We start from the raw sequence: 72,089 nt of genomic DNA, 5'->3' as shown, positions 1-72,089 counted from the left end.
TGACACTTGGATATCAGACCATGGGGGTAGCCCATGGCATTTCAGGTCAAGACCATGGGGGAGCCCATGGCACTTGGATATCAGACCTTTATGGAGCCCATGGCATTCCAGGTAAAGACCATGGGGGGAGCCCATGGCATTCCAGGTAGAGACCATAGGGGTAGCCCATGGCAACTATATGTATGTTGTATGATAATTTGTGGTTATATGTTATGTGGTATTTCGGGGAACTCACTAAGATTTGTGCTTATGGTTTTCATTTTATGTTTCAGGTACTCCGGTTTTCAAATGGAAGAGCTCGGGATGATTGTAGAGCACACACCACATGTTACCGCATTCTATGAATTACTCTGATTTGATGATGTTTTGCTAAATCTTGGTTACCTTGGTTTTATGGGAAAGATATATATTAACGATTTATTAATCTACACACAAAAAAAAATTATGTCATGATTTTTGGGACGTTACAACAAAACATGTTATCTTTCTTTTCAAACAGGGTCACCAATAGTTCAACTTCAAATCCATGTACCTCTTTGTGGCCCCTGGGTGGATTGAAAAATTCGACTTATAAGCCTCTTCTAAGACCCTTTGCCTCACCCATCTAGTAGCTGAAACCCAAGCCCTGCCACACTGAGTCAACAAGCCACGACCATCTCTAACAAATAAAGGAATATGCCCTCTGATACGCTCTACTTTCCAATTTTCCTTTTTCAATCCTTCCACCTGAGCCTTCTTGATCATATCGAACAGAGGAGAAATAATAACCATCCTCAGACATATATCGCTGATAGGAGCACTCACTGCCTTGCGGCCCAGGGCATCGGCCACAACATTGGCCTTACCAGGGTAGTACAGGATCTCACAATCATAATCCTTTACCACATCCAACCATCTTTTTTTCCCCATATTCAAATTCGGCTGATCCATCAGATACCTCAAGCTCTTGTGGTCAGTGTAAATAGTATATCTAACCCCATACAAATAGTGCCTCCAAATCTTGAGGGCAGAAACCATAGCTCCCAACTCCAAGTCATCCGTAGGGTAATTCGCCTCATGAGGCTTTAGTTCCCTTGAATCGTAAGCAATCATATGTCCCATTTTGGCATGAGGAAAGCTCCCAAACCTGGTATAGATGCATCACAAAAGACTACAAAATCATACATGCCCTCGGGAAGCATGAGAATCGGGGAGTCGCAAAATCTCTGCCTCAGTGTCTCAAAAGCCAACTATTGATCAGGCCCCCATCAAAAAGTAGAATTCTTCTTCGTCAAGCGTATCAATGGAACAACAATCTTGGAGAAATCTTGGATAATAACCTGCGAGACCTAGAAAACTCGGAATCTCATATGGGGTTCTCAGAAACTCTCATCGCATTACAGCCTCGATCTTAGTCGGATCAACCAATATACCATTCTCGTTGACAATGTGCCCCAAGAACTGCACCTTGCTCAACCACAACTCGCATTTTGAGAACTTGGCATACAGTCTCTCCCTCAGTCTCTCCCTCTTAAGGGTCTCCCATACTTGTCGTAAATGATCCTCATTTTGCTCCTTGGTCATGGAGTAGACCAGGATATGATCAATAAACACGATCACCGGCCGATCCAACATCAGTATGTATACCCGGTTCATAAGATCCATCAACGTCGTCAGTGAACAGGTAAGCATGAATGGCATCACCACGAACTTGTAATGACCATATCGATTCCTGAAAGACATTTTCTGCACATCATCGTCCCTGACCCTCATCTGATGATAACCTAATTGCATATCAATCTTATAAAACCAATATGCACCCTCAAGCTGATCAAATAAGTCGTCAATCCTCGGAAGTGGGTAACGGTTCTTCACTGTTAGCTTATTCAACTCCCGGTAGTCAATGCACATCTTGTGTGAGTCATCCTCATTCTTCACGAACACGATTAGTGATCCTCATGACGAACTACTCGTTCGGATAAACCCCTTGTCTTGAAACTCCTGAAGTTGTGTAGACAACTCCTGCATCTCCGTAGGCGCCAAACGATATGGTGCCTTGGCTATCAGATCCGCATTAGGGACTAAATCAATATGGAACTCGACCTGCCTCTCGGATGGCACTCTAGGAAAATTCTCAAGAAACACATCAGGGTGATCCTGAAGAATGGGCACATCACTCAATATCGAAGCACCCCTAATCCGAGTATCTGACACATAAGCCAAAAACCCAGAACAGTCATGCTGAAGATATCTCCTGGCCCTAGAATCTGAACAGATAGTCGGCCCATGTGAAACTACCTCACCAACAATAACCAGTTCTCCCTTACTTGGGGTGCGAACTCTTATCAGCTGGTGCTCACAGTCAATCATGGCCCCATTGGGACCCAACCAATCTATCCCGATGATAACCTTCGAACCTCACAGAGGAATCGATACCAAATCAATAAAATATCTATCGTTGAATAATTTCATGACACACCCACGATGTACCCTCGAAGCACTTACAGAACGATCATCGGCAATCTCAACCTTTAACGGATAATCCAGAGTCCTAGGAACATCACTAAACTTCTTGCAGCGCAAGAGATACAAAGGATCGGGTAGCACCCGAATCAAACAGAACATGAGCAGTCAAACCATTGACTAAGAAGGTCCCATTAACCACATATGGTGCTGCTCGAGCCTCATAGATAGTCGGTTGAAATTCCCTGCTCTCCACCACAGGTGTCTCTGCCTTCTCCTGGCGGCCATTAGTAATCCTTAAGGTGACTGGTGTAGGCGTCGCCACTGTCCCTCCTGACAACATCGGATAATCGGCCTTTTGTGGCTTGTCTAGTTGTAGTGAAAACATATCAATGCACTCCAAGGGCAATCCCTACTCATATGACCATCCTGACCACATCTGTAACAACCCGAACCCGTTGATCGACATGCCCCATTGTGCGGCTTGTCGTAATAAAATGAACAAAAAAGATATTAAACTTTCCTCTCTTCGTCCTTCAAAGCTTTGTTGAATACTAACATAGTGTAAATTATAAATGAAAAAAAATGAAAGTCGGAACCTACTACTTCCATTTGATCATATACACAATTAAAAGATAACTTGACAATGAAAGAGATATAAGTAAAGATCTAATTGTGTTAAGTTTACCATAAAATCTTTTTTTCTTCCTTTACCAACTTGCACTCTAAATAGGTAGATAAATAACAACCCATGTCTAACATCCCAAAAATACAACCCAAAAATTTTTTATTTAACATAAATAAAAGCCATAACATCAAATGTTATATAACAAAACCATGCATCGCATGTCTCAAAATTCCATAATAAATGAATCAAATCAAACTGAAATCAATATCATATCAAAATGTCCAAATAAAACTCCCAGAATAAAACTATAACTGTGGTGTGTGCCATGCCATCATCCCGAGCTCTTCCCCTTGCTAGCGGAAGTACTTGAAACCAAAACTAAAAACTGTAAGCACGAAGCTTAGTGAGTTCCACCGAACTACCACATACCATACAATAACAAATAAACACATACTGGGCCTTGCCCACTGCATCGGACCAAATCCGGAAACTGCATCGGACCGAAGTCCGGAACTAACCAGGGCCTTGCCCTCTGCATCAGACCAAAGTCTGGAAACTGCATCGGACCAAAGTCCGGAAACTAACCAGGGCCTTGCCCTCTACATCGGACCGAAGTCCGGAAACTGCATCGGACCAAAGTCCGAAAACTGACTGAACATAGCATAGCATAATCATAACTACTAGCATAAACACATATACTGCATACTCCATCGGACCAAAGTCCGGAACACATAACACAAAGACATGCTTGAATCACAAAGACATCAATCACACTGAACTACTGCATCAGACCGAAGTCCGGAACTACTGCTGACTAAACGGGCCAGCATTGTGGTCGTAGACCCGTTCCTACTAGAAGGAAACTCACCTCGTAACGCTGGCTGCTGAGATGCTAGATCTGAAACTGTCCGACTGCTACTCCGGAACTCCCCGGCTACAAATCCCATAAACACTAAATCAAATACTGATAACTAATCTCAGGGTAAAATGACTATTTACCCTTGTCAAGTCAACTTCCCGGTCAAAGTCAACTTTCAGTTGATCGGACTCGCCGAGTTGGGCCGCCAACTCGCTGAGTCCCTATCATCCATTCTAATTCTCTACCCGCTTCTACTCTTCGAGTTTGGCAAAGACTCGATAAGTTCTTCTTCGATACTAGCATCGAGTCTAACTTCATCCGACTCGTCGAGTTGTATGAACAACTCGTCGAGTTCCCCTTCAACAGAAGAACACACCTAGTCTATGATTCACCGAGTCGTATGAACAACTCGTCGAGTCCGTCAGCTTCCCGATCTAAGTCTTAACTCACTGAGTCCTTACTCTACTCACTACACAAGGTATCCAAAATTAAACCAAAACTGAACAAGGTATCCAAAATTAAACCAGTGATGCACCATCAAATGTTTTTGGACCAAAACCATATATTTTTGACAACCATAGGGACCATTTTTGCAATTTTGTCTATCCATATTCTAGAGTAGGAAAACGATGGCGTATACCAATTTTTTGACATTATAACTCAAGAATGGTGTAAAATCTTACCCAGTTTGGGTTCTGATGATCGATAGTGGTAAACAATGGTTGGATAGTTAACAGAAAATATGATATCTTCAAAATTCGTAAGAATTTGGAGAGGTTTATTTCGAGAGAAGGGTGGGTCTAGGGTTTCTAGTAGGGCTTGTAAATTGAGATACATAGATCCAGATGTCATAGAAGGGAGAATTGGTAGTGGTGGTAAAGTTTGGTCATGACTGGTGTGGTGGTAGTACGGTCGTTATGAGGCCGGGGAGAGTTTTTAGAGATAGAAAAAATAAAAGGTAGGGGGAAAGAGACATGGTTAGGTGTTTGAGGGTGGTCGTTGATTGTGTTAATTGGCAAAGTATGTGGTTGTTGTGAAGAAAAACAGACGTGACAATTTGAAGGTGATGAAAGTGGTGGATGTGTTAGCGTTTGATCTAGGTTTTCTAGATGTAGACTGTACAGAGGGAAAAAGATCAACATCGTGGGTTAATAGTGATGGTGGTGCAGTTAAGGTTAGAGAGATGGAGCATAGTGAAGCCGGTGAAGGGGATAAGTGGTTGAAAATGGCATTTTGGGTTTTTCTTAGAGGGAGGAAGGTCACGAAAGAGTGTGGAAAGAGATTGAAGGATGGAGAAGCTCAACATAAAAACGCCACATATAGGGTAAGACTAGCTAGAGTCCATAATATTTGACGATATATTAGTATTCAAGAAAGACTCGATCAAGGGGCCAGGTCAAAAGGCTATAGATAAGAATGCTTAAAAAAGTATACAAATTGCAATTTAACTTGCTCTTGTAACAAATAACAATAACTCCTCAATTTATGCTAATTTAAGGTAATTTAGTTAGGATGTTGGAACATTAATTTGATTTATGTACAAAATGTTTGTATTTTTTCCTTAACATTTATACTACATAAAATTAATACTTTCTTGTGCTAAAATAGTTAATGTTTTTTAACGTGTGTGTGTGTATATATATATATATATATATATATATATATATATATATATATATATATATATATAAAAGTTGGATCGGATGAGGACTCAAAAATAAGTGAGGACTGCGATGACAAATCTTTGCCGCAAGATTCAAAATATAAAAGGCGGAGATTTGATTTTATTTATCCTCAATATCTCACGAGATAATATAACATTTTGATAATTATTTACGAGAAATTGGTAATTTCCTGAAAAGGTTAATAGTTTGGAGTGTTAATATGGAAATCAAAAAACAAAATGAAACTTTCAGAATAATAAGGGGACACGCATCCATGATCCATCAGCTTCTCTCTCTACCACTTGTCCCCAGTCATTGGCTGGTGGGTTTTTTTTCACTCAATTTGTTTTTTTGCCAAAATTTTCTTTTCTTTAAAAAAAAATCTAAAAAAGATAAAGTTCTTAAAATTTAATTTTCCACAAAATAATCACATACATAAAAATTTTGAAAAAATATATTTTTAAAATTTTTTTTATTTATTTAAAAAAAAACAACTCAAAAAAACTCAAAAAAAATTCTCAAAAAATAATGAAAATTTAAAGGGTACTTCTACTCATTGCACTAGTGACTTTGTAAAAAATAAAATAAAATAAGTTTTTGAAGTGTTTATTTTTAATTTTTAGGAAATATTAATTTTTAACTTCAAAATATTTATGATTCAAAAAAACTTTTGATTCAATTTGTTTATGGTTGTTAATTTGTTATAATCTAAAAATATTTAGACTCAAATATTTTATTATCCTTAATTATATATTTTCTGATTCAAAATATATAATGATCCACAAAAAAATTTGAACAAAAATTTAATTAATTGAATATATTATTGATCCAAAATCATATGATTCAAAATATGATGATTCAAAACAATTTGATTCAAAATTAGTATGAATGTAAAATATTATGATCCTTAATATTTTTCTTATTTAAAATTTTATAATTGTCCAACATTAAAATTCGAACCGATATTTAGTTTATAAAATCATATATATATATATATATATATATATATATATATATATATATATATATATATATATATATATATATATATATATATATATATAAAGTAAAAAAATAAACAAAAACACTAGTATCTTCATGTATGTAAGAAAGACATTAAAAAATTAAAAATTAAACGGAAAAAATAAAAAAGTTTAAAAAAAAGTAAAAAAAAAACGTGAAAACTGAGTATATATCTATATAATTTTTTTAAAAATAAATTAAAAAAACGAAAATAAACGAAAATACATAATAAAACACACTTAAATGACGTTCCAGAGACGTGCATCACGTGTGATTAAATTCTATAGTCCGTATTAATTACCACGGGCGTTCCGTACGAACGCCTCATGCCCAAATATTGAGTTTGACGTTTGTGCCCTTGACGAAATGGATGGTGGAGAATTGTCCTCGCAGTCTTGAGATATCATCGGAGACGGATACACACACACAAACACACACACACACACACACACACACACACACACACACATATATATATATATATATATATATATATATATATATATATATATATATATATGTATGTATAGAGAGAGAGAGAGAGTTAGGTTCAAATGTTTCTAGCAACTATTGTATGCCTAAATGTACCAATGAGAATTCAAGAAATAATAAACAATTAAATAAATCATTTAAGGGTATTTTAGACATTTTGTACTTTTTAATTAAGGAATCATTTAATTGAAATCATGTAGTTAAGGAAATAACATCAATATTTTTGACATAGTCTCTCTCTTGCATCATGTCTTATATTCAAGGAATTACCAAGATGAATGACCGATTCAACAAGTTTGGAACAAAGAATCAGAGCCACAGTTATGGTGATCGACACCCCACAACACAGCCGATCAAGACCTCGATTTCTTCTTTCTTCTCCCAGTCGACGCACTATAACGCCCTGTTTATTTGACTAAATAAATAAATGTATAGAAGCCCTAAAATGAATAATAATTGAGCAAGGCGTTAATTTTGAGGAGTTAAAGGTTATAATTATGAAGAGATTCCAGAAGCCAGGGTGCGTTTGGTAATTAATGGACTTAAATTGAAGATATTTGAAGGCTTAAGGGTTTATTGGTAATTTAGGGATCTATTATGAAAGAAATTTATGAGATCAAGGCTTAAAATGTAAGTTTTGGAGTTAGTTTGTAAAGATTTCTGAAGGCAGGGTTAAAAGTGTAAATTTTGAACTTTTTTTGAAAGAAAATAAGGAAGGAGGGATCGATTATGCAATTATGGGAAAGTAATTAGTTTGGACGGGTATATAAGCCTCTTATCGGCCAAAACCCTAACCCTAAATGATAGAAGTGGCTGCCACCCTTATCCCTCCCCTCCTCCAGCCGTTGTCACCACCCGACTTCCCTCTTGCCTTCCCGATCAGTCGAAGCTCCAAGACTCTGAATGACCTCCGGTGACTCACGTTGACGACAAGCTGAAGACTGTCGGATTTCGGGGACGTCGCAACAAGTGAAGGGCGGTTGACTAGTCATCGTCATGTGCTCGTCACCGCTGACGGAACGACCATTCGAGTGACGTCGGTTGTTACCGGCGAAATCAAGGATTGTTATGCCGACGTTCGTCCGATGGGAGGTGAGAAATCGATTCAGTTGCCACTTGCGGTTGTTTCCGGTGGCGAACGAAACCCCCCAACTCCATCCGCCGCCGCTGGCCCACTCCTGTTTGCTCCGGTCATCGTCGCCACCTCGAAGGGGCTGTGGTGTTCGCTGTCTCGCTGTTGCTGCTTTTTCCTTCTTCCTCCGCCACTAGCCACCGTGAGAGGTAGCTGTGGGTGTAGTTTTGGGTGTGTATTCTTGTGTTATCACGGTTCTAGTAGTTATTAGATTGTATGTGCGTTTTGTCTAGCTGGAATTTCCAAGAACAGCCACTGCCACCACCGTGAGGTGGTGGCTGCCGCCAAGCATCGCCGCCGGCCACCATGGTGTGGTTGTATGTGTAGTTAGCTTAGTTAGTGTGTGTGTGTGTGTGTTAGTTTTGGAGTAAAACTTGTAATTGTAATTAGCTTTGATTATTAATGAAAATAATAGAAACCATCACCGTAAGGTGGTGGCCGCCGCCGTAAGCCGCCATAGACCACCACTACCCGAGGTGGTAGTGGGTGGTGTCCCGCCAGCAAACCCTAATTGACATAGCAAAAACCCTAATGGGCTTAGAGATTGGTTTTGGGCCTATTAGGCCATGTTTGGGTGGAAAACCCTAATTATGAGTATTTAGGCCTTGAACTTATTTGGACCCACTTGTGGGCCTTTGGGATTGGATTGTGAATTAAGCCCAAACTATTCAATGCCATTTATCTAGTAGAGTAAATGAATTAATGGATCAAGTCCTTAATGGACTAACTGAGAAAATCCTAATATTGAGAAGTTATCAGGACACACACGAGACTTATTTAATCAGTGAAATATTAAATAACAATCATTGGTAGAAATTAATCTAAGCAATAATGGACTTAATGGATTAAGTCCTTAATGGATTAAGTCCTTAGTGGGTTAAGCCCTAAATGGGTTAAGTGAGAAACACTTAACCCTAATTATCATATTATGTGAAACCCTAATTTCACTTGGGCTTGGTGTTGGGCCATCCAAGAATAATCAAATGGACTAGAGTAATTAGTTGGGCTTTAGAGTAAGACCCATACGAAGGATTAGGCCCAATTTGGAAAGTTGGGCCATATGTGGGCTTTGATCCCTAGTTGACTTTGGGCCTATGGATTGGGCCTTAGGCTTGGGTAAGCCAAGCTAGGGGTAATGTAGTAATTACCCAAAGTATGTATTTATAGTTATGTGTTAGAACCCAATTATTAATTGGGTGTTATTTTGGTGTTGACAGTTCAGAAATCAGTCATCTAGCAGTTGGGGTTGAGTCTGCGGGACTTCAGCAGTGTGGGATTGTGTCTACGGGACTTCAGCAGTGCGAGGTGAGTTTCCTTCCAGTAGAAACGGGTCTACGGCCACAATGTCGGCCCGTCTAGTTAGTAGTAGTTCCGGACTACAGTCCGATGCAGTAGTTCAGTATGCTTGGTGTCTTTGTGATACAGGCACGGTATGAGTTATGTGTTCCGGACTATGGTCTGATGCAGTATGCGGTATATGTGTTCATGTTATATGCTATGATTATGTCATGCTATGTTCAGTTAGTTCCGGACCTCGGTCCGATGCAGTAGTTAGGGTGCTTGATGTCTTTGTGATTCAAGCATGTTTTGTGTTATGTGTTCCGGACTCTGTTCCAATGCAGTATGCAGTATATGTGTTCATGCTAGTTGACATGTTATGTTATGTTATGATTCAGTGAGTTCCGGACTTCGGTCCGATGCAGTTAGTTCCGGACTTCGGTCCGATGCAGGGGACAAGGTCCCAGTTAATTCCGGACTTCGGTCCGATGCATTTAATTCTGGACTTCAGTCCGATGCGGTTTTTGGACTTCGGTCCGATGCAGAGGGCAAGGCCCTGGTTAGTTCCGGACTCCGGTCCGATGCAGTTTCCGGACTTCGGTCCGATGCAGAGAGCAAGGCCCTGGTTAGTTTCCGGACTTCGGTCCGATGCAGGGGGCAAGGCCCAGTAGATGCTTTATATGTTATTGTATGGTATGTGGTAGTTTGGGGGAGATCACTAAGCTTCGTGCTTACGGTTTTCATTTTTGGTTTCAGGTACTCAGTTTCTAAAAGACGAGCTCGGGAAGATTGCAGTGCACACACCAATTGTTCAGCCTGGGATGTTTATACTCTGATATATTCGACAGTTGTTAAGATATTTTGAGATACATTCGTTATGATTTTTATATGACGTTTGATGAATATGGTTTTATTACTAATTTAAATCGAAATTTTCAGACTGTATTTTTGGGATGTTACACGCACACCACAGATAGAAGGAGTCGATCATTTCTTTTTTTTCTGATGCGCACACACGAGATGGAGAAGAGAAATGCACGCACCCCTTTTCCTCCCTCCTGACGATCGATACTTAATAACCCAAGTTAGTTGAGACTTCTCCTGGTCGAATGTACAAGTCCATCAAGAAACGTATGAAGCCTAATTGATCCTCATAATCCCATCGGACGTAACCCTAGGAAGATTTAATGAGATCTATGATCGATAAAATTGATTTGGTAAGTTTCTTTCGACATCTATGATCGACAAAATCAAATTGATTTTATCAGGTCGTCCAGACTTATCTTGATTTTGATTCAAGATCGATATTGTGTTCATAATCTTATTAAATTTGATTTCTTCAATGTTCTATTTTTGTTAGATTGAAGAAATATTCTGATACAACTTGCACTTCACAGTCATAAGTTGGAGTTTGTTTCGAAAAAGTCAAAATTGGTGTTCATATTTCTAAATCGATATTGCAAATGTGTGTTTGTTTCTTGAATTCATGACTGGGAATGGATGTAAATGTGTGTTGATGATTCAATCACAGCTCTTGAATTATGTATTCAATCACAACTCTTGAATTTTGTATTCAATCACAGCTTTGAATTCTGTAATGTATTCTATTAGAATTTATTTATATAAATGTATCTGTTAGAATGTTTGAGAATAATTGTTAACAAAAAATATATTTGTTTAACTAATAATGAATTTGTGATGCTTTATGGTTGACTTTATAGTCTCTACTACATTCTATCAGAATTTATAGTTTTTATTTTCTACTATATTCTGTCAAACTTTATAGTCTTTAATACATTTTGTCATAATTTATGTTTTTTATTCTCTTAGAATGCATTGAATTATTTAATTTTTGAAACTTGGTTATGTTTTCTTTGTGGATTTAGGTTTTGAAGAGGCTAACATTGATACGAAGAAGAAAGAAAACATAGAGAACAAGAGTGTATTATACCAGAATGTGATATGCTACAATGTATAAAGTGTTGCTTAAAAATAATATTCTCTCAGAATAGATTAGTGTTTTTGTTAGATTTTGATATTTTTATTTCTTTTTTCTTTCAGAATGTTGTTATTATTCAATGAATCACAATCATAAAATGTAATTATTTTGTATATTATTAGTTCATGAATTAATTTTGTGTAGTCTTTTCAGAATGTATTTACTAGTTTATGGTTAGTATTCTATCATTCTGACAGAATAAAATCGTAAAATATATTTATTAGTTTATGGTTAACATTCTATCATTCTGACAGAATAAAATCGAATTTTTAATTTTGAATTAATTTAAAATATTCAGATTTTTAAAAATAAAGGAATTAATTATCCCTAAAAATCCGAAAAATTTCCTTTTTTTTAATTTAGGTTAATTGACTAAAATGCCCTTATGCTGAAATTTGTGTGATTATATGGTACATGCTATCGTATTCTACTATCATAGACCCTCAGATCAATGACCTTTGATTATATTCCATCCAGTGGTCCAGATCTGTGTATTCTGGCACACAATAGTTACTAGAAACAAAATAACTTAACCCTATATATATATATATATATATATATATATATATATATATATATATATATATATATATATATATATATATATTATTTTTCTTTTCTATATTTATGAAAGTTCAAAATTTTGAAAAGTCCGAAACATGGAACATAGAGAGGGACAAAAGGATCTCAAAAGAGAATGTATTGTCTTTCATTAGTTATTTTTTTTATTGTGTTTTATCAATCATCAAAAGGGAGTTTGTTAGTACCATTATCTATTTAGTAATTTGATGATGACAACTTTGTAATAACAACCTTCATGTACAACCTAGTAGGTTATAAGGCCATATGGTATACTAACCACGAGGTTGTTCATGGTTGAGCTGGCCACGAACAACGGTTGTGCACATCGCCCCGTTGGTTCGTGGTAGCTCGTGTTCGTGGTCTTTCGTGTTCCACACAACGGACGTAAACAACCAATGAAATCGAAGCCCCTATTTGACCATTTTTTCTAGCCGTTGAACGGCTACTTTGGTTTTAAAAAAAAAATTACCCACTTTATTTACCTATAAATACAACACCTTAACTTCTTAATTTTTACATCATTCTTTTCTTTCTGTATACACAAACTACACACTACATCTTCACAATCAAAAACCATGGATCCCAACCAAAACACCCCTCCAAACTACAGAAATCGCAAACCCGATAACGCTTTTGCGTTAGATACAACACCGCGCCAATTCCCGACTATGGAGTCACCTCAAGGTGGTTTTATCAATCTACTTCAAAGTGGTTCCCCTGTCCAACAAACACCACTTTTCCAACAACAATATCAACCTTTTCCGGCTTTCCAACAACAACAAATGCAACAACAATACCAACAATTTCAACAATTCCAACAACTCCAACAACAATCGTCACAACAACAACAACCACCAATTTCACAACCACCAAGCTCACAACCACCACTTTCACCGATTTTGTTGCGGAAACGCAACCTTCGCCACCACCTCAACCAAAAAAAAGAAAAAGGAAAAAAATCGGTCCGACCCACTACCACCCAAGAATGGGTCCCATGGACAAATGAAGAAGAAGAAAAGTTAGTGGAGGCATGGGTGGCGGCTTCCGAAGATCCAATTGTAGGAGATAGTCAGCCTTACGAAAATTTTTGGGAAAAAGTCCGAGCCATTTTTTACGAGTTAATGGAAAGTGAAACTCGAATTGCCGATCAAATTACGTCGAAATGGCGAGATATTCGACTAAAATGCACCGAGTTTGGAGGAATCTACAACAACCTCCTAAACATACGCAAAAGCGGCTCGAACGATTTTGATATTTTCAAGGCGGCCATGGACCAATTTGAAAAAACAACGCCAACACGTAAAGCTTTTCCGTATATGAAACCGTTGCTAAATTGAAAGACGCCCCAAAATGGAAAGAGCAAACGGAAGGAACTTCCCAATCTTTCGGTTCAAAGCGTTCGAGAAACCCCGATGGAACTTTTCAATAATCGGACGGCCGAACACACATCGACATCAACGACGATCCGATAGATCTTGAAAACGACCAACCTCTTCGTCGGCCTGTTGGAAGAAATAAAGCAAAAAAAGCGGCGTCGACATCTTTGAATTCTAGTGTTATGGATATGTTTGGCGATAAATTTGATCGATATGTGCAACTTCAAGAAACGAAGGCCGAGGTGATGACTCGGATGGAACAAAAAATGATCGAAGCACAATCATCATTTCAAGAGGCACAAAAGACACTCCAAACAAAAACCGATATGGAAATCTTGAAAATGAAAGCGGGCGACCTTGAGAGCGAAGACTTTGAACTTTTCCAAGCGATGAAAGAGTCGGTTCGAGCCCAACGTAGGCGTAGGGGGTAGTTTATTTTATTTATGGTTTTTAGTTTTTTTTTTAATTTTTTTTAATTTAACTAATGTAATTTTTATTTTTATTGTTATTTTTATTTTTTTAATTTCAATTAATGTAGTTTTTATTTAATGTAATTTGGTATTTTAATTTAATGGAAAAACTAGTATTAAAAAAATGATTTTAATGTATTTTTGAATTAAATTTAAATAAAAAAATGAGGTGGAGTGATGTGTTTAGTGGTAAGTATCCCATAGTCGATGGTAGAGAATCTGGTGCTGATGTGGCACTCACCACATATGTGGTATGTGGTGGGTATAACGCATGGTCTAAGTGTAACAAAATCTGTGCCAATACTAGATTTTAGGACAACCATGCAGTTTTAGGACTTCAATTAGAATTTTCTATGAGTATTCTAAAAACATATTAGTATAGACTTCCAATAGAAGCTATGACAGCTTATATATTTCAAGATTGTGATGTATCTAGCTTATAGTTCTTCGAAAAAGCAAAAAATTGTGTTTAGCTTTTGTATGTCAAACCTAGCACAAACCATTTGTGAAGAACCAAAAGAGTCAAACTTATTGACCAAGTGTTTCACAGGAAAAGAAGCAGCGCCAATGTATATCCAACAAAAGAAGAAGACGGTGTTTGATAAACGAGAATAATTGTTTCGGTTCTGCAAGTCAAACTAAACTGCTTGTTGAACAACACTAGCTTGTATAGTTTTCATATGCCAAAATTGTATTCAGGTCCAAAAAAACAATAATTATGGAACCCACTCAATAAGCTATTTGTAATACTCATTTAAAATAAGCATTTTAAGAATTTTTTTTAAAATAATAATCTTTTTACGAAATCATTTTTGTCGAAAATAGTCACAACCGGTCAAGTCTTTAACATTGGAGATTGTCAAGTCATGCGAAGCAGTAACAAAATAACCAGGGACAATGATAAAGTAAACAATTTACAACTATTAAAATTTAAGGTAATTATGTTTTCTAAGGGTTTATCTATGCTAACTATCCAAAGTTAAATGCGTTCTTGTTATTCACTAATGCTTATCCGGTTAAATTGGTTCTTGAGCCGAAATTGTAGCCAAGATAGAGAAGACGATACAAGAAAAAATAAGCTCATTTTAGACTTTTACAAAAAAATTATGAGGATCGGCATACAATTAAAAGAAAAATGTGAAACAGCCCCAACACCACATGGTTGAGGCATTGTAACTCGGTCAATACTTATCCACTTAACTTGATTCTGGAGCCTAACTTGTAGCCAAGACTAGAGAGTGAATAATATGAAGGGAAAAACCAGCTCATTCCGAGCTTTTTCGAAAAAGTTGGAAGGGTCGAATATAAACATATATTGTACCAATATTAGTACTGATTTTTACCCGAAACCGCAACACCAAAAACCGCAGCATCAATAACCAAATTTAAGGATTTATTGTTTCAAATACTTAACCGAATGAAGATATCTGGTATTGCTTCAATACCATTACCAAAGTATTAGTTCGGTTCAATACCCATGGTATTTGCTCTCACCTATGGTTGGGGATAAAGCCTTTCAAATCCAATAGCAACAATTATCAAAAATAATTCAATGATTTTAAATAAGTAATACATATACTTTTAATCTAAATCTCAAGTCAATCTCAAAGTACAACACCTCACTCATCCTTAAGATGAGAATTAGTCTATGTAAAAGTAGCACGAAACACATTCTACGCATATGGACTCCAAACACTATGAGCATGTACCATCATACATTATCTACATAAGAGGTAGCTAACCTCGAGTGCAAGTGACCGGTCTAGAATTCCATCATAGATTCAGAAACCCCAAATCATACAAGCATCGACTTGCCCAAACATAGGTACCATGACCCCAAACCATACAAGCATTGACTTGCCCAAACATAGGTATAATAACACTTGGTATAAAATGTTTAGACCATATAAAACTCAACTCATCCTAAGTGGATGCACAATATCATGCTCAAATCATTTTCAAAATAATCAAAGAAATCCCCATTTGAATCAAAGCTCTTTCCAAAATTACTTTTCATGAATGTTGATTAACATAACATAGCTATAGGTTAGGCTATAAGGAGTGCTTTGGAGATTCTTACGCATAATTCTTACCAAAGAGATGGTCACGTCATCCAAACAACCTCCCACATGATTCTCATCAAGATTAAGAAATGGTGTGTAGTAGTAAGGAAGTAGTGAGTTTAGAGAGGAAAAAAACAAGGGGGAAAAGAGAGAGAGAGAGAGAGAGAGAGACTGTGATTTGCAAAGTCATGCGTGACTTGGCTACCTTACGCGTGAAAAATCTATACTCCGTATAGCCTTATCAAAGAGAAATAGCAATTTAAAATCATCAGTGTTATAAGAATATGAATTAATATTTATTTTAGTTTATTTATTTATAGTAAAGTAATTAAATTATTTGTATTTTATTTAAGTTTTTAAAAATTTATTTTACTAAAATTTATAAAAGTTCTAGCCCCAAATGCGAGTGTTGCAGAATTAGTGTATGGGGACAAGCATTTAATGCATCACATCATCACATCTTCTGTGTAGACAAAGAGCATGCATGAATGGTAAAAACATGCAAAAGAGTTGATATTTTCAAGTGTAGAATACATATTTCTCGCGATAAAGACAAAAATATTTTTCACCTAAAGTATAGTTTGAACAATAATGTTCCCCGTAAGCGGGTATAATAACCCATGCATACATAAATGCTGGAGCATCGATCTTCATAGAATATTTTGCATCTTGTATGTAGCATGTATAAATTAGAGTCATTTTTCTATAAGGGGATTCTATTTGTTAGATCTGATCATCGCGTGTGTTGGGTGATTACTTAACAAAAAGAGTGTTTACTTTTCATATCGCCTGGTTATATTGAATGTGCCTTGAATAAAACTCAAATTTGGCTATTATTTAATGAGATTATTCAAACTATGTTAGCACACCATTGTCAAATCAAGCATACCAAACAAGTCAAGTTTTACTTTTTCATGAAAACTGAAAGTTTATGCACTGATAACTTTTCTTCTTATAATATGATAATAATATATAAGTACCCAAAATACATAACTTAAGACATCATCACGACATAACTATATCTTTTTGACGTAAAATTAACTCTTATATTTTTAATAAAAGACCGAAATAATACCAAGATTCAAAAATCCAAAACATCCCAAAAAAAACTCAAATCATTCAGATTTCGTCATTTTTACCGTTCTTGGACACTAAATCACGAGACACAAAATTCTCTGAAACCTGATATTCAGAGATAATGGACAAAAGGCTATTTCTGACATTTGACTTTTAAATTCAACTCTCTTTGTTTACCTTGTTGAGCCGCTGTCCACCCGCCTTGAAGCAAAAAGCACAAATATGAAAATACCAATCAAAATTATTGTATCTTGAAAAGATTTTTCAGCTTCACAACCAGCCTCCATTCTTCATTCGACAATTCATCCTGTAAAAATACACAGATTAGTAAAAAAAAAAAGTCAACAGATATTCTGTATGTGATAATGTGAAATTACTAATTATGAGAAAATTTAACATTTTAATTTTTTTTTATTTTACATACCCGATAATTGGCTTTTAGTATATCGATTGAGTTCCTTGAGATATGGCTGACAAGTTCATCCTCCATTTCAAAATGCCTCCCGAACATTTTTTGTTGCTCTTCAGCATTGCTTCCAGTTATCTGCCAATTCAAATATAAGATATTAAATTTTCATTTTTTTTTATTTTAATGAAATGTGTAAGTATATATAACTTGAAAAAAAAAAGACACATACCTTGATAGCCACCTTTGATCCTTTTTTGGCGATATCGACTGGCTTGTGATTATTCTCAATGGAAGAAATCCGTCCAATATCAATAAATTCCCTTTGAGGAATACATATTGGAGTTCCAATCTACACACACATAACATTGTACTTTCAATTGCTTTTCTACTTTGAAAAATCTACTCAATTATAATTTATAGCAGAGCAACAGAAATTACCTTAGCAATGCCCTCGAGAACATCAACACCAAGAATAATGGGATCCTTCTTGTTGAAGACACAATTGGGCATGATTTTAAGAACACATGGAAACACAGCATCTTCAGCAGCTTCTTTCTTCTTTTCTTCTTTAAGATTATCAATATACGCCTTGAATTGATCAAACAGATGATAAATGATATCAGCTAGAAATATCTTCACCCCAAGATCATCTGCAAGCTCACGTGCCTCTGGGGTCACTTTGACATCAAAAGCCAGGATTGTTGCATACTCTTTTCTCTTTTCCAGCATGACACTGGCCTTCATGACATCTTTTTTATGAACAGGGCCTATGCCTATACCACTAACAGGTATGTTTACAGCTGGAGTCTTCAAGAATTCTAGTAATGCCTCCAGTGATCCAAGAGTAGATGCTTGTACATAAACTCCTTCACCACTTTTATCAATTCTACTCATTACGTTTCTCATGTCGTCCATCACTGATTCCTTGATTTCATCCACATCATCATCGGGTCCCACCACGTATAGGGCAGTCCCAGCCACTGCATGCTCCAGATTCTGAAAAAAAAAAAAAAACAAGTTGAACAGAGTTAGGGACTGGTGTTTGGTTCAAAGAATCTATCAAAGGAATTAGGGCTTGCTGGTATGATGGAATTGAATCACAAAGGAATGGAATGAGCAAGGTAATGGAATGGAACGAGGCTTTCAAACATGTTTGTTATGTACAATTGGAAATTAACTTGATAAAAAAAGAATAAAAGGTTATTTATAATAATAAACTTTAATCAAGAAAGATATATTGCAAAGAATTGCTTAGAAACATATTTCATATGTTTGAAATATGTACTATATGTATTTCAAATAGTAAAAAAAAGTTATTTAATTTCACTAACAAAAATAATTACAAAGATAAAATATCAAATAAAGATAAATATCAAAATAGAATTATGATCAAAAAATATTTTGTTATTTTTGGAAAATAACAAAGAACAATTAAATTGAAATTTTAATATTTTTTAAAAGTATAAATGTTATAAAGAGTTTACAAGTAAAACTAAGTTATAATTACAATGTATCATTCCATTCAATCAAAAAAATTCTTTGTTATTTTTGGAAAATAACAAAGAACAATTAAATTGAAATTTTAATATTTTTTAAAAGTATAAATGTTATAAAGAGTTTACAAGTAAAACTAAGTTATAATTACAATGTATCATTCCATTCTATCAAGGAATGAATTTTTTTTAAAGAACCCCCTCCCCCATGGAATGAAAATCAGCCCATGAAAAGGAATAACATTTCATTCCAATGTGGCATTTTTTCATTCCACCCAACACTGCCTTAGAATCTGAAGGATTTGTATTCTATCATGTGCTTAGTTGGCAGAAAGTTGAATGGAAATCAATCACATTCCTTTGCTAATTTGATTTGCTTGTAAATCTATCTAATAATTGGAATGTATATTATGTTTAAGTAAGAATGTGTTTTTACTTTTTGTTTTAATCAGTTTATGAGGATAACTTTTTCTTTTGGCAACCAAGCACACCGCGGAATAGAATTCAAGATTCCAATTCCAGACTCTTATATTACCTGACCCACCAAGATCTGGTCGTCATTGATAATGACTTAGTGGAATCAAATTAAAATTTTGGTGAACCATGTTTCTCAAAAGAAGAAACATCGCATCTATTGTAGACAGTTCAAAAGACAAGTCGCCTCATTTATCTAATTGAAGAAACAATTTGCAAACTAGCATCACCTGAGCAGTAATTTTGATCCCTTGTGCAGCTTTGATTTCTTTATGATGAATGTAGGCTCCCTGAATCAAACAACAATCAAACTCATAAAGACTCAACAAAACTAATGAATTTGAAAAACTATCAATTGTCAAATTTAAAATGCCCAAAAAGGTTCAAACATATCCTCACCTTTACTCGGAGTTCCTTCATTGGATGAGGAGTCAACAATGATCGGATTGTCGTATGAATTGGTCCCTGCACAAGAACATTTGTTTGTTAAACAAGAAATAGCATATCATTCTTCCATATATTGTATTTATTATAGCATACAAACAGAAAGTAACTCGAATGTAGCAACAAAGTGTTTGCACTTGCCTGAAAGCCACAAACAACAATCTCATCTCCTTCATGAAGAACACCATTAACCAATACCACATCAATGGTTGTTCCAAGCCCTTCTATCACTTTAACCTCCAACACCGTACACTAACAAAAATTCATTCCAAGAATCAGTGATCAGAGCTCTCATAGAAAAAAAAAAGGTGAACTGGAAAAAGAAGATATAATAAATATACCTGAATATCACTGCTGTATGTAAGTTTTTCAATCATTGTCTTCTGAGCCCATTGGACAAGTAGTAACAACATCTCAGGTATGCCTTCACCACTGAATTGCCCCCAAAAGCAAAAATTTGGTTCAAAATTCAATACCCAGTATTCAAATGATGTATGAACAGTAGATCACATAAAAAAAACTACCTGATAGCACTTGTGGGTACAATACTATAAGTTTCTCCTCTGTCTTTATTCTTGCTGTACAATTCGGTATTCAATCCTTGCTCCTTGAATTCTGTAATTATCTGAAGTCACAAAGCACAAATCCATGAGAAAGCCAGCAAGAAAAGAAAACAGATGTTCTTGTGGGATTACAAATTTACAATTACCTGAGTGAGCCTATGCTCGAATTCAAGTTGAACATCTTTGGACTGAAGTTTCATTGCTTTCCCAATTGGTGCATTGCGACATGTTTTCCACCCATATAATCTGTCAACCTTATTCAAGGCCACAATGAACTCTGTATTCCTCATTCTCAATAGATTTAGTGATTCAATAGTCTGTGGTTCCAATCCATGCATAATGTCAACAACCAAAATGGCAATATCACATAACCCAGAACCCCGAGACCTTAAGTTCTTGAAGGACTCATGGCCAGGCGTATCAATTACTAATAAACCAGGGACATTGAGTATTGCATCGGCTTTCAATTCTTTTGTTCTCTCACGAATGTTCTCTGCTGGAATGTAAGTGGCACCAATTTGTTGGGTGATTCCTCCAGCTTCACCTTCTTGAACATTAGTCCTTCGAATACAGTCAAGCAACTTGGTTTTCCCAGTATCAACATGACCCATAATGCAGCATATTGGGGACCGAAGCGTCTTTTCACCATCTTCTTCTTCCTTCTTCTCTTCCTTTTTACCCTTACCTTTGTTTGCAACAACTGTTGCAGGTTGATTTTCCTTACTATCATGATTTTGATGCATTTCTTTGGGTACATTAGTTGCCCCTGAATCATTACTACTCTTAATCTCCTTTTTAACTACGGGTGCAGATTCGGGTTTAGGTTGAGGTGCAGTGGATTCCTCCTCGTCAGCAAATGCACTTATACCTGGCAATTTGAGATCAGCATCATCCCAACTCTTTGCATCCCATTCATCATCATCTTCTTCTTCTTCATCTTCTTTGTTCCCATTCTCTTCAACTGACGGGGCTTCTATCTTTTCCATTTCCATGTCATCAGACTTCTCTACTTCCACGTCATCAACCTTCTCTGCTTCCGTGACTTCATTAGCATTGGTGGAAGGACCTTTGCCATTTGCATGTGGCTTTGATTTTTTTGTTTGGTACTTGGGTCGTTTTGTTGGTGCAGATACAGGCAAACCACCAGCATTTGCAAGTATTTGATTCCTCATTGCCTCCAATCTTCGGGCTTCTTCCTTCTGTTTTGCTGTCAAAAGTTTTCCTTCTTGTTTCTTCTTCAACATTTTTTCCTTTTCTCTTTCCTTCTTCAAACGTTTTTTCTCTTCTGCGATCCTTTCAAGTTCTTCCTGCTTTAAACGCTCCTCTTCTTCTTTCCTTAGCTTCTCCTCTTCTTCTCTTTTCTTCTTTTCCTCGGCTTCTTTAAGCCTTGCAAGTCTTTCTTGCATCTCTCTAACATGTTTTGGAACCTTCTTATCAGGTACTTTACTCTTTGATTCCGCCTGTTTTTCCTCCACAACAGGGGCTGCTGCTGTCTTTAACCCTGCAGCTTTCTTTTCTTTTTCCTTTTCTTTCTTCTTTTTCTTTTTTTTAGCAGCTGCAGACTCTACAGCCTCTTCATTCGTATCCTTTTCACCACCTTCATCTGCTGGTTCTGCCTCAGGTTGAGCCTTCTCCTCCTGTGGCTGTTCTACAGTGGCAGAAGGTGGGGGAGGGGCAGAGGCAGGGGCGGAAGTTTCACCAAGTTCAGCAAGAATTCTGTCCAGGTCATCTTCTTCCTGAGCTGTTCTTCCACCTTTCTTTTTCTTCTTTTTGTTTTTGGAAGTTTCTGGTACAACATCAGCTTCTTTGTTAGTAATGCTGGTGCTAGGCTGTTCTTGTTCATCAACTGCATTCACTGTGTTACTGTTTTTCTTCTTGGATGGCTTTTTTTTACCAGAAAACTTTATTGTAGAAGAGTCTTCATCAGTCAACCCTGAAACTGAAACATCTTCATCTGTTCCTCCACCAGCTAATGCAACATCAGGTGGACTGGTTTTCTTCTTTGATGACTTGGTAGACTTCTTCTTACCAGAGAAGGTGATGGGGACATCATCATCCTCGTCACTTTCTTTCTCGTTTTCTTCATCTAGCAAATGTGCAGCTGAAAATATACTACCACTGGTTTTCTTATTAGATTTGGATGATTTCTTCTTCCCTGTAAAGGAAATGACTGGCTCATCTTCATCCTCAGATTGTTGTTTTGATCCTGATTCGTCTAGTAAATCTTCATCATCATCATCATCATCATCCCCAATTGCAGCAAATGCAGAACCAGCAAATGAATTACCTCCCTTTTTGGACTTTGATGGCTTCTTCTTTCCAGTAAAGACAAGGCTAATATCCTCTTCCTCACTGACATCGTCTTCTTCATCCTTTGTTACTTCAGAAGTTTCATCATCTTCATCACCAAGTAATGCAAATGATGTTGAAGCACCAAATGAACTCCCACCTTTTTTCGCTTTGGACTTTGATTTCTTCTTCCCGGTAAATTGACTCTCCTGAGGATTATCACCATCCTCCACATCTTCTTCTTCTTCTTTTATTCGCGAATTCTTACCTTTCTTACCTTTTTTCTTACCAGCAACCGGTGCGACATGCTCTTCTTCCTGAACTGATTTCTCCTCGGACACTTCTGTTCCAACAGAATACTCATCATCATCAATTACTACAGCTTTCTTCCTCGACTTGCTCCCAACCGCACCTCCGTCCTCCTCACGAGCTGTCGGCTTCTTTTTCCCCATCAATCTAATATGATGTCGACAAATAAACTACTCCAATCTCACCAGTGCAGACTCAAAACACCTTGGGAACCCTAAAAACACACAAATTTTCAACATCAGACTACATCACAAAAAACATACATATTCAAATCCCAATCTACAAGCAACAAATAAACTACAATCAAAAACTATTTTCAGATTAGTCCGTCCAACATCGAATCGAATCTACAACAAAAGCATGAAAATCGAGTACAGAGTTGTGGTAAAGAATAGACGGTAGCATATAGATAGATATCTTACTTGCCGATGCGAATTCGTGATAAGTGTATGTATGATGATGAATAATATGGATTGGGAAAACTGAGATTGATACACAGATCAGTTGGAAACGGTGGAAGCAAAAAAATGAATAAAGAACAGAAGAGGAGGTATGGGAGTGACGATGAAACGAAAGAAGGAATTATTTGTGAGGGTGCGTTATATGTGTATTAGGGTTGCAATGAATGGCTGGGTGCGGCTCGGCTCCTAGAGTGAATTTTACGATTCTTTTTTTTATTAGACAAATGTAAAAATAAAAGTAATTACATATTGACAAATTAAATAATATTCTTTCCGTCCCAAAATTATAGTCCACTTCTAAAAATAAATAACATTTTTACCAAAATACTCTCTCATTATTACTTAACCAAATAAGCATTTAATGAAACATTAAATGCAAAGTAAGGACAAAACTGTCGTTTTATTATATAAAGTTAGTGGTAATTAATGTTTTTCTTAATCTGTGTGTTTTTTGTCTGTAGACAATAATATTGGGACGGAGGGAGTCTATCCTATGGTTTACCTGAATTAATTACAACTTATTGAAATTTTTACGAGTTCGGTTTTTATGTTTTTTCTTTTTATTTTTGGTCGGACCATATTACAAAGTCTAGCTTTTTTATTTTTTTCATTTTATATTATTGTTATTCATTAAAAAAATGAAAAAAAAAATCATGTATTTGTCTTGGTTTGAGTTTATTCTTCATAAACACTCAAAAACATCTTCATGAACACACTTACACACAATGGTCTCTTTTTACGTCATTCCAATCCGTTGAAACAAGTAAACCTTAGTTCATCGGATGGCTCAATTTCTATTGATCAAACTTGCAGATTTCTTCCCGATTCAGCCACCGGTTAACCAAATGGCTTCCCTCTTTATTCCCTTCCACTACTCGTGTTCTTTTCAATTACGCTAAATATGTATACGTTCAGGCAGGAAACCGGTCTAGAATGTGTGACTAGTCAACTATTTGACGAAAAATGTTGGTGTACAGGTGCGTTCATGTAAAAACTTGTTATTAATGTCAGTTTTCTGACATGGATGATGTTTATGAAGAGAAAGGGAAGAGGTCACTTTTAGTTGATTGGAGATTGTGTTGTTCCATAAAGATATTACCATAAAGATGTTGAAAGAACAACATTTAAGGAAGCATCTAAGACCCTAATTTTGGGAATTGTAACATCCCGAAATCCAGGTAAAGCTATTTAACCATTCTCATTTTCCCAAGTTGTCAAGTTAAGTCCCTTAAGTAAAATGGTGGGCTAGTCGCGCGCTTAATTTGGACGCAAACTCGCCAGGGTACGTTGGGCGTACCCAGGGTTACGCTGGGCGTAGCGAGCCCAGATGAAAACCCTAATTTGGGGCTTGTGCACTATAAAAGGAATGTTATGGCCTTGACCTCAACCACCATTCCAGAGAGTGAAACCCTGATAGAGAGTCCTCCTTCGTTCCTAGCTAGTGTGTTGGTGTTCTAAGCTTCAAAGTGTCATTTCAAGGTGGTGGAAGAGAAGAAGAGGGCATTTTGGAAGCTAGAAGTTTGTGGGCAAGAGTAGATCTGAGCTTTACAGAGGTTGGAGCTTCTTCCTGAGGTAAAAAGCTCAAAACTTGCCTTGTCATTTGTGTTGTGTGCTTCTTGGACCAATTTCTAGGGTTTTTGGTCCCAAGATGGAGCCTTTATGAGCAAATGGTCTCCATTGGCCTAGATCTATCATATTTCAAGGCTATAAGAGTTGTATGTTCATAAAAATGCAATCTTGGACGTAAAAACTGAGTCATGCATGAGATCTAGACCTTTTGAGGAAAAAAGGAAATGTGTTAGAGGGTGTAGGGACCTTTACAGCCATGCAAAGGCTTAAAGGTTCCGACTTTATGGGATGAGATGCTTAGGGAGAGTCAGATCCGGAAGTTGAAGGAGTGTCTTAACCGTTTAAGACCAAAATCCAAGTAAAGGCTGAAACTGAGACTTACGCTGGGCGTAACTCCCAGTACGCGCAGCGTAAGGGGTTGAGACCCTGATTTGTGGTTCGCTGGCGTACGCCCCACATACAGAGAAGGTACGCGTCGCGTACAGAGAAGGTACACATCGCGTACTGCCTCCTGTTGACTTCCGTTGACTTTTAGGGTTTTGGTCAACCCTTGGACTTTTAGGTCGGGGAGGGGTAAAATGGTATTTTACCCCTTATGTGGAAATTGTAGAGTGGATTTAATCTAGCCTTTGAGAGCCATTATTTATTTGAGAGTGTATTGTTATGTGTTTAGGCGAGGGCTAGACCAGTGTGTTCGAGTGCGAGACTATCCGAGATACCCGAGGTAAGTCTTCTCACTATACTGTACCTGGAAGGGTACCTATGTGTGACTGGAAGGTCTTATATGCTATGATATATATGTGCTACATGCTGATATGTGATATGTATGTGTTATGTATGCTATATATGATAAGGACCGGAAGGTCAAGATGACATGGACCAGAAGGTCAGGATGTTACGGACCGGAAGGTCGATACGGGTAGGACCGGAAGGTCTATCGGGATTCGGGACGGAAGTCCCCTGAGCCACTTGGACCGAAAGGTCCCACAGAGTTATGGCTTGGAAAGGCATATGTGTTATATATGGTATTTTGGGGAACTCACTAAGAATTTATGCTTACAGTGTTGTGTTATGTGTTTCAGGTACCAGTGAGGATCGCGGGAAGGCGCCGGCTTGATCAGTACACACATAAGGATTTTACATATTATGATCTTGGGATGTGATGTTATGTGATACAATGACATTTTTATAACAATTATGAATGAAAGTGTGTTTTTAAAATGTGAAAAATTGTTTTGAAATTTACGTCGTTACAGGGAATTACTTCCATTTCTATGTGTCCATCTCTATACTATCCTTTCGTTCTCTTTATGCTTTTTTACCGTTGTTTTTTCTAGTGTCATCAAATAACAATTAGATTTCGTGGATCAAGAAATTTTAGTCATGTGAGTTACATATGGTTTCTAAAATGATTTCCCTCCTTTTTGGTGAAGAGCATGGCTAAGAAACTATGTGTGAATTTTATTATTATTTTTTTGCAAGTTTGATAGTTAGGTATTGCATATTGGATGAACACATTCAAATTTCCATTTTCCAAAAAAAACACATTTATTTCAAATATTAAATACTCCATTTTGATTTCCATTTTCATATATGGGGGCTAGCTTAGGAACAAGTCCATGTTTTGTGTGTGGTTTTGTTTCTACAACGGTTTTTGGGCGAAGGCGGAAGGAGAAGGTAAAGGAGGTATGGGCAGAAATGGAGGTGGTTAAAGTTGGTGATGATGGAGGATGATAGTGACAGTCGTTGGTGATGGTGGTTGTAACTGATGGGTTTTGGTCCTAAGACATCCTATGTGCTCATACAAACCCTAATGCTTGGATCTAGGTTTCTCTATTGTACATGCTTTGAATCCAAGACTATAAACCCTAATTCTAACATATGGAAATCGATATTAACATATAATTAGGTTTAGTTACCTTGATTGTTATGTAGCAATAACAATCTCAATTCCTCCTTGAATTAACTTTGGAAGGCTTAGAGTCACAAGTGTCACTCCTCTAATGGCTTACAAACACCAAGAGCAAATGGAGAAGGTATAAAGAGAGAGGAGAGGTATAAGAATTCGTCTCTAGGACCTCTTGGGAAGGCATGGACGAATTCATGAGCCTTGAGGGTCTTTATATAGGTGTAGAGATTAGGGTTTTAGTCCTTATCCTTATCTAGTGCTTGCCCACCAAGTAACCATTAGATAAGCCTTGAAAACCCTTATCCTAGTCGAATTCTAAGGCCTTATCACCTTGAATTCGTCCAACCTATTAATAAGATAATCCTTACCTTATTTTGTAACTATCACATAATTACAATTCAGCCCCTCTAGTTTAATTAATTACACTTGATCACAAAATTAATTCTTAATTAATTATTGACTAATATTAATTAAACAAATATGATTTCTCCTTTAATATATTATTCTTATAACATATTAATAAATCATAATAACCTCTCTCTCTAGTTATTTCTCCAATCAAGTTGCTTTGGTGAAGGCAACCCAAAAGGACCATGCACCATCGGGTCAAGTACATACCAAAATAGTTATGGACTTAGACACTAATCCAACAGTAACGTCCTAATTTTCAAAATAATTTTTTCATTTTTATGATAGAATTTTTAGATTAAGGTGTCTAAGCTCATAATTAAATTGGTATCAGTATAAGCAAATACATTTTTAGGTTGTCCTCATAAGAAGACATAGTTAGAAATGATATTAAGATATAGATAGAAAAAAATGATGTGTTAATATATTATGTGATTAGTACATTAATTGGGAATAGATAATTGATATGTTAATTTGTTATTTGATTAATAAATTAACATAAGATCAATAATTAAATAATTGATTTGTTAATTTATTAGTTAATAAATTAATAAGAAATCAATTATAATTAACTAATTATTAATCCGAATTAATTTGAAATTTGTAACACTCCAAAGGTCATAAAATTTAAAAATCACCCGTTAATCATTAATTTGAAATTTGTAACACTCCAAACCCAACCACATTATGCCAACATATGTAACAAACAAACAAAAACACAGAACCAACAAATATAGATAAAATATAGATTTACTACTCAATCAATTACTAGCATAATATTATCCTATAACCACGATAAATAATATAGTGTGCCGTCATTGGTGCCTTCGACCCACAAGTATAATGAGGAAAACTCACATCTCAGGCTGAAAAGATATCTGACAGAACACAACTTTGAATTGAGTGTAATGTTTGGTCTAAGAATGGAATAAATGGTGTTTTTATCTAATAAAATATGTTATAAAAAGCAAGAATTGAGTGTAATGTTTGGATGTTACAAGTAATGTCGAGAATGTGCAATATCTCTTCGTGGACAGTCTTTAAGTTACGATATTATTCATTAAAGTTTGCATTGTTAAATTTGTATTCTAGTATGAAATATGAAATAGAGTAATAAATTGTTTGGGGACGAGGTTGACATTCACAAAGTAAATAAAGCTCATTTAATATTTTTAATATTAATCCTTTATAAGTTAAGTATTCCATCTTTTCCATCTCAACATCATCATCAGCTTTATCTGCTTCTTTGACTTGAGTAGCATTGGTGCACGGAGATTTACCAAAACTCCAAACATTTTTTGATGAAAATCTATTATAATATATTTTGCTCGCTTAAAATATTGTCGGCTTTATTTTCAAGCCTTACCAACATCATTGTCTTCTCTCCTTTCTCACTCTTAGTTCCTTGCCTTCTCGAGAAGAAGACAATTCACAATTGTGTGGAGAGGTTGATACAATTTATGTATTATGCTTGACAAAAACATCGTATAGACAAATTAAGGGAAATATAATGAACAAGAATTGTATGTATTGAACTTAAAGAAGCATACTGATTGACTTAGTAGTTGTTATACTTGTTTGTGGCATCACTAGATAATTACGAGTTAGCACAACTAATTAGTAAAAAGAAACCAAAATCAAAATAAAAATGTACTAAAAATAGGAGTGTGATAATTAAAAAAAAGTTTGGGTCTAACGACTAACAATCGTATATACTATATAGTATACGAAATTAAAAATTTATTTTTAAATTAAATACATCCCTACTAAGCTTTGTTTTTCGCGGGTGTCAAGCACATGGATCTCAATCCGCGTCCACTCCTAATATCAAATCTCAACCGTCTAATTTTTCTTCCAGTAATCTAACCGTCTAAATCTCACGCTACAAGTCCACCTCAAAATTTTCAAAATTTGCCAAAATTGTTCTCAAGAACCCTAATAAAAACCACTAACTCCTAACGAAATCACCATCTGCAATCAAATCTCTCTCTACTCTAAACACAATCAATATTTTCTTGTTAGCTAAAATATGGCCAGAACAAAACAAACTGCTTGCAGATCCAAGGAAGCAACTGCGACTAAGGCGGCTAGGAAATCTGCTCCGGCGACCGGAGGAGTGAAGAAGCCTCACAGATTCAGGTCGGGAACAGTCGCACCGAGGGAAATCCGTAAGTACCAAAAAAGCACTGAACTTTTAATCAGGAAACTTCCGTTTCAAAGACTAGTAAGAGAGACTGCTTAGGATTTTAAGACTGATATGAGGTTTCAGAGTAGTGTTGTGGTTGCGCTTCAAGAGAGATTGCTTAGGATTTTAAGACGGATCTGAGGTTTCAGAGCAGTGTTGTGGCTGCGCTTCAGGAGGCGTCGGAGGCTTATTTGGTCAGATTGTTTGAGGATACCAATTTGTGTGCGATTCATGCAAAGAGAGTTACAATCATGCCCAAGGATATGTAAGTGGCTAGGAGGATAAGAGGCGAGCGAGCCTAGATTTATCTTTATATAAAGTCAGGGTTTATTCTAGTACTACCCTAAAATGGTGATTAAGGGTTCATGATTTCCAATGTAGTTATTCCAAAATTGTTATGTTTTAATGAAAATGAATTGATGATTTCGTAGATTTACTGTTAACTGTTTGATGTTGTTTATAGCGTTTGATTGAATTTGTAGCCACCTAAAATGAAATTTGTAGCCACCTAAAATGACTAAACTAATCAGATTACAAAAAAAAAAAAGATAAGTTATAACAAACAAATCCTTTGGGTTGATAATAAAAGTTGAACAGTAACTCGATGGTGAGACTCGTGAAACATATCAAACGTGTCTACTATGTGGTTATGCCAACAAAGCCACCCTAGCTTTCCTAAGAGAACCATGTGTTAAATGTTTATCCCTTGTGCTAGAAAATACTGTTTTCGCATGGATTGGAAACAAGTAAATGGGAATTTTAAGTAACTTTAGTGTGGTACCCAACATGGTTTTAAAAATCGAAAAAAGACATGAATCTGCCATAAAACGTACATGAAGTGCCGTTTCTAGGTGTGTATAGCATACGGTATAATCCGTTCGTAAATGAGATACATGCACCTTTTTTAGCCTAATTTTGACTAATTTTCTATTCCGATCGCACCTAGTCTTCTTATTTTCACATTGCATCTTTTCTTCTTCTTAGTATCGCATGATGAAATTAATATTCCAGACTAGATTCTGAATCTCAAATTTCTTGATTCCGACATACCACCATATTAGGAGCATCGAACAATGTATGCGCGCCCTTTTCTTTGCGCAGATGTGGACAAGAGTCTTCTAACATCTTCTAGCCTAAAAAACACATATACTTTTTTTTAGTTTTTTTTGAATTTATATTTATTCCAACTTTATTAGTGATAAACAATTTGAAAAAAAAAAGTTACAATACTTAAAAAAACAAAAGTTCGACGACACAAACGTGATATTTTTGACAAATTTATAAAAAAAACTTTATTACAATAATGGTCGTTGAAGTTGTTTATATAAATATGAATATATATATATATATATATATATATATATATATATATATATATATATATATATATATATATATATATATATATATATATACTCATATATTTTTTGTGTCAAATTTTATAAAACATCATACATACTTATAAAGCGAACATTTTTTCTTGAATCTCATGCTTTTGAAACCCCCATAAAAATTTGCCAACACCCCATGCATTTGAAACCTCTTATTTTAATGAATACCACTCAAAAGTCTCTTAATAATGATAAACAATTCAAATGTTTTATAAATTATATAATATATTTAATAAACAATTAATGGATACTCTACTATAAAAAAGGTCAATCTTTTTTAGTAGACACATAAATACAAATCACATACAAAATTCACAAAGAAAACAAGTTTAAAGTTAAATGTGTTGGTTTGAGGGCTTTGAATAATTTTTCGAGCCATATTATTATGTTGAAGTTTTTAATTAGTAAGTTTGTTATATACTAATTCTTTTTTGTATTTTCTTGATTTAAGTATTCTTTTAAAAATATCATTGTATGTTGTGGTTGAAATTTTAATGTAAATTATATTATATTCATGTTATTAATCATATGTTATGGAAGGTGATATATATACTATTTAATTAATTATTGTATACATGTTTGTATGTTCATGTTTATTCAAAACAATAATTAATTAAAAATCATGGATATGTCATATTATCCATATTATCCATATAAGCCTTTTTTAAAATGCAAATTGTCTATCTTATCACTTTATATTTTAGTATATGTTTAACATTTTAATTATAATAATAAGCGTTTTTTAAAATTTTCTTTCACTTATTAATAATAACAAGTGATTTTAAAATTAATAAACAACAATTATAAATAACAAAATCAAATTACATGGATATGTCATATTATCCATGCAAGTCTCTTTTGAAATGCAAAATTTCTATCGTATCACTTTATTATTTAGTGTACGTTTCACATTTTAATAATAATATTAAGCGTTTCTTAAAAGTCTTCTTTAACTTATTATTAATAATAAATGGTTTAAAATTAATGAATAACATTTTTAAATGATAATAACATCAAGTTATAAATTACATTTAGCTATAAATAAATTGTATTTTAAGTGAACATCAATATTGAAATTAGAAAATGATCGTATAAGTAAAAATATAATTAATCAATAATAATAATAATTGTTAAAAAAGAACACCAAATATATAATTATATTTAATTCTATTAATAAGGAATATGGGTTGATGTCAATGAATATTATTGTTCAAAATAATAGAGATTATATATATATATATATATATATATATATATATATATATATATATATATATATATATATATATATATTAGTGTAAAAATATTATCTCAAAGTTATGTCAATAACATAACCATTTTAAACATATATTTTAATCTTCGTTGCGCAACGCGCGGAAATTCGTCTAGTTATTTAATAAAGCATCGTCAATTTCTTAGACATATATTTATGGCACGTTTTTAATTGATTTAATTGCATAAATCGAAGTTTATTTCCATTTATTTATATATCAAATTCTTTGATTTCTAATTACAATGTTTAGACATAACTTTATCACCAAAATTGTTGGGTTTTTTTTTCAAATATATACGTTAATTTGTACCATTTTTATTTTCAATTTTTATACAATAATACTAAAAGTTGATTTAAATTTATTAATTATTTATAACAAAGTTATAAATATATTAAAAAATCACTTTGTAGTTTAAAAAAATCAGTTTATTTAGATTTTAGTTTATTTTAGTAGCCTGCAGATGTTAAAAAAAACAAACAATCTTATTTTTTCAGACTGCAGGCGTTTGGTCCACCTCTTCTGCTGCAGAGGTCTACAGATGTGGTCCGCAGACTGCAGACATTTTGCCTCAGAAAAAACAAACATCACCTTAGTTATATATTATCCTATAAGTTGAGAACGGGGACAACCACAACTGTGGACTAAAATGTGACATTCCTCTCTCTCTCTCTCTCTCTCTCTCTCTCTCTATATATATATATATATATATATATATATATATATATATATATATATATATAAATTTTTTTACTAATAATTACAATTAATATGTTCTTGTTAACAATTACTTAATTGATGTTTAGGATTTTATTTTCTATAATATATACAATTTTATATTTATTTTTTATTTTCGCCCCGCTTTGCCTCGAGACTTACGCCTTGTGTGGCGAAGGGAAAACGCTTCGGGGCTCGATTTGTTCTTTTAAACCTTGGTATCCAAAAATGTTTTTACAAAAACCATATACAACTTTTTTTGTTTACGTTTTGTGAATTGATCAGCTGAATATGTAAAATGAAATAATCAAAGAATAAATCATGTTAATTTTACATGAAAATAAGATTTTATTGTCAAATTTTTGAACGGTCTTTTGTTATGGCTTATTATAAAGTTGCATTGACATGTGCTTTCAACTTATATGACACGAGACATTTGGATTATTGTTACTTTGTGCTCTGCAAGAAGAATGAAGACTTATAGGCACAATGATCTTTATGCAGAAAATTGTAAGGATGTGGGTATGATCACCACCAACCCACTAAAAAAGTGATGCCACGTATATGACACATCATCTTCACTACATGTTCACTAGCATTTGGATATGGTTCTCTCCACATTATTTATCTTTTTATTTATATATTTATTTACTTATTTTGACATTGTATTAAATAAAAAACATAATTATTATACATAAATAAATATTTTATAAATGCAAAAAGAACATTTACTTAATAAAAATAATAATTTTAAAATCTAACAAGCATTTTACTAATAACAAAAATAACATTAATAATTGGAAACAAAAATCTAACTTAGAAATTGAAAATACATAAAATTTAAAGCTTACACTACTAACTGTAACCCTCCAAAAATTTATAGTAACTTTTCATTTGCAAAATAGTAAACCATACAAAAGAGTTATTCCAAAACCGATTAAAGCGAGTATGTTATTTAAACATCAGAGTAAAGGTCATAATTTTCCAATGCGTAAAGATCATAATTTGTCAATGCGAAAAACTCTGGGGGGATGTTGTGGAGTCACACTGGCCCTTCCCTTTCGAACCGGAAATACCTAAAATCATAAACATAAAATCGTAAGTACAAAACTTAGTGAGTCCCTAAAATACCACATACAATACACATATACATATAACATCATGTTTTTGTGTCTGGTTTGTATTAACCCCATATGTCGGGTCCGTATCAACCTATGCGACAACAAGTAGCTATGTCGGGTCTGTATCAACCCGAGTCTGTTTCAACAATGGGAGTAGTTTAGATTTCGGTCTTCCTCGATGATAATACAAACCAAAAATCCATAGTTTTCGAAATAAATATTTTTTGATCTTCATAATAAATCAAACCTGTAAGGTTGGAATTTGACTCCAAATTTGGTCTTTGTTTGAGTCGATGATATACACACCACGACGGGAATAAGGGTATGAGACGGATGATATGATGGCTGACGGTGTATATTATTAGAAGATGGATTTTATAGTTTGGTGTTCCTATATATTAAAGATGAGAAAATATAAAAATAGAGATATAGTTTAGGTGGGTTGGAGTTTGAAGTTGAGGAGTTTTGCTTTTGTTTTATAATTTATTAATAATAAATAAATGAAAAGTAAATTAGAAAGAAAATCGGCAAGGGTGACGATTATAATAATTAATTGGTAAATGCTAAATGAAAATGTAACAAAGTAGAAAATTAATGTGATAAACTATAATGTATTGCAAATATAAGAGTAAAATGATTCATATAATCAAATAACATAGTTCTAGTCAAATATAGTTTCAATTAACCTCAGACCCAATCATGTTTGTGAACCAATCAATATTTATCAAATACCCCTTAAGTTCACCGCCTTCTCAAGGACAATTCATGCATCATGCTCGACAAAAATCATCTTGTCGACAAAGGAAAATATAGCGGATAAAGTTGAAGGGAAAATAACTTGCGAGGGTAATTACATTTTCGCAAGTCAAATGGTCAAATATGTACAAAAAATAAAGTTACTTAAATTTGAACAATTTTATTATTATTATTATTTTTAATTATGAATTTCTTAAAATATTTTATATTTTCTTATAATATTTTTATGATATTTTTCCTATAGGTTTTTTAATACAATGTTTTGAACTTTACTTATAATATTTTTAAACTTTTTTTTTTTATACTTTCATATAATTTTATTACAAGTGATTTTAAACAATATATTTTATAAATGTTTTAAAATTTTCTTATAGGTTTTTAATTTTTTTTTTTTGTTTTAGTTTTTTTATAACTTTCATACATTTATTTATAAACTATCATTTACAAAAATTTTAAAATGTTTCATAGATTTTATATGACAATCCAAATTTTTTATAACATTTAAAAATATTTCTGTTAAATATTAGTTCAAAAAACGTTGTATTAAAAAAATTAAAAGTTTATAAACTTCTAATTAAAAAGTATTAAAAATTCGGAGTAATTTTAAAACATTTATATTAAATAGATTTTTTTTTGTTATTTTATCTGCTCGGGTGACCGGAGGAGTGAAGAAGCCTTATAGGCCGGTAATAGTTGCGCTGAGAGAAATCCATGAGTATTAGAAAAGCACTGAACTTTTGATCAGGAAACTTCCGTTTCAAAGACTAGTAAGAGAGATTGCTTAGGATTTAAGACGGATCTGAGGTTTCAGAGCAGTTTTGTGGCTGCGCTTCAAGAGGCGTCGGAAGCTTATTTGGTCGGATTGTTTGAGGATACCAATTTGTGTGCGATTCATGCAAAGAGAGTAACAATGATAAAGAAAGATATGTAGTTGGCTAGGAGAGGATCATAGGCGAGCGAGCATAGATTTATCCTTACATAAAATTAGGGTTTATTTTGGTACTACCCTAAAATGGTGATTAAGGGTTCATGGTTTCCAATGTAGTTATTCCAAAATTGTTATGTTTTAATGAAAATGAATTGATGATTTTCGTAGATCTACTGCTTGATGTTGTGTATAGCGTTTGTTTGAATTTGTAGCTAGCTAAAATGATGAAACTAATCAGATTACAAAAAAAAAAAAAAAAAAAAAAACTGTTGATGGATAAATTATAACACAAATCCTTTGTGCTGATAATGAAAAAATGAGTAGTATCAGTTCACGATGATGAAGCGTGTGAAAGTTGCCAAACATGGCTAATACAAGGATTTATCTTTAATCTTAATATCTTATATCGATATTTTTTTTGTGCTCTGCGGGCATGTTTACATAAATATTTAATTAATGAAATTTACCCCTTAAGTTCATCGCCTTCTCAAGGACAATTCATGCATCATGCTTGACAAAAATCATCTCTTCGACAAAGGAAAATACAACGGATAAAGTTGTAGGGAAAATGACATGCGAGGGTAATGACAGTTTCGCGTTGTTCACATTTAGGTAATTTTTTTCTGTACATATTTGACCATTTAACTTGTTAAATGTGTTCACATATTACCATTGTCATCTGCTATACCATGTGACAAAGATAATATGTGAACACATTTAACAAATTAAATGGTCAGATGTGTACAAAAAGTAAAGTTTTCTAAATGTGAACAATTTTATTATCATTATTATTTTTAATTATAAATTTCTTAAGATATTTTATATTTTCTTACAATACTTTTATGATATTTTTCTTATAGGTTTTTCTAATACAATGTTTTGAACTTTACTTATAATATTTTTTAATACTTTCATATAATTTTATTACAAGTGATTTTAAAACAAAATATTTTATAAATGTTTTATAATTTTTTTACAGGTTTTATTTATTTTTTTGTTTGTTTTTTATAACTTTCATACATTTATTTATTAACTTTCTTTTACAAAATTTTTAAAATGTTTCATAGATTTTGTATGACAATTTATATTTTTTTATAACATTTAAAAGTATTTTTGTTAAATATTAGTTTAAAACGTCGTATTAAAAAAATTAAAAGTTTATAAACTTCTAATTAAAAAGTATTAAAAGGTTGGAATAATTTTAAAACATTTACATTATATAGTTTTTTTTTAAATGCTAAGTAATATTGTCTTTTTATTTTTTAAAAGATCATCCATACTTATTGTTACATATTTAATTTATTTAATTTTATTGTTAGATATTATTTACTTTAAAAATATTGTATATGCTTAAAAACAAAAGGAAAAAATTATAAGAGACTATATAAAATGTTTCACAAAATAAAAACATATTTATTAATTAAAAGGTAATGTTTAAAATTGATCAATATTTAATTAATATTTAGGAAATTATGAATATTTTAAAAATAACGTTTGAAAAAAAATAATACAAGCGAATATTAAAAATAAAACCGTTATTAAAAGTGGGGAAAATGAATTATCAAAGTGATTAATTTTTCGTTTTGTTCACATTTATGCAACGTTTTTTATACACATTTGACCATTTAATTTGTTAAATTTTCACATATTACCATTATCAAATGCTATAACCGATGATAATTGCAATATGTGAACACATATAACAAGTTAAATGGTTAAATGTGAACAAAAATAAAAAATTACCTAAATGTAAACAAAACGATAAAGATGGTTACCCTGGTAAGTTATTTTCCTAAAGTTATATTATTGAACCGAAAGAAGCATATTGATTTGGCTTGGTAGATGTTATCTTTGTTTGTGCTAGATAATTATGAGTTAGTACAACTATTAATAGAAAATAAATCAAAATCAAAATAAAATGTAATAGGATTGTTATAATTAAAAAAGTTTGGTTCTAACAATCATATACTATTAGAAATTAGAAATTTAATTTTAAATTAAAGATATCCCTACTAATATTTGTTTTTCGTGGGCATGGAACACATGGATCTCAATCCGCGTCCACTCCTAATATCAAATCTCAGTCGTCTAATTTCTCTTCCAGTAATCTAACCGACTAAATCTCGCGCTACAAGTCCACCTCAAAATTTTCAAAATTTGCCAAAATTGTTTTCAAGAACCCTAATTAAAACCACTCAACTCCTAACGAAATCACCATCTGCAATCAAATCTTTCTCTAGTCTAATCACAGTCAATATTTTATTGTTAGCTAAAATAGGGCCAGAACAAAGCAAACTACTCACAAATCCACCGGAGAAAAAGCTCCAAGGAAGCAACTAGCGACTAAGGCGGCCAGGAAATCTGATCTAATGACCGGAGGAGTGAAGAAGCCTCACAGATCGAGAACAGTCGCGCAGAGGGAAATCCGTAAGTATCTGAAAAGCGCTGAACTTTTGATCAGGAAACTTCCATTTCAAAGACTAGTAAGAGAGATTACTCAAGATTTTAAGACGGATCTGAGGTTTCAGAGCTGTGTTGTGGCTGGGCTTCAAGAGGCGTCAGAAGCTTATTTGGTCGGATTGTTTGAGGATACCAATTTGTGTGCGATTCATGCAAAGAGAGTGACAATGATAAAGAAAGATATGTAGTTGGCTAGGAGAGGATAAGAGGCGAGCGAGCCTAGATTTATCCTTACAAAAAATTAGGGTTTATTTTGGTACTACCCTAAAATGGTGATTAAGGGTTCATGATTTCCAGTGTAGTTATTCCAAAATTGTTATGTTTTAATGAAAATGAATTGATGCTTTTCATAGATCTATTGTTTGATGTTGTTTATAGTGTTTGATTGAATTTGTAGTCATCTAAAATGATGAAACTGATCAGATTACAAAAAAAAATAAATAAATAAATAAATTGTTGGGGGATAAATTATAACACAAATCCTTTGTGCTGATGATGAAAAAATGAGTAGTATCAGTTCACGATGATGAAGCGTGTGAAAGTTGCCAAACGTGGCTAATACAAGGATTTATCTTTAATCTTAATATCTTATATCGGTATTTTTTTGGTGCTCAGTGGGCCTGTTTACATAAATATTTAATTAATGAAATTTAACCCTTAAGTTCACCGCCTTCTCAAGGACAATTCATGCATCATGCTTGTCAAAAATCATCTTGTCGACAAAGGAAAAAATAGCGGATAAAGTTTTTGGGAAAATGACTTGCGAGGGTAATTACATTTTCACCTTGTTCGCGTTTAGGTAACTTTTTTTTTCTCTATATATATGACCATTGAACTTGTTAAATGTGTTCACATATTACCACTGTCATTTTCTATACCTGGTGACATAGATAATATGTGAACACATTTAACAAGTTAAATGTTCAAATGTGTACAAAAAATAAAGTTGCCTAAATATGAACAAATTTATTATTATTATTATTATTTTTAATTATAAATTTCTTAAGATATTTTATATTTTCTTACAATATTTTTATGATATTTTTTCTATAGGTTTTTCTAATACAATGTTTTGAACTTTACTTATAATATTTTTTAATCTTTTTTTTTTATCCTTTCATATAATTTTATTACAAGTGATTATAAACAAAATATTTTATAAATGTTTTAAAATTTTCTTACTGGTTTTAAACTTTTTTTTTGTTTTAGTTTTTTTTATAACTTTCATACATGTATTTATAAACTTTCTTTTACAACATTTTTAAAATGTTTCATAGATTTTGTATGACAGTTTATATTTTTTTTAACATTTAAAAATATTTATGTTAAATATTAGTTTAAAACGTTGTATTAAAAATATTAAAAGTTTATAAACTTCTAATAAAAAAGTTGGAATAATTTTAAAACATTTACATTATATTGATATTTTTTTTGTTTTTTTAAATGCTATGTAATATTTTCTTTTTATTTGTTAAAAGATCCTCCATACTTATTGTTACATATTTAATTTATTTAATTTTATTGTTAGATATTATTTACTTTAAAAATATTGTATATGCTTAAAAACAAAAGAAAAAAAATTATAAGAGACTATATAAAATATTTCACATAATAAAAACATATTTATTAACTAAAAGATAAAGTTTAAAATTGATCAATATTTAACTAATACTTAGGAAATTATGGATATTTTAAAAATAACATTTGAAAAATATAATACAAACGAATATTAAAATTAAAATCGTTATTAAAAGTGGGGAAAATGAATTATCAGAGTAATTAATTTTTCGTTTTGTTCACATTTATGCAACTTTTTTATACATATTTGACCATTTAATTTATTAAATTTTCACATATTACCATTGTCAAATGCTATAACCGATGATAATTGCAATATGTGGACACATATAACAAGTTAAATGGTCAAATGTGTACAAAAATAAAAAAATTACCTGAATGTAAACAAAACGATAAAGATGATTACCCTCGTAAGTTATTTTCCTAAAGTTATATTATTGAACCGAAAGAAGCATATTGATTTGGCTTGGTAGATGTTATCTTTGTTTGTGCTAGATAATTATGAGTTAGCACAACTATTAAGAGAAAATAAATCAAAATCAAAATAAAATGTAATAGGATTGTTATAATTAAAAAAGTTTGGTTCTAACAATCATATACTATTAGAAATAGAAATTTAATTTTAAATTAAAGGTATCCCCCCTAATCTTTGTTTTTCGTGGGCGTGGAACACATGGATCTCAATCCACGTCCACTCCTAATATCAAATCTCAACCGTCTAATTTCTCTTCCAGTAATCTAACCGTCTAAATCTCGCGCTACAAGTCCACCACAAAATTTTCAAAATTTGCCAAAATTGTTTTCTAGAACCTTAATTAAAACCACTCAACTCCTAACGAAATCACCATCTGCAAAAATCTCTCTCTAGTTTAAACACAGTCAATATTTTCTTGTTAGTTAAAATATGGCTAGAACAAAGCAAACTGCTTGCAAATCCACCGGAGGAAAAGCTCCAAGGAAGCAACTGGCGACTAAGGCGGCTAGGAAATCTGCTCTGGTGACCGGAGGAGTGAAGAAACCTCACTGATTCAGGCTGGAAATAGTCGCGCCGAGGGAAATACGTTTGTAACTTTTGATCAGGAATCTTTAGTTTCAAAGACTAGTAAGATAGATTACTCAGGATTTTAAGAAGGATCTGAGGTTTCACAGCAGTGTTGTGGCTGCGCTTCAAGAGGCGTCGGAAGCTTATTTGGTTGGATTGTTTGAGGATACCAATTTGTGTACGATTCATGCAAAGAGAGTGACAATGATGCCGAAAGATATGCAGTTGGCTGTGAGAGGATCAGAGGCGAGCAAGCCTAGATTTATCCTTACATAAAATTAAGGTTTATTTTGGTACTACCCTAAAATGGTGATTAAGGGTTCATGATTTCCAATGTAGTTATTCCAAAATTGTTATGTTTTAATGAAAATGAATTGATGATTTTTGTAGATCTACTGTTTGATGTTGTGTATAGCGTTTCATTGAATTTGTAGCCAACTAAAATGATGAAAGTAATCAGATTACAAAAAAAAAAAACTATTGGGGGATAAATTATAACACAAATCCTTTGTGCTGATAATGAAAAAATGAGTAGTATCAGTTCACGATGATTAAGCGTGTGAAAGTTGCCAAACGTGGCTAATATAAGGATGTATCTTTAATCTTAACTAGTAAAAAACCCGCGGCTACGCGGCTTTTTGGGTAATATGGGAAAAATTGGCGAATTTTAAAAGATATTTGTTGAAATTGTAAATCACCACTAATAGGGGAGTAAGTTGACACCCCTTAAAATTTATACAACCAAAAAATGGACACTGGTGGAGAAAATCCAAAAATGTTGTGACAATAATGTTAAAGTTGTTAAAGTTGGGAAAATATGGTGGCAAAATTCTAAATAAGGTTTTTTGTGTTTTTTATGTCAAAATGTAAAAGTTTTGACTACAATGACGTAAAGTGTCAGATTCATTAAAGATTTATGGCAAAACACCAAAATGTAAAACTTTTCACTGCAAGGACTAAAAATGTCAAAGTCACTAAAGATTTGTGGAAAAAACCTAGAAACACAAAAACTTAATCAAAACGTTAAAATGTAAAAGTTTTGACTTTAGGGACTAAAAGTGTCAAATTCACTAAATTCTTGTGGCAAAAACCTAAAGGTAAGAAAAATACTATTGCTAAGCTCACTTGGATTTAATATATATATATATATATATATATATATATATATATATATATATATATATATATATATATATATATATATATATATATATATATATAATATCTTATATTGATATTTTTTTTTTGTGTCCTGCGGCCTGTTTACATAAATATTTAATTAACGAAATTTACCCCTTAAGTTCACCGCCTTCTCAAGGATAATTCATGCATCATGCTTGACAAAAATCATCCTGTCGACAAAAGTAAATATAGCGGATAAAGTTGTAGGGAAAATGACCTGCGAGGGTAATTACAGTTTCGCATTGTTCACTTTTAGGTAATTTTTTTCTGTACATATTTGATTATTTAACTTGTTAAATGTGTTCACATATTACAGGTGACAAAGATAATATGTGAACACATTTAACAAGTTAAATGGTCAGATGTGTATAAAAAAAGTTGCCTAAATGTGAACAATTTTATCATTATTATTATTTTTAATTATAAATTTCTTAAAATATTTTATATTTTCTTACAATATTTTTATGATATTTTTTCCTATAGGTTTTTCTAATACAATGTTTTGAACTTTACTTATAATATTTTTAATACTTTCAAATAATTTTATTACAAGTGATGTTAAAACAAAATATTTTATAAATGTTTTAAATTTTTTTTACAGGTTGTAAACTTTGTTTTTTAGTTTTTTTTTATAACTTTCATACATTTATTTATAAACTTTCTTGTACAACATTTTTAAAATGTTTCACAAATTTTGTATGACAATTTATATATTTTATAACATTTAAAAATATTTATGTTAAATATTAGTTTAAAACGTTGTATTAAAAAAATTAAAAGTTTATAAACTTCTAATAAAAAAGTTGGAATAATTTTAAAACATTTACATTATATAGTTTTTTTTTTGTTTTTTTAAATGCTAAGTAATATTCTCTTTTTATTTTTTAAAAGATCCTCCATACTTATTGTTACATATTTAATTTATTTAATTTTATTGTTAGATATTATTTACTTTAAAAATATTGTATATGCTTAAAAAGAAAAGAAAAAAATTATAAGAGACTATATAAAATATTTCACAAAATAAAAACATATTTATTAATGAACAGGTAATATTTACAATTGATCAATATTTATTAATATTTAGGGAATTATGGATATTTTAAAAGTAACGTTTGAAAAAATAATACAAATGAATATTAAAAATAAAATTGTTATTAAAAGTGGGGAAAATGAATTATCAGAGTAATTAATTTTTCGTTTTGCTCACATTTATGCAATTTTTTTTATATACATTTGACTATTTAATTTGTTAATTTTTCACATATTACCATTTTCAAATGCTATAACTGATGATAATTGGAATATGTGAACAAATATAGCAAGTTAATTGATCAAATGTATACAAAAATAAAAAAATTACCTAAATGTAAACAAAACGATAAAGATGATTACCCTGGTAAGTTATTTTCCGAAAGTTATATTATTGAACCAAAAGAAGCATATTGATTTTGCTTGGTAGATGTTATCTTTGTTTGTTCTAGATAATTATGAGTTAGCTCAACTATTAAGAGAAAATAAATTAAAATCAAAATAAAATGTAATAGGATTGTTATAATTAAAAAAGTTTGCTTCTAACAATCGTATACTATTAGGAATTAGAAATTTATTTTTAAATTAAAGATATCCTTGCTAATCTTTTTTTTTTCGCGGGCGTGGAACACATGGATCTCAATCCGCGTCCACTCCCAATATCAAATCTCAGCCGTCTAATTTCTCTTCTAGTAATGTAACCGTCTAAATATCGCGCTACAAGTCCACCTCAAAATTTTCAAAATTTGCCAAAATTGTTTTTAAGAGCCCTAATAAAAACCACTCAACTCCTAAGGAAATCACCATCTGCAATCAAATCTCTCTCTAGTATAAACACAATCAATATTTTCTTTTTAGCTAAAATATGGCAGAACAAAGCAAACTACTTGCAAGTCCATCAGAGAAAAAGCTCCAAGGAAGCAACCGGCGACTAAGGCGGTCATGAAATCTACTCCGGCGACCAGAGGAGTGAAGAAGCCTCACAGGCCGGGAACAAGCGCGCCGAGGGAAATCCGTAAGTATCAGAAAAGCACTGAACTTTTGATCAGGAAACTTCCGTTTCAAAGACTAGTAAGAGATTGCTCAGGATTTTAAGACGGATATGAGGTTTCAGAGCAGTGTTGTGGCTGCGCTTCAAGAGGCGTTGGAGGCTTATTTGGTCGGATTGTTTGAGGACAACAATTTGTGTGCAATTCATGCAAAGAGAATGACAATCATGCTGAAAGATATGCAGTCGGGTAGGAGGAATCAGAGGCGAGCGAGCCAAGATTTATCGTTACATAAAATTAGGGTTTATTTTGGTACTACCCTAAAATGGTGATTAAGGGTTCATGATTTCCAATGTAGTTATTCCAAAATTGTTATGTTTTAATGAAAATGAATTGATGATTTTCGTAGATCTACTGTTTGATGTTGTTTATAGCGTTTGATTGAATTTGTGGCCAACTAAAATGATGAAACTAACCAGATTACAAAAAAAAAAAAAAAAAACAAACTGTTTGGGGATAAATTATAACACAAATCATTTGTGCTGATAATGTAAAAATGAGTAGTATCAGTTCACGATGATGAAGCGTGTGAAAGTTGCCAAACGTGGCTAATACAAGGATTTATCTTTAATCTTAATATCTTATATCGATATTTTTTAATTTTGTGCTCTGTGAGCCTGTTTACATAAATATTTAATTAATGAAATTTGTTGTATATGCATGTTTTTAGAATGCTTTAGCGTGATGTTTTCTAGTTTATTAAGGCGTGTTATCAATTTTGAAAAGTCTTTTTTTGGTTGTATCATCAATCGTGTATGAATAAAAAGCCGATGTCCTTAATTTACTGATTTTTTAATGAATATGACAGCGATATATTTGTGAGTCAATGTGCTAAATTATATAAGCATATGGTATTCAACTCAAGTTTTGGTTCTAGAGCATTATTGAGTTATGGATTATTGTACGTGGGGTGTTTAATGTGATGGCTATGTGGTTATGCCATCACTATTAAGATTTATGCTTAAAATTAAGAATCAAATTTGGGATTTAAGTACTTCATTTATATACGTTTTATGGTTCACATTGTAAGATATTGGGAATTCATTGTGACCGTTGAGGTAATCTATGCTACTGAAAGCTTGGGATTTTGCAAATTGTATAGAGCATCACTTTAAATGAACCAAGGCTACCCTTAAAAACATCTGACTTAAAGTAAGGAAGAACGATTTTGAAAGAATGCTACTCTAACATAACAAAGTTTAGTGATTTTACCCATTTAGTCACTCAATTTTTTCGCAATTAGTCCTTAAAGTAAGCAATTACTGTCTAATTAGACCATTATGGACTGGATAAACAGAACATACGGTTGAATTTCCTGATGTGACATTACAATAAATTAGATATAAACCTTATTAAATTCACATATGTAAATGAAGTCAAACACATCACATTAAATCACACAAAACTACACTCGTCTCTGTTCTTTCTCATCTCAATGACCAAGAATGAAAAAACCTTGGGTTCAAACTCGTTTTCCCCTATTGAAGTCAGGGAGCAGCCAACCATCCAATAATGTCAACCTCGATGCCAAACCCTGATCGATTGTATCCTCTAGCGAAGCTTAACTTTAAAGGTGTTTTTTCTTCGAAATCGTTTCTCGTATAATCATGTTATCAAATTCACGTTCAATGATCACGATTTTTTGGAATGACATACTATGAGTGTATCACCTTTCTCGAATGGTTCATGTAAGAAAGTATAAATAAGTTATACTATTTTGAGCCAGGTAAGCCTTATTGTTTGGGATAACTGCTATTACTAATAATGGAGATTACTTTGGTTTCATTTTTGATGCTTATGGAATTGATGATATAATTTCCCTCTATTTGGACCATGTTGGTGAAGGAATAAAGGATTGGTTTGGTTCTGAGATAGAAGAAGGAGATGGTGATGATTCATGCATTGATGGTGGGGAAAATGAAGAGGAAATTGATAACCTTAGAGATGTGGAGGTGGACTTTAATGAAGATATAATCACTATGAACAAAACAAAGGGTGACAAGTTTTTGAGTAAATTATGCGGTGAAGAGGAGGAGGAAAATGATAACAACAAAGATGATGATGATGATGATGATGATGATGATGATGATGATGATGATGATGGGGTTGAAATAGTTGCCATGAATCAAGAACATTCGATTTTAATGAGCCAATACCATGGAAAAAATAGGTTTCAATACTTGGTATAAGATTTCAAGATCCAACTCAATTAAAATATATGTTATGCAACTATGATGTTGCCAATGGGTACCAACTTTTCTTTGAGAAAAATGATAGAAAAGATTGTTGGTTAAGTGTTGTTGTAACACCGTAAATTTTCATTTTTAAAACACATAATTCTCATTAACACATTTCTCAAAGACCCCGAAGTGTCAATTATCAAAAACACAAATCCATCATTGTTTGAATGAAAATCCAGGATCCTCAAAACATAACTCCATCTCGTGTGTACAATCAAGCCGACGCCTTCCCGCGATCTTGAGAAGTACCTGAAACACATATCACATAACACAGTAAGCACAAAGCTTAGTGAGTTCCCCAAAATACCACACACATCTCATTTGCCTCTCATGACTATATCTCAATAAAGACCCTTCGGTCGATGTGTCTCAATAGAGACCCTCCGGTCCCACAACTCGTGTTGGACCCTCTGGTCCTAACTCAATAAAGCTCAGAATAATACACATCATAAATCACAAAGACATAATGCACGATATCACAATACTCAAAAATAACATACAAGACCCTCCGGTTACACAAAGTTACCAATCATCGTAAGTATAGTGAGAAGACTCACCTTGTAAGCAAGCAAGTAAACCTAGTACCCCTCGAACGGTCTAATCTCTGCCTACATGTCATAATTATCTCTAATTACCACTTATAACCTCAACTCTAGATAAATTCGGTTAACCTCTCTCACTAACTCTTGGAATTGGTAAAAGACCATTTTACCCCTCCATGGTCTTCATAATCCAAGTCTTGACCAAACCCTAAAACTCAACAAAAGTCAACGCTCGAGTCAACAGTCCCTGTTGACCCAACTTGGCGAGTGCACCTATGTGAATTGTCGAGTCCCTCTTGTCCTCAGAAGAATCGGGAAAACTCCAACTCAACTCGTCGAGTTGTCTCATCAACTCGCCGAGTTGTAGCGCGTCCAACCTATCGGGGAAAAACGCTAACTAACCCTTCGAGTTGGCTCATGCACTCGTCGAGTCCCTCTTGACCAATTCGCATTCAGTCGATTCTAAGCAAAAATATTGTCCCAAACTCTAGATCTAACTTCCCAAGGCTAAAATACCACGTAAAGTTGCAAGCTTTACGTTCATGCATGGCACCTAGGGCTCTAAATGACAAAACAAGATCTATTATGGGGTTTAATGAATAAAGGCTTGCCTCTAGCACTCCTAAGGTGTACATGCAACCCTAGAAACCTTGGATCTTGATGTGGCCCAGATTGGGAACTCTTTCGGTCCACATCTCACGAGGTGTTTTGGCAACCTTCTTTGTGGGGACTAGATTAAGGATATGGGCGGCAGTCTCTAAGGCATACCCTCAAAATGATATTGGTAGCGAAGCTCAACTCATCATGGAACGAACCATATCCAACAAGGTTCGATTGCGCCTCTTAGCCACACCATTAAGTTGTGGTGTCCTAGGAGGTGTTAATTGTGAGATAATCCCACATTCCTTAAGATAGTCAAGGAATTTTGTACTAAGATACTCACCACCTCGATCGGATCGAAGCATCTTAATGTTCCTGCACAACTGATTCTCCACTTCCTGTTTGAAATCTTTGAATCTTTCAAAGGTCCTGACTTATGCTTGATTAAGTAGACATATCCATATCTACTAAAATCATCAGTAAAAGTCACATAGAAGCGGTTATCATCTCTTGTGGCGGTTCTGAAGGGTCCACACACATCAGTATGTATGAGATCCAACAAACCCTCACCCCTAGCACAAGTATCAGTGAATGGTGACTTTGTCATTTTCCCAAGAAAACAAGATTAACAACTATCATCTGACTTTAGGTCAAACGAATCCAAGACTCCATCCTTTTGGAGTTGGCCTATGCGTTTCTTGCTTACATGTCCAAGACGACAATGCCATAATGATGCTTTATCCAAACTAGTGGAAGAATCGACACACAATACATTATTTCCTAGGTTATCAACAACCGACATAGTTTCATATACACCATCACAAGGTAATGCTTTAAAATAAAGAACATTATTAAAGAAAGCATTAATACCACCATTTTCATTATCAAACGAAAAGGTAAACCTTGTTTGTACAAACCATGAAAGGAAATAATATTTCTCGCCATTTCAGATGAGTAACAACACTTATTCAAATCTAACACTAATCCACTACTTAGCAACAAAGAATAAACTCCAATCTTGGTGACAGGTGAAGCTTTTCTATTCCCCATGATCAAGTTTATCTTCCCATGCTCCACATTCTCACTTCTTCTTAGTCCCTGCAAATCAGTACATATGTGAATACCACAACATGTATCAAGGACCCAAGAATTAGAATGAGGTGAATTATTAGACAATATAATGTATATACTTGCATGGTTGGGTTTCACTTTCCCATCCTTCACATCTTGCTGGTATTTTGGGCAGTTTCGCTTCCAGTGCAACTTTTCATGGCAATAGAAGCATTCAGCCTCTTTAGGGTTAGCAGAAGGAGTGATGAAACCTTTCTTGGTTCCACTTGAAGAGGATCCATCAAGTGTCTTACCCTTGGTACCCTTCAAAGGGCTCTTCCTCTTCTTTCCTTTACCTTGCCCGATTGCCAAGACAGGGGCTGCGGTAGGAGTAGGAGTGGTAACAACCGATTTACTCTTAAGGCTACTTTCCGCGGTCTTCAAGAGTCCTTGAAGTTTGCTAAGTGTAACTTCCTCCTTGTTCATGTGGTATGTCATACAGAATTGATCATAACATGAAGGTAAGGAGTGCAAAATGATGTCAATTGCCAACTCTTCAGGGAAGTTCACATTCAGTTTCAGCAAACGGTCCACAAACCTTTGCATTTTCTGCATGTGGGTCATGATGGGTTCACCATCCTTCATTCAGGTTGTTATCATGGAGGAGATGATTTCATACCGCTATTGACGAGCACTCTAATGGTAGAGGTCCATAAGATCCTGGTGCATCTCAAAAGGGTAGTAGTCCTCATAGGACTTCTTGAGCTCGGCTATCATTGTGGCCAACATGATACATGCAACTTTCGTAGCATCTCTCTCATGTGCCTGGTATTCAGCGATCTACTCAGGAGTAGCAGACGACTCAAGTTCCTTCAGCTCCTTGTCGAGGACATATTCCTTGTCCTCATACCGAGTGACCATCTTGATGTTCCTAATCCAATCCATAAAGTTGGATCCATCGAAGATGACTCTCCTACAAAGGTTCATGAGAGAGAAGGAGCCGGTAGGGTTTGAGCCAGAAGCAGCATTGTTGGAAGACATCTGAAAAGAAGAAAGACAAATTTATATTAGATATAGAGATAGTCCTTAATAAGACACCCAAATGTAATATTAAGGCTAAGACCCAACACAATATTTTATAACTTAGAAGAGGGATGTCGTAATCCAAGCTATAAAATATTTGAAGTTAGGTGAATGATGATTCACCAATTTCCACCATGAAAAACAAAATAAACTATTAGGTTTTAATTGGTTTTGAAACTCCTAGATTCTTTGAGATTCATTGAACTTTTCAGTGGCATGTTTCAATCTCGAGTGTGCCCTTCAGATTTTGTGACTGGGATGCTGAGGATCACAAAACAAGGTGTGAAGTAACCATGCAAATTACTTGGTACCCTTAATGTTTATCACTCAATTGATGTGCCGGTTAACCACACGCACTCCACTGACCTATGATAAACCTTAAGCCACCCTTTTCCTATCTTGTTAAGTCCATGTTAGTGTGCCAGTTAACTACACACGCTCCACTAATGACTTAATCAAAGTGCAAAGTATAATTTCATGGGTTAGCACCTTATTAACATTTTCCTAAAGTAACTAAGATTGGGAATTTATAAAACATTTAGTTACTTTATATTCATCATACTTTTAATGAATATTTAAAGTCCTTGTCTTACCCGTTCGGCTAATGACCCTCCAACGATCAAGGAAGCGGTGGGTGAGAGTGGACACCCATTAAGCTTCCATTTTATAGGCATCAACCTTATACCCCCCTTATAGACCGGCTTCGTGAATGAGGTCTACTAATGGTAAAACAACTTGTTCTTATACATATATAATTATTATTAAACTTATAATATTATAAAGTATAAAGGTTGAAGTTTAACTTTTAAAATTCTAGGGGTTGGAACTAAAGCTTTTAAAGTGACTTTACATGTTCCAAAACTTGAGGGCAAGTTTTGTAACTTTCAAAACTTTTCATCTTTCATAACTTATGAGTTAATGATTTATTAAAATGAGAGAATTTTCATTTTATGTAACCTATGTGTTTCATAATGGACTTTAAAAGGATGACTTTTGGTAATCCATAACTTTAGGACAAATTATGGATTCCATTAAAACACATAATGCTCAAGAATTAATCTAACAAGCAAGTTACAAATAATTCATATGGTCTTCTAAACTCATAAGTTCATGAACATGCATATCAACAATTTCAAGAATCATAAATAAACCATATAAAACTTGAAATTTTGATAATAGTTATTGAAAATGGATTAGCATAACCATTACACCATCTAAAACAAGTTTTATAAGACCAAAACAGTTTAGGGTAATGTTTCTAGTCCATTTCCAACAGCAAAACTCGAAAATCTGCATTCTGGGGCTCCTACTCGTCGAGTGCACGAACCTACTCGATGAGTAGGATGAATTAACTCATGGACTCGTCGAGTCCCCCCATGGACTCGGCGAGTTCATGTTGCAGAATGCAGAAAACTGAGTTTTTTCAACAAGTTTGCATCAAGTATCAAATAAACAAGCCTAGGCTCTGATACCACTGTAGGGTTTTGAGCATTCTAACACTTCTAAGGTGTACATGCAACCCTAGAAACCTTGGATCTATGTTATACTATGATACATGCAAAATTGATTTTCCAAGGTTCTTAAACTATCTAGCATAGAATGGGGAACTTTTAAACATAAATGCTAGAAGAAGAACATACCTTTTGTTGTTTGGATTCCTTGAGAACCTTGTGAGCCTAGCACCTCAAGTGTGATACCTCAAATGTCTCACACAACACTACAACACTTGGAATAAACTTGAGAAAAGTTCACTAAACCTCAAAATCGGCTAGCCCTCTTTTGCTTGTACAAGTAGTAGTAGTCCGATTTTGCTTGCATAGGGGTCTTTATATAGTTGTGGCACAAGTAGGTTAAACCATGTAAACCCTAATTGTCATGGATTTCCATATTCTATGATCCATGGGTTTGTAACCTCCATGGACTATCCATGGAGCACCTTATGGGTTTTAGCCCAATCCATACAAACCATGGATCATTAGCCCACTATACAAGAATAGATGATTTACACAATCAACCCCATATATTTAATTAGTCTCTTTTTGATCACTTAATTAATTCCAAATTAATTCTTTGATTAATACTAATTAAATAATATTATTAATATATTAGAACTCATAATATATTAATAATCCTTAAGTGTCCTTTCTCTCATTTAGTCTATCCAAGTGTTGTTTTGCCATGCAACCCAAATGGACCATGCTAATTGGGTCAAGTACATTCCAGAAATAGTTATGAACTTAGACACCTAATCCAACAAGATACGTATCCCAACTGCCACCGAAATCCAAAACACATGTGCGTAGCATGTCCTTGAGAGTCTATACCGTCCTCTGGCTCTGTCTAAGGGTGCATCTTGCCATCTGGGTGCTGATGTTTGGCCTTGACCTTCCTGCAGGTCAAGCACCGCTTCACGTACCAAGGAACGTCTCGCTTCATGCAGGGCCGCTAGTAATTAGGGCATAGATCCCGGTACATCTTCGTCTCCACGGGATGGATAGAGAACCTTGACTTATGGCTTCATCCATCAGAACCTGTCGTACTCCGCTCTAGTACGGAACCCAGACCCTCCTATGCAGGGTTAATAACCCTCGGATGTCATAATATTAGAGTGTCCCAAATAAACCAGTCATATGAAGATGTGCACAATCATGCCTTTTCTTTCCCACGATCCTTAGAAGTACCTGAAACAATAAACTAAAACTGTAAGCCAAAGCTTAGTGAGTTCCCCCAAAGTACCAACACACCACATAACAAACAAGCATACAAATATGAGCAGCCAACTTGAGTGGACCGCCTCACCGAGCCTACAACCTATCTGGACCGATCTATGAGCTTTCGACATGAATATCCATCCTTGTAGGACCTAAAGCCTATCCATACCGCTCTATGGGCCGTCGGCCTGACTGGACCACGTCGCAGGGCCTACAGCCTATTCGGTTGTCCCCGGGTGTCTTGGCCTACAACACAAAGCAAGACTGCCTCAACCCAAACACAATATGTCGACATATGTAATAGATAAACATAAATGCAGAGCCAACAAATACAGATAATCATATAGATCTACTAAACAACCACAAGCTAGCATAACACTATCCTAGTTACGATAAATAATCTAGTGGGTCGGCATTGGTGCCTTCGACCCACTAGTACAGTGAGGAAAAACTCACCTCTCAGTCTGAATGCAAGCTGAATAATTCTATGCTCCGAAAATCAGCTCAACGATCACCTAACTAATACCAAGGACCTAATCTTAATTAATAGTCAAATACCCAAACCCCTCGGTCAAGCTTGGTCAAAGGTACAAGGTTAAAGGTCAAAGTCAATTAGTCAACTCAACTAAGTACGCGGGGAGTACTCAACTTGTACGTTGGGCGTACACAAGCCTTGATCGCGACCGAGCTGTTGACCTGTACGCACGACGTACGCACCAAAGTCCCTTTTCCATAATAAGAGCTTAATGCATTAAGCTCCTACATTCCAATTATTGATCCAATGCCACATTACCATTGAGAGTCATAAAGTTTCCAACTTTATGACTTTGCATGTCGATTAAGTGCTTAATACCAACAATCCGAACTTCTTAATCCCTAAAGACATTTTAGAGCATGCATGGGGAAGAACTAAGTATCAAGATCTCATTTTTGTGACTCGAGACCCCTCAATGGGTCTGAAAATGAAGCCTTATTTGGTTAAGAGCATGCCATGCTAGAATCACCAAGGTTGGGACCAAAAATTCCCCAGATAACGGAATAACAAGATCTATAAGAAAAGATGATCAAGATAGGAGCTTTTTACCTCCTGAAGGTTGCTAGCAAGGTGAGAATCCCTTATCCAAACTTCTTCCAAGCTCTAAAGTCCTTCCACCACCTTCTTCTTCTTCAAGAATACCACTAAAACACACAAATCAGCTCAAGGTGCACTCTCCACGATTAGGGTTAGCTAGAGGGACGATTTTTAGGTGGAGGTTGATGAGGGTGAAGGTCTTGGGGCCATAAAGTGGATTATATAGGGTGTAAACCCTCAAACCAAGGTTTTGGTCTGAGTAGCATACGCCTCGTGTACATGCTGAGTACGCATGACGTATGTGTGCGAACACGTGTTCCTTATGCATGAGTACGCCATGCGTACACGCCAAGTATGCACGACGTATGGACCAGAAAGGAAAACTTAAAAAGTTTAGGGTTAGAAATGAACCTTCTCGAAATGGGTGTTACACAATGTTGGTGAGGTGCAGGTGTAACAAGAGGTGAGATTAAAACCAATTGTAACCATTTTGAAGAACATCCGAAGGAAAAAAAATCTGAAAGGACTGTGAAGATGAAACTGGCCAAGAGAGTTGGTGATGAAGATGCACCTAGAAATTCAAAATCTAAAGCTCTTGTTTTTGAATAAGTGAAAATGCACTTTCTTTGTTATTGTGTATTTGGTATTTAGTATAAAACTATGTACTTTCTTTTGTTTGAATCTATGTACTTTATGTTGGATGTTAATATGATACTAATGTGAACTTGGTTGTTATTGTTATTAAGTTCATTGTTGTGTTGCATGTATGGCAAGGAATTATATGGTGCCACACATATATTGGTATTTTGAACTTACAAAATGCACATATTGACAATTTAAAATGGTCCTAGATTCTGTCCTTATGAAAGTTTGTACACAAGGGGCCCCAATACATAATTCAATTGCATAAAAAGGACACAATGTGGTCCATATGGCCTATAATGTTTAATACTTTTCCCACAAGCATTCCATTAAGTAGAAAAAAGTACAAAACAAGTGGTTACCACAACCATAACAAAAGTGAATAAACATAGACATTCATTCATGGGATCATTCATTTATATAAGTTAGATACAAAAGTTTATAACAACACGACTATCAATTACAAATGTTCTCAAATTTCCAAAACCTATATCTACCATACCATTCATGTACTCACCCTGATCAAACAACCATACATTAACCTGCCCTAATCATCTACCCATGCATCTAATAACCAAAAATTTTCTAATGTGATGATTTTCTACCTATACATTATCTAAAAGAGTGGTTGAAATTATATATCATCAACCATCAAAAGTAAGATGTGATGATTAGGCACACTTCAACCACATCTCAATGATTGGAATGAACAAAACACGGATCAAAGACTTAGCATATCCTAGGTAAGTCTTCATGATTTCATTTTTCTTGTTCATGTAAAACCCTATTTAATGTATCAATCGAAGTCACAAGAATTAGTGTGGAATCCCAATTCAGTGATTAATGCAAAGCAATTAAAGCAAATTAAGAACACAATCACAAATTTTCAATGCACACTATTAATTATCAATAGTCGGGTACATAAGACTCTCTTAGTCTCGGTGCTCTCTTTTTCTCTAACTCGATAACAGCTTCTTAGAATCACCAACCGACTAACTCTTTCATATACAACTGATAATACATTATATGCTAAACCTAATACAAAGCCTTAACAAGCCCAAGCCCAACCGAAATCCTATAAGCCCACCAAAATCACAAGGTGATTTCGGTCCAAACACCACAGAGAACATGGAGAATTCGGTCCTGGACCGAGAACACTAAAATCCAACAAAATTAAAGTATAAACCATTAATTATGTCCTAACAATCTCCCCCTTGGTTTATAGATTTCTTTTCTTTTCAATCTTCTCTTTGTTCATGACCTTCAACATTTCTCTTTGATTTCTTCACAACTTCAAGACGAACATATGAATTTCTGCATGAATGACTTCATCTTGAATAGTTGGACTTCCTTTTAAAAATTGACTTTGAACGCACATTGGGAATAGAGGCTTCTTGTATAGGTTCTTGTAAATCAGCACTTTTAGCTTTGATAAACTTTAGAGATAATAATAGAGAGACCGATTCTTCTGGATCACTTCAGCAAGTTCATAGATAGCAGCAAATAAATTGAGGAGGCTTCAATGCAATCCATCACATAACTTCAAAAACAACTTCACCTTGCTTTTAGAGTAATTGAAAGGTTGTGTGTTGAAAAATAATCTTCACTTCTTGTTCCTTCGAATGAATTTTCTTTGTCGAGCACAAATACGTCTTGAAAAGTAATCATGACTAAAAAGTCCTTGTGGATCACAGTTTCATAAAGACCCTTCTCACCACACTTGTTCAAGGACCCAGCCTTGGCTCAGACGGAGACTACTCACAGTACCTGTGTGAAAACGGAGGAACGCACTGCGATTTTTTGAGTATCGGAGAACTACTCGTGGCTATTTTTAATATTAGCCCCTGCATATCCTCGATCAAAGATCTTAATACGATTTTTCAAGTTAAAAAGTTAACTTGGCCCTTGGCGAGACGTTCAATGGTTTCTGAATATCAACTGAGTCTACCATTCTAGTGCTAGTGAGAGTTGATTAGGAATAACTCACAAAACCATCTAGTGACAAAAATATTCGAGGATATATTTTCACAATTTAGCATGACACGAGGTCAAGGCCCTTTGGCGGGACATTTATCGATAATCGTGCCTTGCGAGGTGCATCTCTCTAGTGCCAATAAACGTTAATTCCTTACCTACGAAGAACGTATCCGAGAATACATTTGAGTCTCCACAGTTTTGCATGACACAAATAATGTCAAGACCCTGGGCGGGATGTTCATAAGTATCTATTTCGCGGTTGGGTGAATCGCTCTGGTGCCATGACAGTTCTTAGGTAAAGATAACTGACAAGACTAATTTGAAAATATGTACAGTTTCAGACTTTCAATTTCTTAGATACGACAGTTCTTAAAGAGATACTGCCTAACTGACAGTTTGTACAGTTTCATGTCTCCAATTCCTTGTGAGAGTAGTGTGAAGTGTAACTCCGACAATTCCTTTCAAGATCTTTTCTTGCACAGATAATTCTGACACAGTCTCCTTGAGCCTCTTCTTCTTTTGAATTCGTTTTTTAAGTAAAATGAAATTTTGAGATAAAAAATAAAAATAAAAATAAACTTAGCACACAATAAAAATAACTAAGAATAAAAATAAAATTAAAATACGCTAAAAAACAATAAAAATATTTTTGATTTTTCTGAAAAAGAAATAAAAACATAAATAAAATAAAACATTTTTGGATTTTTGAATTTTATGATTTTTGTTTGGTTTTAAATCTCCCTCTAAATTTGTGCATAGAGGAGAAATATGAACAAATTTAAATACAACAAAAATAAAATACAAAATGTACAAAACAAACAATTTTTAGTCTTCAAAACGAATCATTTTAAGAAAACTCAGGAGTATAAATAAAATTCAAACCGTAATTCAGCAATTGAAGTTGCATCTAGATGACCTGAGAACAGCACGCAGAGACAGCAAAGTATTCAACCTCAGCTGTGTTTCAAATCCGGAACGAAGTTAACATATTCAAAATTCATCACGTCTTTAAATACGGGCCCCATTTGTGTGATCTTTTCTATCTCCCTTCCCGCAAAGGACACATACCCTCAATTAAAGTTCTGAATGTCGTGCAATTGAGAGATGTCTCCTATCATGTGCTTGGAACAACCACTACCACCATACCAAATTTTGATGATATTCCTCCATAGTTGCTCCGGCACAGAGTGCGGGATTGGTTGGTTTTGAGAACCCAGTCCATTATGAAACTAGGTTTACCATTACAATCTACGCATAATACTCTTTCCCATGACATATGCTGTTTATCAGATAAGGAACATGAAGAAGTTACAGGACTTTTGGACGATATTGAAATGTGACCTTTAGGAACCCATTGGTAATTTGGTTTGTGTACTTTCTTGTTGGACCGAATGAGACCTTTTTCACTTGCCTTTGGGCTGGGACTGCCTTTCGATTTGGGCTTGTGTTGTGAGTGTAAGCTAGAGGACGACCCTTGAGATGACTTCGACCTCATTGAATTCGGTTTGGCAAAACCATCTCTCGAATTAGGTTTCTTGTCTGACATGCCCTTTTTGTCTTTGGGAGTTTGATTCTTGGCATTTTTAGCATTCCAATCACCATTGCTTGAATGTGACCTCAAAGGATTTCTTTTGGAAGATCTCCCCCTTGGCACGTTCTGCCACCCTTGTTTATAGTAAGGAACATATGAACGATGTGGGCAATTTTTAGTAATGTGAATGGGAGTCCCACAGTTAAAACAAGTTTGTCTTTTCAAATAAATAAGATTGTGACTTGGTCCTTGTCCAAATGAAGTTTGTTTCAAAGACCTTCCACAAGCACACACACATGTATTAGACTATTTGACAAATTTTTGTGGCTTAGATTTTTCTACAGTGGGATTATTTTCATCACAAGATTTTGATGCTTTTTCAGCAGAACTAGAATTATTTTTGTTCTGCTCGAACCCATCTTGCACAGTTACTTTATCTGCACATGAAGTAGAGGTATTAGAATCATTCACATTAATACTCTTAGTGGGGCCAAATTGTTCAATCTTAACTGAATTTGATACAGGGGCTAGCCAAACTAAGCAGGTCTTTCTATTTCTACGGTCTCAGAGGTAGAAACATAATTATCATTAAAGGGAGGTAGTACACTATGATAACCTAAGCCATTTTTCTGGTTATCTTTCCATTTCAATTGCTTATCTATCATATATTCAACTATCTCACTTGACACATCAAATTTCTTAAAGTTAGATTTAGCATCTTTAAATTTAGCTTTGAATGCATCAAGTTCGGCAGTTAATTTGGCAATTTCCTCTTTAGCATACCGATGGTGAACACATTTTGTGCTATATTCCTCCCTAAGCCTCATTAAGTCTTTATGTTGAGCATCTAGTTTTTCTTTAAGAGGTTTGTTGACTTTCTTAATTTCATAAATTTCATTTTTAAGGTCAAAAACCTCTCTAACTAATAACCCATTATGCTCACGATATTTATTAATTTTATCTTCACAAGACTGAGAGCATGGGGTTTCACTTACCTTCTTGGTATTATTGTAAAAACTCATGATTTACTAACGAACGAAATGTGATTGTGTAAATAAATGCTTCTCATACCGAAAATACCAATGGTCAACTCTCTGTTGATCGAGAACCTTGAAGGTCAACCTTTTGTCCGAAGAAAAACCTTGACCAAGAACAAAGCTCCTAGACCGAAAACGAGGCCTTAGTTGAAATCTTGATGATCCGAAAATCTAACCGAGAATGTGAGGCCGAAGTGCAGACTGAAGACACTTAACCGAAGACGTGGACCGATAACTTGAATACCGAGAAGTAGAGTTGACCGAAGACTCGCACCGGATACACAGACCGAAGATTGAAGTCGTACTGAGAACATGTTTGACCTAACCGAGAACGAGGGGCCGCCACCGAGAACTACGAGGCATGGACCGAGAATGAAGGTGTGTCCAAGGACTGGCTGAGAACTCACAAACCCTAACCGAAGTCGATTACTGGCCGCCGAGAACTCGCAAGCCCTAACCGAGGACTTGAGTTTGCCGCCGAGAACTCCGAATCTTTGACCAAAGACTCCCAAAAATTGCCAAAAACACGAAATTTGTAGATTTTCAAAGCCAAACTCGATCAAACTCTCTAAAATAGTGAAGAACATGAAGAACAATGGCAATGATTTCGTCAAAAATAAATCAAAAAAGCCAAAAAACTCCAAAAAAATATCGGAAACACAAAATTGGCAAACCAATTTCGATCAAAGTTTCCAATAGAATGAAGAACACGAAGAACAACAACAACAGTTTTTCGAATAAAAAACCTAAAAACACCAAAAATATCAAGACAATTCCAAGAAACGTTTAACGTTTAAGGTCAATTCGATTGATACCTAACCGTAGCTTTGATATCAATTGTAAAACCCTATTTCGTATATCAATCGAAGTCACAAGAATTAGTGTGGAATCCCAATTCAATGATTAATGCAAAACAATTAAAGCAAATTAAGAACATAATCACAAATCTTCAATGCACAATATTAATTATCAATAGTCGGGTACATAAGATTCTCTTAGTCTTGATTCTCTCTTTTTCTCTAACTCGATAACAACTTCTTAAAATCACCAACCAACTAACTCTTTCATACACAACTGATAATATATTGTATACTAAACCTAATACAAAGCCTTAACAAGCCCAATCCCAACCGAAGTCCTATAAGCCCACCGAAATCATCCACCGAAATCACAAGGTGATTTCGGTCCAAACACCACCGAGAATATGGTGAATTCGGTCCTGAGAACACTAAAACCCAACAAAAGTAAAGTATAAACCATTAATTATGTCCTAACAGTTCAAATCCATTAAATCTATCTCGAAAACTTCCTTCTCATCTTCCCTCAACTCCTGCAGTTTATCCCTAGCTTTCTCCAATTGAACCACTTTCTTATTAGCCTTCACAACCTCACTATAATCTTCCTTTCTGCGTATCTCATACCTCATCTTACGAATTTGGTCTTTGTAATACTCCTTTATTTCATTGTATTTCCACAAGAAAAATTTACAACTTGGAGCTTCACTTGACTAATTAAAAATGGAGTATACAATTAGGGTTATGAATACAATAAATATGTGAAGTTTTTAGTTAAAGATACCAAATAGGGTGGAACTAAAATAAGGAATACTCACCAACGAATTTTTGCGGTTCCAAAACCTACGAGTTGGGTTATCATAGTACAAGAAGTTCTTTTGATGCTAATACCATCTTTACAGTTACTTACTTTGGGGGCATTGTTCATGATCACCATGGTGTCCAAGACGAAGGACGTTGCTGGATTTAGCAAACAAGACAAACATTGCTTTGGTTATAACGATTGAGAATATGGTTTCGAGAGGTAGACAATAACCTAATTTGGGGTAAGAACGTATTGCACTTGGTTTGATTGAGGGTTCCATTTAAGAAAGGTAACCACATGTACGATGACGTGGTCTATTCGTATCAATGTAGGTCAAGACACGTCAACAAGTAACCCGTAAACCGGAGACAATTTCCCCTATTCCCTTAATTAGACGGTATGTGCTTACTTTAAGGACTAATTGTGCAAAATAAAATAAAAAATACTTGAGTGACTAAATGGATAAAATCACCGAACTATTGTTGTTCTACAATAGCATTTTCTCGAAGATTTTATATTATCTTTTTAGGCACAAGTACAAGAATATGGTTTGATTTTTTTTTATAGTGAAATAAGTTTTGCTTAGTAAATCTTTATTACTCTTAATTATTGTGAAAATTTGTGTGCAAGTCTCCTAATCATGTTAAGGAAATATGTCTAGGGCGCTTTGCCTCTTTGAGGTAGTTAATACAAAGGTGCTAGATACCCAATATTGCCTAACGGCTCGTTTTGATAGTTTGGAACTGTTTGATTTTGCATCTGACTAATTGTGCAAAATGAATCTATTACCCTCAAACAGTGGCGAGTCCACATATTACAAAGGTAGGTCACTTGACCTACCTTATTTATTTATTTTAATAAGAAGTATAGAGAAATGAAAATTGTGACCTACCTTAATTATGTTTAGTGAACTACCCTATTGTTTTGGCAAAAGAAAATATGTATAAATCAAGATTTTTAAAGCTTATATTTTATCTTTCAATAGCCCAAATAAATAATCTATCCAAGGTGGAGATGAACAAACGTCGGTTTTAACCGAAATAGGTTTTTTGTAACTAATCCGGTTTTTAACTAGTTTTTTGAGATTCGTTTATGTTTTAAAGGTATTAATAATGATATAATTGTGAAACTATATCAATATATATCTGTCGGTATGATTGTAAAAACTTTATTTTTTTTTTGCTTATACGATTTGACCCGACCCGAACTCACAACTAGTATTTTTTTTTTATCAATATCATTTTAATAGTGAACCATGTCGTTTTACGTTCTAGACTCGCCACTGCCCTCAAACATCTTTTATAATGGACACTTGTATACTTCTTAACATTTGTATACTTTCACACATTCTTGTTTGAGAATTTTAACATACAGTTAACCATATAAATTGTCTTCATTATAGAAAATGGCATTGAACTCATTCCTTTCCTGTATAAATCTCATTCCTTTTTTATTACAAATCTGGTTCGAAGCCACCACTAATCATATAAATAAACACCGTTTTAATCTGACTTCAAACTAATACAAACATCTACTAAAAACTCACACGTAATAAAACACATGCTAAACTCTTATGGGGTAACACCAATATATAACAAATAAACTACTTTATAAAAAATAAAAATGTTCAAGAAATATCCGGGATGACTTTCCTCTACATTCATGCTTAATGGCTCCTTTCAGCTGTGGACACAAAGATAGACCGTTGTAGTTGCAAATCCAAAAAAATAAACTACATCAAACCATAAAAGAAACTTATCAAACCATGGGTCTGTTATAGAATCATAAACCCAAAATCAAAAGGAAATTCACATGCACTCAAAACTAAATACAGGACAAATTTAGCGAAATTGACAAAACCGTATTGTTCCTTCCCTTCCTCTAAATAGCAGGGAAGGAAAGACCATGATAATATTATATTAGTTAGTGTAATAGTCTACTAATATAATATTGGATCTTGTGTACTTGATAGATCTCCTTTTAATGTGTAGGAATCTAGAGAATTGTTCTATTTTTCTATCCGGTTGTCCTTTCATATCTACCCTTCATTTCCATTCTATCCTAGTAAGGCTTTGGCAGACCTGGTAAGTAATTGTCTTGTGTCGGATGCTTTTGTGTATGGGCTAACTCCATACACCATTACATACCATTAGCATGTGGTGAAGACCTTAATTGATTGAGCTAGAGCAAAGGCGTCAATGCACAAATTAGAGCATAATTCGTGAAGATGCAATTTTAAAAGATCTTCGATCTTTGTATGAACATGGGTAGCTGGGTTTATATCATAAATCGGTGATGGAGGTGGAAGGCACAATTTTGAAAGACCTTCGATCTAACGTATTTAATTTTGAAGTAGTACCGATGGAAGAGGGTTGCAGACGGCGTTAAATAGATATGGGAGGAGATGGCGTGAAAAAGACCCTTAGCTAGAAAGTGATGCTTTCTGAAAAAAAGATAACCGTTCTATGGAAAGAAGTTTGGAAACAAGTAAAATGGGAATCTTAAGTAACTTTAGTGTGGTACCCAAAAATGTTATTACAAAGATCATACACAACTTTTTTTTGTTTGCGTTGAATTGATAAGCCGAATATGTAAAATGAAAGATCAAATCATGTTAATTTTAGATGGAGAGATAATTTTTTTTTTTGTCAATTTCTAAATGGCCTTTGTTAGGGCTTATTACAACAATTGCGTTGGCGTATGGTTTTGATAGCTTTCAGTTGATATTACAGATTATTGTATATAGTCAATGTCACTTATAAAAATTATAGTCAGCGATTTTAGCATGGGACTGTTGGATTGAAAACTTATCTGTGCTGTTACATGCCAATTTCCGATCTGCAGTTCATCATTATGTTTGGAAGGTTAAGTTTGATCAAGGAAACAACCCATAAATATAAATCTGTAATTTAGAACATATTTACTTTTTTTTTTTGAACAGCTGAAAATTTAGAATATATTTACTAATTAACTAAATTGAATTCCATTTCTTTCTTTTTTTTTTCAACCAAACACCTCATATGTTTTTAATTCCATAGAATTCCAACACCTTAAAAAAAGTTCCAAATAAAAAGAATCTACGAACCAAACACCCCCTTAGCTAACTCCCCGGATGATGCTATTTCGCAAGATCTAATATTGATGATATCAATACAGATCGTAAATGGTAAGAATTACAAACTGAACATTAAAAAAATATGATTATAAGCCTTGAAATTAATTTTTTTAACCAATACAATCCACAAATGTAATAGTTTAGGATCCATAACCAGCATCACTCACATCAGTTCGAGTTTCAAATGGGGGTACCCGGGTCCCATTTTCACCCCCAGTAATTTCTGCATATTCTTACCAATGTTTATATCAAGAATTGCAGGGTTGCTCAAGGGATTTCTCTTGAATTTGTTGCTATAGGTTATAAAAAGTGCAACAACATTATGTGACTTTGTTACACATGCACGAATCAACAAAGACTTAACTCAAAACTTTGCTCATTATCAAGCTCTAATTCTTTATCATAACACATACGAATCAGAAGATACTTCCAAGAATTTTCAAAATTATCTTATCATAGCTTTTGTTTGGATGGATTTTCAATTTTGCAATGTGCATAATATTGACAAAAATGTTCCTCTTGTGGATAGGCTTCTATCTTCTCATCTCTAACCAATATAGAGATGTTGCTTCCATAAAGAACAGGATGAACATGGTTGCTCAAGGATTTGTTTAGGCAGTTGCAACTTGCAACTATACATGATAAAGTGCGAGAAATTAAAACTCAAAATTTTAAATTATTTGAAAACCAAATTAGAAGTCTTAACTCAAAACTTCGATCATTATCACATGCTTCTATGTTTTTTTTTTCCATAGCGTAGGAATCAGAAGCTAATTTCGAGTCTTTTCTTTTACTTGATTACGACTAAACCATATCATCATGGTCATAGCTTTAAATAATCTTTAGCCCTCTAATTTCAGTTTGATCCGTTTCATAGTCATCATTTCAGAAGGATGACCAACTTGTTGTTTCATCATTACACTCAAGTTTCTTTTGAACATTTTGTATTTCAATTGCATGAGCCATGTATCCTAAGGCTAATCATATGTTCCTCATACGCTTTCCAAACAATGAAGCTTTTATTCTTTCATGGATCATTTGTCCCCACTTCTCATTTAGAAAACTGCTCATTCACTTCACTAAATTCTTGATTGCGCTCATGTACTTGAGAGTCATGGTAAGACATGACAAAATAAAGTTGTTTGACAACTTGATTCAAGTTAAGAAATTTGTGCACAAACCAAGGATTAAAGGGTGCCTTGCTTTCGGTTGATGGAGAAGAGAATGATTGCAATCTATACACCAAATAGCATTGCACGAGAGCACCCGCTTTCTTGATAAGCCACCTTGGCTCTTGGACAAATGTAAGAAATTTTCTAGCGACCCCATCTTGGTACTATTGGCATGCCTCAAATCTTTCACAAACTTTCTCATGATCTCACATTTTTTAGATTTGAAGATATGTAAAAATTTTACAAAGAAAATATGGTCGCAAGAAGACACAACTGAAAAAAATTGAGAATGAAAGGGAACAACCTGTTACCATGTTACCATGACCGAACAACACACATACTAATTCAATAAAGCCAATGAGCTCGACACAAGATGTATACATATCACAATCATTCTCTTTTCCTTATGTTGAGAGTCTTTATCTTGTGGCAGTTAATCGAGTTATTTTGGGAACACATTAAATTGTATTAAATGTGTTGAATTGATGTGTGTTTGTCCAAGAATGACACTACTTTCATGAACTGTTGAACATTATGAAGCCATGAAGGACCATGTTCGGCTTCAAACAGTCCCTTTTGTTTTGCAAGTTCCACTCAATATTAGTCATATATGATTACATGCACATTATATTCAATAATTCATCAAAGTAGTGCCATTCTTGGGCACACTCGCATCAAATCAACACAATCTAATATGTTCTCAAAATAACCCGCTCAAACCTCCCCAACTTTATTCCAAACTCATCCCGATCATCGATGTATCTTAATCTCTCATCCCAAGAACAATTCAACAGAATCACGAAAGTTCGTACATTTTATCAAAACAAACATTCCAAAAAGCAAGATATATTAACTTTGTGTAAAAACAATTACTCATCCGGACATCTCAAAATGTAAATAAGTTTTATGCGAACTCAACCTTGATCCTAAAAATCATTTTTTTCCTAAATTTTCTTCTATGAGACTTCATCACCACAACCCGATTTGATTACTTGCCCAACTAGCTACCATTGATCAAGATATCTATATTGACCACTAGTTCTCTTAAAGTCCTTGTTAATTACAAAGTTCTTTTCCTAACGACCATAGTATGTATTATCTTTTAGCATACACACTTGTTTGCGTTCTTATTTAATATCTAATAAATAATACAATGGATTTTAATTTTTGTTTGCCAACCTTTTCTTTCTTTTCTCAACTTTTTTTTCATATATAACTACATATATTAGTATATAAATTAAAGCTTGACTTTCTAAGATACCCAATCAATCCTAAGCTAGTTGGCTTGTAGTCGTTAGATGCAAACACCCCTACGGAGTTTATTGGCCTAGCTGCAAAGGTCGCGGATTGACTCCAACTCCTTTGAAGTTAGACTCACAGTCATGAACATTCAAAGTGCCCTAAGACGCATTAATGGTTTAAGATAACATTTTTAATGTATAGTAGATCTAATTCAGTACCCCAATCACAAGAAATTAGTTGTGAGAGCTTATAGAACAATTTTATGCCAAATGGATTTAATACATACCCCCAATCAGAAGGCTCTCTCAATCAGGGGCTTACTTCAACTAGGGGAGTTCACGGGGCGGTTCGGTTTAGATAGTAATAAAATTGTGAACCGTGACCACGGGGCGGGTACCTCATGCGCAGTAACCGAAACCGAACCGTATTGACAAAAAAACCGAACCGTATGAAAGCGGGTAACCACGGTTCGGTTCACGGGTACCAGGTAAAATATAAAAAATTAAATTCAATTGAAACTACAATCCATTTTAGTTATCTCTATCTTAAAATTAGTAAGTCAAAGAGTTTAAAAAAACATAATGAAGTTTAAAAAACGTAATGAAGTTCAAATATCATATATTATAAGTTGTATAATAAATACAATAATAAAAATAACAAGAAAAGCAAATGAATTTAGAATTACAAAATTGGAGTTGTCGATATGGATTTTTGTTTAGGTTATTGAACTCGTAGATCAATCAAAATAATACTAATGAAATAATTTTCTTTTTACTTTATATATATATATATATATATATATATATATATATATATATATATATATATATATATATATATATATATATATATATATATATATATATATATATATATATATATATTATCAAACGGTTCGGTTCGGGTATCCACGGATACCTAAACATGAAAACCAAAAACCGACCCGTTGATATCCGGTTTTTTCGGTTTCAGTTACGGTTTTTTTCGATTTCGGTTTTTTCGGTTTCGGATTGACCGGTTCGGCTCGGTTTTTCGGTTTTGCGGTTTTTTTGCATACCCCTAACTTCAACAAACAGGGTTATAATTTGGCAGTCTACAAGACATTAATTTTTAGAAATTATCTATTTTTCTAATTGATTACACAAACGGTTTAGCAACCTACAAAACATCAACATTACTTTCAATTTCTAAAAACCCAATTCTATAGCTACAATTATGATTTAATGTATACAATTCCTATCATTTTCCTTCTTGAAAAGTTACATAGAGAATCTACCAACTCATCATAGATATCATACAACCAAATTCGATGGAATGAGATAATAAAATGAGTTAAACGTAAAGAACATTCATCTCAAATAAAACATTAAAATTAAAATGAAAAATAAAAGAAAAATGTCTTAATCGAACAACCATAAAAGAAAATCAAAAGAGATCTCACCAATATCTACTACCAAGGGTATCATGGGTATAATGGAAGAAACCCAAAAATCGATCTTACAAAATCATCAAAATGTATAAAGTCTGGTGTAGTTGACAATACAATACCGGTACATTGTCACATGTAAAGCTGACTTGACGGGCTCATTAATGTCAACCAAAGTCGTATCAGTGCCTTCCATCCAATGATCAGTCCTTGTCATCCACTCCTACACCTCTGGGTGACTTGTTTCCTGCCTCGTTGTGAATTCCTCCCATACTGCCCATATGTTCCATCTTAGTTCAGCTGCATGTCTATGCTGTTGTTTTTGGTCTCTCTGAAAATCATCAACAAACTACTCATCCCTCAGCTGCATGTCCATGTTGTTGTTGTTGGTCTCTCTGAAAATCATCAACAAAATACTCATCCTTGATCCGATCCGAGTAGGGGTGTATATGACAGATGCATAGCAGAGTCCCTCGGAACATGCCTTCCCACAACAATGTGAAAGATGAGATCTAAATGCAGTGGGAATATAACAGAAAAAGTGTTGGTAAGATGTTGCTCATGGGGCCCTAGTCTTGTTCTCCAACTCCTGAGTCATATATGTCGAGATAAAGGCGATTGGGGGGGGGGGGGGGTGCCGACTATGTTGCACTATCAAACGCGGACCATATGTTACATATTAGAATGGGGATACATGTTGTGAGGTACTCTGCCATACATTTGTCCTATACAACACCCCATTTGGAGCAGGGGATAAGGATGAACAGTTTATTGATGATTTTCAGAAAGACCAGCCACAACAACAGCAAAGACATGGAATCAGACCGAGATGAAACATGCAAGCAGCATGAGAGGAGTTTACAGCAAGGCAGGACACGGGTCACCGGGAGGTACAAGAGTGGATAGAAAGAAGAAATCTTTGGATGGAGGGCATTGACACAACTTTGGTTGACATTAATTACTAAGCCAAATACAACATGTAGATATTACAGTTGACAACACTTATAATGTTAACTTTTTCCGGTTGTACCAACAAGATTACTATGTGGACACTGCCTACATAGAAAGTTTGTGATAACATGACCAGATAGAGATTAACCAGCCGCAACAACGATCCTGACCTTCGACACCGTCTTCTATTAATTTGAGGATCTGAGTGAGTCAGAGTATTAATTGTATTAATAATAGTATCAGATACAACCGTGCATTTTGATGATTTCGTAAAATCGATTTTGAGATATCCTCCACTATACCCATAATCCCCTCCGCAGTAGACCTTAATGAGATCCCTTTTTGATTTTCTATTATGGTTGTTTGATTAGTGATTACGACATTTCCTTTTATTTTTTCTTTTTGATTTTTATGATTTTATTTGGGATGAATGTACTTTAGCAGTTTCTCTATGTAACTCATCAAGATGGGAAATAATAGGAATTGCATACATTAAGTCATAAGTGTAGCTATAGAATTGACTTTTTAAAGTTAGACTGGAATGTTGATGTTTTGTGGGTTGCTAAGCCTGTTGTATAACCATGTAGAAAAATGGATAAACATTTATATTGATAAACCCTGATAAGAAAATAAATAATTTCTAAAAATTTATCTTTTGTAGACTTCTAAATGGTAAACCTGTTGGGGTTGGAAAACTCTTCTATTAAACACTAAAATAGAATTACAATAGGAGGAGCAACTCTCACACTCAACTATTACAAAAAACCATCCCTCTCACTAACACTCTCACTCTAAGTGTTATACTATCTGTTTCTCTGTGTTTGGGATGCTTACAACTGAAGATGAAACCTCTATTTATACCCATGACAGGCACCATTTGTGTAACCTTCATTAATTGTGTTCATCATAGGGTAGGAAGAAAAACTTGTCACTGTAGGTTTCATTTTGTCAACAAAGATGGCTACTGTAGCTTTGGAGACTTTGGAGGCTGGAACACAACAAATCTCCCCCTCCAGTCTCCATCCAACAATCCTCATCCCAACTATGTCACCACATAGTTTGTGTTTCTCTTGTGTCACCACCTTTGTCAGCATGTCTGCAGGATTGTTGTTGGTGTTGATCTTTAACAACTTCAATTCTCGTCCCTCAGTTGCTTATCTAAGCCAGTGATAACGGATATCAATATGTTTTGTGCGGGAATGGTACATCGAGTTCTTACTTAGGTCCATAGCACTCTGACTATCACAATGAATGATGTACTCTTCTTGTGGAAAGCCTAATTCTTGAAGAAACCGTTTCATCCATATAAGCTCCTTCCCAGCTTCAACGGCAGCAATATACTCGACTTCTGATTTAGACAGTGCGACACACTTCTGTAGCTTGGATTGCCACGAGATAGCTCCCCCTGCCAAAGTAAAAATGTAACTTGATGTAGATTTCCTACTATCAAGATCTCCGGCGATATCGGCATCTGTATAACCTTCCACGATTGGCTTTGCTCCCCTGTAGCATAAAAGTTTCGAACTACCCTTCAGGTATCGAAGTATCCATTTGACTGCTTCCCAATGTTGTTTTCCCGGATTAGCTAGATATCTACTCACAACACCGACAGCATGAGCAATATCTGGTCTTGTACACACCATTGCATACATAAGACTTCCTACGGCTGAGGAATAGGGGACTGCCTTCATCTCTTCTTTTTCTTTCTCAGAAGATGGACAATTTTTCTTACTTAACTTGAAGTGGTTAGCCAAGGGCGTACCAACGGGCTTGGCATTTTCCATGTTGAACCTTTTGATCACACGTTCAACATACTCTTCCTATGATAAGAACAATTTTCTTGATTTTCTATCACGTATAATTTTCATGCCCAATATCTGTTGTGCTTGGCCTAAGTCTTTCATATCAAAGAACTTAGACAAATCCTTCTTCAAGTTGTTGATCATCGTTGCATCTTGGCCCACTATCAACATATCATCCACATAGAGCAAAAGGATGACAAATTTCCCATCTGGAAACTTCTTCAGATAGACACAATGGTCTGCAACAGTTCTTTTGTACTCATGATTCATCATAAATGAATCAAACTTCTTGTACCACTGCCTTGGGGCTTGCTTAAGACCATAAAGGCTCTTCTTTAATTTACAAACGAGATGCTCTTTCTTTGGGATTTTAAAGCCATCAGGCTGCTCCATGTATATTTCTTCATCCAAATCACCATGGAGAAAGGCTGTTTTCACATCCATCTGCTAAGTTCAAGATCTAGACTGGCAACTAATCCGAGTACAACTCGAATAGACATCATCTTCACAACCGGCGAAAAAATTTCATCAAAGTCGATTCCTTCTTTTTGTTGGAAACCTTTGACAACGAGTCTCGCCTTATACTTCATAGTATTTCCCTTGCCGTCTTTCTTCAACTTGAAAACCCACTTGTTTTTCAAGGCTTTCTTTCCTTTGGGGAGTTTCACCAACTCATATGTTTGATTCTTCTGCAAAGAATTCATTTCTTCTTCCATGGCCTTCTGCCAATTTGCTTTATCAATATGAGATTGCGCTTCTTGAAAGCTCTCTGGCTCCCCCTCACTAGTAAGAAGGATGTAGTTTAAAGTTGGATATCTTCTTGATGGAGCACGAACTCGTTCGGATCATCTAACTTGAGTTCCTTCGTTTGTAACTTCTGGAAATGTATCTAAAGTATCATGGGGTGGAACCTCCCCCTGCTCAACACCTTCTTGATTTGCATCATCAACTTCTTCATCCTCTTCTTCAGTGGAAACATCATCTTTATTTTCAGATATTATATCTGAAACTTTGGAGCATTGTTGCTTGTTAACCGGTGCCTTGAAATCATAATACTGGTTTCATAGAAAACCACATCTCTACTTCGAATAACCTTCTTTAGTTCTGGGTCCCATAGCCTGTACCCGAACTCTTCATCTCCATATCCAATAAAGATGCATGGAGTGGATTTGAGGTCCAACTTCTTCCGCAATTCACTTGATACATGTGCAAACGCCTTGCACCCATATACTCTCAAGTGAGAATATGATATGTCTTTACCCGTCCATATCTTCTCCGGAACTTCAAAATTCAATGGAGCGGAAGGTGACCTATTTATTAGATAGCAAGATGTCAATACAGCTTCACCCCAAAATGGCTTTGGGAGTTTAGTCATGCTGAGCATGCATCGAACTTTCTCAACAATAGTGCGATTCATCCGTTCTGCTACACCGTTGTGTTGTGGGGTTCGTGGGACAGTCTTTTCATGTCTGATACCATGTTCCGTGCAGTATTTAGAGAACTCACGGGAATAGTACTCGCCTCCATTATCTGACCTGAGACATTTCAACTGCTTGCCTGTTTGTCTTTCCACCATTGCATGAAAAGCTTTGAAGCGGTCTAATACTTGGTCCTTCGTCCTCAAACAGTATGCCCATACCTTTCGTGATGCATCGTTAATGAATGTCACAAAATAGCGGCTTCCACCAAGAGATTCTACTTCAATGGGTCCACACACGTCGGAGTGGACAAGGCTCAGCAACTCAGAGCGGTTCTTTCTTGTGGAGCTAAAGGAAACTCTATGTTGTTTCCCAAATAGGCAGTATTCACAAGGATCCAAGGCAACATCTTTTGCCATTGAAATGGACTCCTTCTTTGCAAGAGTCGTCAATCCCTTCTCGCTCATGTGGCCTAGTCTTCTATGCCACAAGTTTGGTGATATCTCTTCTTCAACAGCATTGAGACTTGGTTGAAGTAGCTTTTCATGACTTTTATAAAGAGTACCATTAAGTTGTCCCCTTGCAACAACCATAACACCTTTTAACAACTTCCAGGTGCCATTTTTGAATTGATTATCATATCCTTGGACATCAAGAGCTCCAACTGAGATAAGATTCATTCTTAGCTCTGGGACATGTCGAACATCTTTCAGAACCAATGTACATCCAACATTGGTATTTAAATGCACATCAC

General features: G+C 34.5%; 1 protein-coding gene and 4 pseudogenes across 1 annotated transcript; 4 read left to right on the top strand and 1 right to left on the bottom strand.

Annotated features, from left to right (window-relative positions):
- Positions 1–17,031: 17,031 nt before the first annotated feature.
- On the bottom strand, positions 17,032–23,653 carry LOC111907765 (eukaryotic translation initiation factor 5B). Its single transcript, XM_023903573.3, has 11 exons — positions 23,489–23,653; positions 20,615–23,280; positions 20,430–20,530; positions 20,247–20,337; positions 20,047–20,157; positions 19,861–19,926; positions 19,692–19,751; positions 17,933–18,490; positions 17,724–17,843; positions 17,510–17,629; positions 17,032–17,392 (listed from the first exon to the last, which is right to left on the bottom strand). The coding sequence occupies exons 2-11, from the start codon at positions 23,207–23,209 to the stop codon at positions 17,327–17,329; spliced, it is 3,888 nt and encodes a 1,295-aa protein (XP_023759341.1). The 5' UTR covers positions 23,210–23,280; positions 23,489–23,653; the 3' UTR covers positions 17,032–17,326.
- A 5,789-nt stretch (positions 23,654–29,442) lies between these two features.
- Positions 29,443–30,087, top strand: LOC111907755 (histone H3.2-like; annotated as a pseudogene).
- Positions 30,088–36,350: 6,263 nt separating this feature from the next.
- LOC111907687 (histone H3.3-like) lies at positions 36,351–38,465 on the top strand (annotated as a pseudogene).
- Positions 38,466–40,724: 2,259 nt separating this feature from the next.
- On the top strand, positions 40,725–41,313 carry LOC111907678 (histone H3.2-like; annotated as a pseudogene).
- Positions 41,314–43,431: 2,118 nt separating this feature from the next.
- Positions 43,432–44,538, top strand: LOC111907672 (histone H3.2-like; annotated as a pseudogene).
- The last annotated feature ends 27,551 nt before the right edge of the window (positions 44,539–72,089 follow it).

The sequence above is a fragment of the Lactuca sativa genome, chromosome 1 (assembly GCF_002870075.4).
Source record: "Lactuca sativa cultivar Salinas chromosome 1, Lsat_Salinas_v11, whole genome shotgun sequence".
Lineage (NCBI taxonomy): Eukaryota > Viridiplantae > Streptophyta > Magnoliopsida > Asterales > Asteraceae > Lactuca > Lactuca sativa.
Note: the sequence above shows the minus strand (reverse complement) of the source record. Positions and strands in the feature narration are given on the sequence as shown.

What these genes read in the sequence shown, in the direction of transcription:
- LOC111907765 (XM_023903573.3), bottom strand. Translation starts at nt 23,209, where the DNA reads ATGGGGAAAAAGAAGCCGACAGCTCGTGAGGAGGACGGAGGTGCGGTT. An exon ending in TCGAGCATAGGCTCACTCAG is followed by an intron (nt 20,531 to 20,614) that starts GTAATTGTAAAT and finishes TTGTGACTTCAG; the next exon opens with ATAATTACAGAATTCAAGGA. An exon ending in CATACAGCAGTGATATTCAG is followed by an intron (nt 20,158 to 20,246) that starts GTATATTTATTA and finishes AATTTTTGTTAG; the next exon opens with TGTACGGTGTTGGAGGTTAA.